General features: G+C 47.8%; 1 protein-coding gene across 2 annotated transcripts; it reads left to right on the top strand.

The window, feature by feature from the left end:
- The first annotated feature begins 23,565 nt into the window (after positions 1–23,565).
- On the top strand, positions 23,566–67,648 carry nuak2 (NUAK family, SNF1-like kinase, 2). 2 transcript variants are annotated; one of them, XM_070859480.1, is made up of 7 exons: positions 23,566–24,152; positions 44,442–44,562; positions 51,508–51,659; positions 59,071–59,136; positions 62,190–62,309; positions 63,958–64,090; positions 66,022–67,648. In XM_070859480.1, exons 1-7 carry the CDS (start codon positions 23,910–23,912, stop codon positions 67,170–67,172), a joined length of 1,986 nt encoding a protein of 661 aa, XP_070715581.1. In that variant the 5' UTR covers positions 23,566–23,909; the 3' UTR covers positions 67,173–67,648. The 2 variants fall into 2 exon arrangements, with proteins under 2 accessions (XP_070715581.1, XP_070715582.1); XM_070859481.1 differs by lacking the exon at positions 23,566–24,152 and adding an exon at positions 24,342–24,480.
- The last annotated feature ends 4,169 nt before the right edge of the window (positions 67,649–71,817 follow it).

The raw sequence follows: 71,817 nt of genomic DNA, 5'->3' as shown, positions 1-71,817 counted from the left end.
ATGCCTGCACTGTTTCTAAGTGAATCTATTTAAGCGGTGCTGATATAACTTTAATTGGGCGCAGAGATAAGAATGTGGAGTGAGGAGAGCAAGTGTTCTTTCTGAGCAGGGCTGGCCACTGGAATGAGAACTCCTGGGCAATTTGAACGGTTATAATTTTGATCCCCTCTCGCTCCCCCCACTCGTCTCCTCGCACTGCTGTCTCGTACAGGCAATGAACATCGACTAAAACCTCACACAGGAGCGTCGGCACTGAGCGTTGGCAACCTGGTCAATCTTCAGGGGGAGCAAAAAAGACTTGCATTTATATAGCGCCTTTCACGATCCCCGGGCGCTTTACAGCCAATGAAGTACTTTTTAATAGTGTAGTCACTGTAATGTCGGAAACATGGCAGCCAATTTGCGCACAGCAAGCTCCCACAAACAGCAATGTGATAATGACCAGATAATTTGATTTAGTGATGTTGGTTGAAGGATAAATATTGTCCGAGACACATAAGAACATAGAAAATAGGAGCATGAGTAGGCCATTCGGCCCCTCGAGTCTGCTCCGCCATTCAATAAGATCATACGAACATACGAACAATGACGGACAGGTAAAGACCATCTGGTACATCCAGCCTGTCCCACACAATCGCCATACCTTGTGTATCACAACACATACTCTCTCCACCCCACCCAAAACCATGTCATCTCCTGGGCGAGGCAAAAAAAGAGTAAAAACTCAGGCCAGTTTGGGAAAAAAAAATCTGGGAAATTCCTCTCCGACCCATCCAGGCGATCGAAACTAGTCCAGGAGATCATTCTGGCCATTAAATTCCCCGCAGTACCTACCTTCTGCAAGAGTTAATCTCCGCCGCAGTCAGAAACAAATCCAGCTTTTGCTTGAAGAAATTCAGTGAGTCTGCATCCAGCACATGAAACGGCCGCTTGTTCCAGAGGTCTGCTATTCTCTGGGAAAAGACCCACCTCCTGACATCTAACCTCGATCTAGCCTTATACAACTTAAATGTGTGCCCCCTGGTCCTGCCTAGACTATTTCATTGAAATAAACTGTCAGCTGGAACACTGTCTATTCCTTTCATTATCTTATAAACCTCAATCAGATTCCCCCCTAAGTCTACGCTGCTTTAAGGTAAAGAGTCCCAACTCTTTTAGCCTATTTTGATAACTAAGATGCTTTAGACTTGGAATTAGTCTAGTGGCCCTCTTCTTCACCCTGAGCCTCAATATCACCCACCGTGTGAGGAGACTAAAAGTGGACACAATATTCCAAGTGCGGCCTGACTAAGGTCTTGTACAAGGACAAAACAGTACGCCTCGTCTTATACTCACTTGTCCTATGGATACACCCCAACACCCTATTTGCTCGAGCTATTGCTGCACAGCATTGCTCGTGTACCTTTAAGGATGTATGCACTAGAATGCCCAAATCTCTATCTATCTCCACCATCTTTAATGCATTTCCCTGGAGGGTGTACGAATGTTGAGCATTTGCCCTGCCCACATGCATAACACTGCACTATTCTAAGTTATATGTCATTTTCCAGTCAAGAGCCCAGTCTCCCAACACATTAAGATCTGCCTGAATCAGATGAGCCTCTTCTACAGTTCTAGTACTCGCACAGATCTTGGTATCATCGGCAAATTTGAAAATTGTGCCTCCAACCCCTGAATCCAGATCATTAATAAAAATAGTAAAAAGCAACGGTCCCTACACTGATCCCTGCGGGACAGCACTGGTGACCGATCTCCAAACTGATCCAAATCCATCTATAACTGCTCTTTGCCTGCGTCCTGCCAGCCTGTTCTGTATCCAGCTCACTATATTTCCACAATACCAGGGGCTCCGATCTTATAGAGAAGCCTCTTGTGCAGTACCTTGTCAAAAACATTTTGGAAATCTAAGTAGCAAATATCTACTGGGCTTCCCTCCTCCACCAACTTTGTAACTTCTTCAAAAAATACAATTAGGTTTGTGAGACACGACCTCTTTTTTATGAAGCCATGTTGGCTCTCCCTAATATGTCCCTCCAAGTATTCATATATTGCATCCTTTATGATTCTTTCAAGCATCTTTTCTATTGCTGATGTTAAAATGATGGGCCTTTAGTTAACCGGGTCTGCCTTGTCACCTTTTTTACAAATGGGGACTACATTAGCCTCCTTCCTATCTGTAGGAACCATTCCAGAGTACAGTGAGCTATTAAACATACAGGCCAGGGGCTCGCACAGCACATGTCCCATCTCCCGGAGGACCCTCGGGTGGCTATCATCTGGCCCTGCTGTTCTATCTATTTTTAAGTTCTTAATTCTTTCTAAAACAACATGGCTGATTTTCGACCTCAACTCCATTTTCCTGCACTATCCTCACATTACTTGATTCCCTTCGAATCTAACAATCTAAGAATCTCTGTCCTGAATATACTAAACGACTCAGCCTCCACAGTCCTCTGGGGTAGAGAACACCAAAGAGTCAAACCCCTCTGAGTGAAGAAAATTCTCCTCATCTCAGATCTAAATGCGTATCGAGGATGTGACCCCTGGTTCTAGACTCCCCTTGCCAGGGGAAACATCCTCCCTGCATCTACTCTGTCAAGCCGGGGAGAATTCCCCTGCTCTTCTTCAAAATAGTGCCATGGAATCTTTTATGTCCACCTGAGAGAGCAATATTGGCTTTGATTTGATGTCTCAACTGTCCCAACAGTGCGGCACTCCCTCAGCACTGCACTGGACTATCAGCCTAGAATTTTGTGCTCAGGTCTCTGGAGTGGGACTCAACCCCATAAACCTTCTGACTCAGAGGTGAGAGTGCTACCCACTGAGCCACAGCTGACTTGATCAAGGAAAGACACTGAGGGATTTCCCCACATCTAAAAAAGCTTTCCTTTTAAATAAACCAATGGTAGTCAGGACTGCCTGACATACTTTGTGTCAAGCACCCCATATAGTGATGACAGGAGTACTGACATCAGAACTTAAGAACATAAGAAATAGGAGAAGGAGTCAGCCATTTGGCCCCTCGAGCCTGCTCCGCCATTCAATAAGATCATGGCTGATCTAATCATGGACTCAGCTCCACTTCCCCGCCCGCTCCCCATAACCCATTACTCCCTTATCGCTCAAAAATCTGTCTATCTCCGTCTTAAACATATTCAATGACTCAGCCTCCACAGCTCGCTGGTGCAGAGAATTCCACAGATTTACAACCCCCTGAGAGAAGAAATTTTTCCTCATCTCAGTTTTAAATGGGCAGCCCCTTATTCTGAGACTATGTCCCTTCGTTTTAGTTTCCCCTATGAGTGGAAATATCCTTCCTGCATCGACCTTGTTGAGCCCCCTCATTATCTGACCTGTCACCCTATTCACAAAGCCACCAGAGTACAGCGTTACAACATCATTTAGGAGTCAGCCGTGGCTCAGTGGGTAGCACTCTCATCTCTGAGTCAGCAGGTCATGGGCTCAAGCCCCACTCCAGAGATTAGAGCACATAATCTAGTTAGACACGCCCTGTGCCAGTGCTGAGGGAGTGCCGCACTGTCAGACATGCCATCTTTTGACTGAAACGTTAAACCGAGGCCCCATCTGCTCTCTCAGGTAGATGCAACAGCAATATTTGAAAGAAGAGCAGGGGAGTTATCCCCGGTGTCCTGGGGCTGATATGTGTGCGCACTCAGTCCGTGCAGCAGAGCTAGTCTCCAGTCGTCTTGGTTAACCCTTGCTACTGGACCAAGACCTCGCTCTGTCAAGCCCGTGTGGTGGCTGATGTACAACGGCCACCATACGATAAAATATATCCACACACAGGCATCTTCCACCCTTCAGGATGTAGTTCGGGACCTAAACAAAAAAACAAGGGGGCACTTGGAAAGTTTTTTGGAGTGTGCCCCCCCACCCCGCTAATCAGGGGGGCACTTGATTACTGATACAACTCAAAATAGTTGTAGTTCAGGACCTGGAATATTAGACCCTTCACTGAAACGCCTGTGAACTCATCTCTTTTTGGCATGGAAGCAAGTCATCCTCGATACGCGGGACTGCCTACGATGATGATAATTTATCCCTTAATTAACATCACTAAAACAGATTATCTGGTCATTATCATGTTGCTGTTTGTGGGAGCTTGCTGTGCGCAAATTTCTGCCGAGTTTCCTACATTACAACAGTGACTACACTCCAAAAGTTAATTAGTTTGTAAGGCACATTGAGATGTTCTGAGGCTGTGAAAGGGGCTGTATAAATGCACGTTCTGTCTTTCTATCGTCTCAGGGTTAATTCTACAGTGTTCTGACAAAGGGTCATCGACCTGAAACGTTTCTCTCTCCACAGCTGCTACCTGACCCGCTGAGTATTTCCAACATTTTCTGTTTATATCTTCACTCCCACACAGCATGGCTGCCTCCGGCCATCCGGATAACCTCTTGTTAGCTGGCGCAGATATGATGGTAAGTACAGCAGGGAATCGAATACGGCCACTTTCGATCACCTGGATGGGTCGGGCGGAGAGGAAATTTTCCAGATTTTTTTTCTCCCCCAATTGGCCCGGGTTTTTAATCTGGTTTTTGCCTCACCCAGGAGATCGCATGGCTCCGGTTGGGGTGGAGTGTAGAATGTTTCAGTGTAAGGGGTGTCGCAGTAGTTGGGCTGGGTGCTCTTTACCTGTCCGCCATTGTTCATTGGTCATAAAGGTTTATAGGTAACCTTCAGGGCTGCTGACCGAGGGCCGTGCGGCTCTTTGCCAGCTGGCGCAGACACGATGGGCCGGAATGGCCTCCTTCTGCGCTGTAGGTTTCTATGTTTCTATTTTAAGCCATGAAGCAGAGGAATAATGAATAAGCGATGGACTTTATTAAGTGTGCAGCTATCTCGTCAGTAAACTTTTAGGAATTGTGTAGACATTCAGATCATTATAGCTCACCATGAAGATAGGTTGTTTTATGGCCAGAATCTAAATGTATGGACAATTGAAGAATAGCTTACAATTAGCAATCTTTTTTGGTCTTCAATGAATGTGATTATTTCTTTGTTTTGTATTGTGTGTTTGTGTATTTTGCAATCTCATTCAGCAAGTCACATGTTGGGTGGATTGCTTCTTGTCAATAAATATACACGGACGGATAACAGTATCACTTTACCTTTAAATGAACATGCCCCTCCCTCCCCCCAAAGAGCATGAATTTTAAATGATCTCCTCGTAACTAGTCACTAATTGTATTCTTACCTCAAGATAATGGTACAACCACTTTTCATCAAGAACAGAAAATACTAGAAACACACACAGCAGCTCCATCTCAACCTGTAGAGATAAAAAAAAAAGGCTTAGAAATTATAACACAACTTATCCAGTCCATGTTGGTGTTTATCCTCCACATACCCAGTTCCCACTCCCTTTACCCTCACTTTTCTTCAATCACCTCTCTAACCTATTCCTAGCTCATCGTAGGCGGTCCCTCGTATCGAGGATGACTTGCTTCCACGCCAAAAAGGGATGAGTTCACAGGTGTGTCAATGAAGGACCTAATATTCCAGGTCCCGAACTACATCCTGAAGGGTGGAAGATGCCTGTGCGTGGATTTTTTTAACGTGGGGTGGCCGGTGTACACCAGCCACCACACGGGGCTTGACAGAGCGAGGTCTTGGTCCAGTGGCAAGGGTTAACCAGGACGACTGGAGACCAGCTCTGCTGCACGGACCTAGTGCGCACACATATCGCAGTGTGGGCTGGGCCCGTGCTTCTCTGGGCCCTCGCCTCTTCTGGGCCCCATAACTCACGCCTCTCCTGCGCCCCGACCTCGTCTCCTAGTATAGATTAGTAGGACTATTTCTGTCTAGACCTCCAGCCACTATCATCCGTCCTCGGAGATACGCAGCCACAAAGTCCGCTCTCCTCTTCTTCATGTTTAAGCGACGTTCTGTCTTCACCAAGCCTCCTGGTTAGGCAATGGGAAAGGGCAGAGAACAAAAGGAGAGTGTAAGCAAAACATGAAGGAGAGAGAGAGAGAGAGAGAGAGAGAGAAGGAGAGAGAAGGAGAAGGGGGAAATACAGTGATGGACAATTAATGAGAGAGAACTGATGATGGCTGAGGAGTCTAGAACCAGGAGTCACCGGGGCGATTTTCAGCAAGGCCTCCACCCGCCCAAAGTGCCGCCGATGGCCGCCGAGGTACCGGACGGTACTTTGGGCGGGCTATTCATCCCTGAGGTCCCTCGAAGGGCGGCGAGCGGCAAATGGACGACATGCGCCGCCAATCTGGGCGGCAGCGGGCAAGAGCTCTCATTCTCGGCGGCAGAGGCGCTTGCCGCCCAAGTGCGGCCAAGGATGGAGTCGGGCCCACCGAGGGTCGAAGACCTGGAAAAATGATCTCCAATAAAATATTTTAAAACTTATTGGAAGACCTTCAGGGGACCCCAGCCAGGTAAGTCGCTGTGGAAAAATGTTCACTTACCTTTTTTTCAGGTTCTTCATACTTCCCGTCGGGGACAGACCGGCCTCCAGCCAGCGGCCCGCCCCCGTTCTGCCGCCGACTCCCGCCTGCAGGAATCTGGGAGCTCGGCGGGCGGGAGCTCAGTTGCGCCACTCGGCCGTCCGCTGACATCGGCGGTACGCTTCCCGGCGACTCTCCCCTCCCGCCCGCTCCAGGCCACCTCCAAAGTGGCAGTGGACGGATCTTGACAAGGAATGTCGGCGGGAGTGGGCGGTGAGGTGATGAATTTCGGCCCAACAGGCTCAGAATAAGGGGCCAGCCATTTAGGACGGAGATGAGGAGAAATTTCTTCACTCGGAGGGTGGTGAATCTTTGGAATTCTCTACCCTAGAGGGCTGTGGAGACTCAGTCGTTGAGTATATTCAAGACAGAGATCGATAGAGTTTTGGACTCTAGTGGAATCTAGAGATTATGGGGATAGTGCAGGAAAGTGGAGTTGAGGTGGAAGATCAGACATGATCTTATTGAATGGCAGAGCAGGCTCAAGGGGCCGAATGGCCTACTGCTGCTCCTAATTCTTATGTTCTTAGAAGACTTGTGTGGAGTAAAAACACCAGCTTGGATCTTTTGAGCCCTATGGCCTGTTTCTGCGCTGTAAATACTTCGTAATCTCTCCACCAGAGATCGGGCCCGTATTTCTTATGTTCGTATAAGAAATAGGAGCAGGAGTAGGCCATACAGCCCCTCAAGCCTCATCCACCATTCAATGAGATCATGGCTGATCTTTGATCTCAACTCCACTCTCCTGCACTATCCCCATATCCTTTGGTTCCCTTAGTGTCCAAAGATCTATCGCTCTCGGCCTTGAGTATAATCAGTGATTCAGCCTCCACAGCACTCTGTGGTAAAGAATTCTAAAGATTCACAACCCTCTGAGTGAAGAAATTCTTCCTCGTCTCAGTCCTAACTGGCTGACCCCTTATCCTGAGACAATGCCCCCTAGTCCTTTTGCTCTGTGCGCAAATTGGCTGCCGCGTTTCCCACATTACAACAGTCACTACACTCCAAAAGTACTTCATTGGCTGTAAAACGCTTTCGAGCATCTGATGGTCATGAAAGGCACTATATAAATGCAAGTCATTTTTCACCCTGAAACCTCCTCTGTTCCAATGGAACACTGTTCTTCTTTGGAACTGAATTCCGAAAGAGAAAAAGACATCTATCCCAAACATTAACCTCTCTTTTGCTCTCCATGATTGCTGATTTGCAGTGTTTCCAGGATCAGCAGGGAGAGGAGGAGAATTTTTCTTTTCCACAGCGTGTTGTTACAATTTGGAATGCACTGCCCGAGAAGAAGCAGATTCAATAGTAACTTTCAAGGAGGAATTTGATATATACTTTAAAAAGAAATGCTACAGGGCTAATGTGAAAGTGCGGGGGGAATGGGACTAACTGGATAGCTCTCTCAAAGAACCAGCAGCGAATTTGCACACAGCAAGGTCCCACAAACAAGAATGAGATAAATAACAAGATAATCAGCTTTTTTTTAATGTTGATTGAGGGATAAGAACATAAGAAATAGGAGCAGGAGTAGGCCATTTGGCCCCTCGAGCCTGTTTCACCATTCAATAAGATCATGGCTGATCCGATCATGGACTCAGCTCCACTTCCCCGCCCACTTCCCATAACCCTTGACTCCCTCATCGTTCAAAAAGCTGTCTTTAAATCTGTAAATATTGGCCAGGACACCCTACTATTCTTCAAAATAGTTCCATGGGATCTTTTACATCCAGGGCAGATGGGGTATCGGTTTAATATCTCATTCGAAAGACGGCACCTCCGACAGTGCAGCACTCCCTCAGCACTGCACTGGAGTTTCAGCCCAGAATTTTGTGCTCAAGTCTCTGGAGTGGGGCTTGATCCCACAATCTTCTGCCTCAGGGGCGAGAGTACTGCCCAGTGAGCCACAGCTGCCACTGAGAGAGCAGACGGGACCTCGGTTTAACGTCTCATATGAAAGACAGCACCTCCGACAGTGCAGCACTCCCTCAGCACTGCACTGGGAGTGTCAGCCTAGATTTTGTGCTGAAGTCTCTGGAGTGGGGCTTGAACCCACAACCTTCTGACTCAGGGGCGAGTGTGCTACCCACTGAGCTGACAATAACGAGGCTTCCCAGTATGTAGAGCTCAGTGCCACAGCGGTGAAAATGTAAGAGACGCGTGGTCACACAATGGTCTGGATATCCCCGCGCTCTGCGCTCACAGGCTTTTCAAAGCAAATAACCGGGCACGCGCGGAACATTGAATGGGCCACGCGGCCAGTTAAAGTGCCCGCGCACCCAAAAAAAAAATGACAGGGAACATTGTACACAAGTGTCTCAGGTGAGAACGCAAGGTTGCAGCTATTGTGATTGTCTCATTACGGGGAAAATGTAACTTCCCCACCGACTCTTGGGAATCCCCGGCCCAAGACCGCTCCAAGTGGAGGAGAAGCATCCGGGGAAGGCGCCGAACACCTCGAGTCTCTTCGCCGGGAGCGCGCGGAAGCCAAGTCCAAACAGCGGAAGGAGCACACGACAACACAGAAACATAGAAATTTACAGCGCAGTAGGAGGCCATTTCGGCCCATCGTGTCCGCGCCGGCCGACAAAAGGCCACGCGGCTCTCGGCCAGCAGCCCTGAAGGTTACATATAAACCTATCAACAATGAACAATGGCGGAAAGGCAAAGAGCACCCAGCCCAACCAGTCCGCCCCACCTGTGTGAAAGCAAGTCACCCTTGACTCCGGGGGACTGCTGAAGAAGAAGAAAGTGGTTGGATGTGTAAACACTAGGTGGCAGCAAGAGAGAGGGAGCTCGTGAAGTTACTGAATCATCCTGACTACTGTCTCTGCAAGACCGCTATAGAACATGAGTCACGACAAACACCCCACTTTAAGCTACAATGACCCTTAAAACTAACAAACAGAAAATTCACACCCCTGCAAGTATTTGGATTTTTAAAAACCCACTGGTATGCATTACAATGCTCGAGATTCTTGCACTGTGGTGTAATGTGTAGTGACGGGCTGCTCTGCAGTTTGCAAAGCTGACTGCTCCAACTATAATGAGCTTCCTGCATATTCTTCCTGTCCATTTTTTATCTCGCTGTGCTGTTATTTATTTTTTGAAATGCATTCATCTTTGAAGAGGGTGTGGCGGGGATTGGTGGAGGGAATATAAATGAAGGAACTCCAGCCCCAGGATTACACGGGATATACGGCACAGAAACAGGCCATTCGGCCCGACCAGCCCATGCCGGCGTTTATGCTCCACTCGAGCCTCCTCCCGTCTTTCCTCATCTAACTCTATCAGCTTAACCCTCCATTCCCTTCTCCTTCATATACTCATTGGAGTTTAGAAGAATGACAGGTGATTTTATTGAAACATATACGATTCTGAGGGGTCTTGACAGGGTTGATGCAGAGAGGATGTTTCCCCCTCATGAGGGAATCTAGAACTAGGGGGTCATAGTTTCAGAATAAGGGAGCGCCCATTTAAGACATAAATGAGGAGGAATTTCTTCTCTCAGAAAGTCGTGAATCTTTGGAATTCTCTATCCACAGAGAGCTGTGAAGGCTGGGTCTTTGAATATTTTAAGGTGGAGATAAACAGATTTTTGAGCGATAAGGGAGTCAAGGGTTATGGGGATCGGGCAGGGAAGTGGAGTTGAGGCCAAGATCAGATCAGCCATGATCTTATTGAATGGCGGAGCAGGCTCGAGGGGCCAAACGGCCGACTTCTGCTCCTATTTCTTATGTTCTTATGTTATCTAGCCTCCTCTTAATTGCATCTATATACCTATATCTATAAGGAGTCTAGATAGAGAATGGTTCCAGGGATGAGGGACTTCAGTTACGTGGATAGACTGGAGAAGCTGGGGTTGTTCTCCTTGGAGCAGAGAAGGTTGAGAAGAGATTTGATCGAGGTGTTCAAAATCATGAGGGGTCTATAGACAGAGTAGAGAGAGGGAAACTGTTCCCATTGGTGGAAGGGTCGAGAACCAGAGGGCACAGATTTAAGGTGATTGGCAGAAGAACCAAAGGCGACATGAGGAAAAACTTTTTTTACGCAGCGAGTGGTTAGGATCTGGAATGCGCTGCCTGAGAGGGTGGTGGAGGCAGACTCATACGTGGCTTTCAAAAGGGAATTGGATAAGTACCTGAAGGAAAAAAATGTGCAGTGATAGGGGGAAAGTGCGGGGGGAGTTAACTGAGGTGCTCTTACAGAGAGCCGGCACGGGCTCGCGGGCCAAATGACCGCCTCCTGTTCTGTAACCATTCTATGATTCTACATATATTCGCCTCAACCACTCCCTGTGGTAGTGAGTTCCACATTCTCACCACTCTCTGGGTAAAGAAATTTCTTCTGAATTCCCTATTGGATTTCTTGGTGATGATCTTATATTGATGGCCTCTAGTTATGCTCTTCCCCACAAGTGGAAACATTCTCTCTGTATCCGCTCTATAAACATTTCGTCATTTTAAAATCCTTTATTAGGTCACCCCTCAGCTTTCTCTTTTCAAGAATAAAGAGACCCAGCCTGTTCATCCTTTCCTGATAGGTATAACCTCGCAGTTCTGGTATCGTCTTTATAAAAGTTAAAGGATTTGATTCCACACTTTCTCCCCTAGAAAGGATATTTCCACTCATAGGGGAAACTAAAACTAGGGGGCATAATCTCAGAATAAGGGGCCACCCATTTAAAACTGAGATGAGGAGGAATTTCTTCTCTCAGAGGGTTGTAAATCTTTGGAATTCTCTGCCCCAGAGAGCTGTGGAGGCTGGGTCATTGAATATATTTAAGGCGGAGATAGACAGATACATCAGGCATCAAGGGGTATGGGGAAAAAGCGTGAATATGGTGTTGAGATAGAGGATCAGCCATGATCATATTGAATGGCGGTGCAGACTCGAAGGGCCGAATGGCCTACTACTGCTCCTATTTTCTATGTTTGTATGTTTAAGCGATAAGGGAGTCAAGGGTTATGGGGAGCGGGCGGGGAAGTGGAGCTGATCTTATTGAATGGCATAGCAGGCTCGAGGGGCCAAATGGCCGACTCCTGCTCCTATTTCTTATGTTCTTATGTTACCCCCTCCCACTTACTCCTGTCCTGAAAGTGTTGGCTCTTTGTTCAAACGATGCCGGAATATCAGTGCGATCCCGTATAGATTTACCCTCAATTTGCACAAGTCTGTGCATTTCGCTACTTGTACAGAGACCTTGTCACACCAGTCTCCCTCTGCCACTATCCTTCTTCAGTTACCAGCCAATGATCACCAGTCGACCGTGGGGGGGGGCTTCACAGAATGTGAATGTTGGTTGGGGGGTGGGGGGGGGAATTACAGTTCTCTTCAGTGCCTTTCAGAGTATGAATTTTTTTTTTTTAAAAGCACAGCCTGGTTTCTGCTTCTGATCGCCGTTCTGCGCACAGACAGCAGGTCAGGGCCGTGATGTCTCCACAGTCGAAGAGTCTACCTACTCCTCTTCATCTAGGCCCCTGGATGAGATCTCTGTGCATCCACAGCTGAGCGGGAATTGGCACGTTAATTGGACGGAAATAAAGTCCAGTTAAACACGCTTCCTGAGTTGCAGAGTTTCCTGATGATCTAATAGCTGCTACCTCAGCCCCGCCTGATAATGTTGGCTTTAATTTCCTTTAACTGTTTAACTGTGGTGAGCAGTGTGTCAGGTCGCTCCTTCTTAAAGCAAGCGGTCTTGGCCAGCAAGCAGCTATCAGCTCAGCATTTACACTGGGAACACAGGTCAGGACAGAGGGAGGGTACTGTAGAGACAAACCTCACTGTCCTAACTGGTCTTTACCAAGCCCTCCACTCTTCTTATGTTCTTAAATGGGAACTTCCAAATGATTTTGGAAAAAATATTTCCTGCTTTTTAAACAACAACAACTTGTATTTATTTAGCGTCTTTAAAGTAGTGCAACATCCCAAGGCGCCTCACAGGAGTGTTATGAGATTTTAAAAATTGACCGAGCCGCAGAAGTAACAATTAGTGCAGGGTTTGTTCAAAGATGTGGGTTTTAAGGAGCATCTTGAAGAAGGAAAGAGAGGTAGAGAGGTGGAGAGGTTTAGGGAGGTATATCATGTTGTCATCCTAACTCTAAGGACTTGAGCACAAAATCTAGGCCGACACTCCCAATGCAGTACTGAGGGAGTGCTGCACTGTCGGAGGTGCCGTCTTTCAGATGAGACGTTAAACCGAGGTCCTGTCTTCTCTCTCAGGAGGACGTAAAAGATCCCAAGGCATTATTTCGAAGAAGAGCAGGAGAGTTCTCCCCGGAGTCCTGGCCGATATTGATCCCTCAACCAACATCCCTAAAGCAGATGACCTGCTCATTATCTCATTTAATGCGGCTTGTGGGAGCTTGCTGTGCACAAATTGGCCGCCGCGTTTCCCTACATTACAACAGTGACTACACTCCAAAAGTACTTCATTGGCTGTACAGCGCTTTGGGACGTCTGGTGGTCGTCAAAGGTGCCACAGAAGTGCAAGACGGCACCTCTGACAGTGCGGCACTCCTTTGGTGTTGCGCTGAAACATCAGCCTGGATTGTGTGCTCTGGAGACTCGAACCCACAACCTTCCGACTTTCCCACTGAGCCACGGCTTGAAGCACACCCTGAAGGGCCCATGTCTATAGTGTCGGACCAAAGTTCCCGCTAATCTGCACGGCCGTGCAGCAGCGCACGGCCCTTCAATAGGAATAATCATCGCATGTGCCCAGAATTGAATGGGCCACACGGCCCCGTGCACCAAACAAAAAAAAAACTACAGGGAACATTGCATGGGGCACCAACCAAGGTTTCAAAAAGTAGAAGAGAAAATGGAATGTACCAAGGACTAATGACTAGATGAAGCTAAGTTTGGATTTTAAAAGTTTGTAGCTGTGATGTATGCACCTGTGAATATGCTCACAGCAATTGAATCTTGCCGTCCGAAGGAGGCGAGAGTCTCCAATGGAGTGCTCTCTACGCGGGAGTCCTCCCACTATTTATTGGGGACTTGGCCTGGAGGGTGTTGCACGGGGCAGTTCCATGCAATAAGTTTTTAAGTCGGTTCACGGGCTCCCAGGCCGCCTGCAATTTCTGCGGTCTGGAAGAGTCCGTGTTCCACGTTTTTACTGAATGTGCGAGGTTGCAGCCCCTGTTCCAATATTTAAAGGGGCTGCTCCTGAAATTCTGGCTGCACTTCAGTCCCACACTCCTGATCTTTGGGCACCCTGTGCGGAGGGCAGCGGGTAGGTCCGAGGGCCTCCTCGTAGGACTGCTCCTGGACACGGCCAAGGGGGCCATCAGCCGGTCCAGGCAGCGGGCGGTCGAGGGGGTCGTTCAGCCTGACTGCCTGCCTCTCTTCCGTGACTACATCCGGGCCAGGGTGTCCTTAGAGATGGAGCACGCGGTGTCCACCGGTACGCTCGCGGCCTTCCGCGAAAGGTGGGCACCGGAGGGACTGGAGTGCATCATCACCCCCGGCAACCAAATTTTAATTTGATTTTATGTTTTAAAGTTTAATTTGTTTTAATTGCCGGGTTTTAGTGTCCCCCTCCCCTTTTATAGGGGGCACTTGTAAATTATGTTTTTAGAGCCCAAAAAAAAAATCTACAAAAATATTTTTAAAAAAGGGCCTTGCGAAATGTTTAGAGTGTCCCCCAGATCGGGGGTCACTTGACCTAATGTTTATTTGTCTCCTCTAAAAGAGTTGTACAGCAATTGAATCTTGCCGTCCGGAGGAGGCGAGAGTTCCCAATGGAGTGCTCTCTACGCGGGGGTCCTCCCTTTATTTATTGGGGACTTGGCCTGGAGAGTGTAACATGGGGAAGTTCCATGCAATAAGTTTTTAAGTCGGTTCATGGGCTCCCAGGCCGCCTGCAATTTCTGCGGTCTGGAAGAGTCTGTGTTCCATGTGTTTATCGAGTGTGCGAGGTTGCAGCCCCTGTTCCATTATTTGAAGGGGCTGCTCCTCAAATTCTGGTTGCACTTCAGTCCCACACTCCTGATCTTTGGGCATCCTGTGCGGAGGGAGCGGGTAGGTTGGAAGGCCTCCTCATAGGACTGCTCCTGGGCACGGCCAAGGGGGCCGTCAGCCGGTCCAGGCAGCGGGCGGTCGAGGGGGTCGTTCAGCCCGACTGCCTGCCTCTCTTCCGCGGTTACTTCCGAGCCAGGGTGTCCCTGGAGATGGAACACGCGGTGTCCACCGGTACGCTCGCGGCCTTCCACACGAGGTGGGCGCCGGAGGGACTGGAGTGCATCATCACTCCCAGCAACCAAATTTAAATTTAATTTGACCGTTTAAAGTTCCCAGCTAATTTGAAAATGTGTGGGTTCTAGTGGCCTTACTAAAAGGGGGAACTTTATTTTAAAGTTCTATCCAAAATAGTTGTAGAGCTGTTGAGTGGCTTAGCCAGTCACGTGATGGTCACAAGACTCAATAAAACCCCAGCCAGTTGGGTTCAGGGGATCCACGATTAGGCAGTTGGTTGTGAGCCTGGTGGATGAACTGGTAATGTGTAGTGTGATTGTTAAACCTTTGCTAATAAACCAACTAGTTCTTAATAGCAATGTGTTGCTATGAATTCTTAAGCAAAGAACCCATGAAGCAAATACATTACAGTCGATGAGAGGAGCAAGAGAAGACTTGGGGAGGGCTGGGGAACTTTTATGCCTAGGGAAAAGAATGAATTATAGCAGGGGACTAAGCGATGAGTCTTGATTTCAACACATTGTGGATGAAGGGAGGAGGAAAAGTGGCATGTTTGCAGTATAATGCACCGCTACGGGACAGGTGGGTTTGTGTTGTGGTTGCTGAGGAATGCTTGCCTATACACAACCGAAACACATAGGGCTTCTAATATCAACACATCCTGACAGTCATTTCTTCAACCGGATCCTGCGAGGAATGGAAGGAATGCTCACGCATTTTGGAAACAACTTACCCTGCTACTATCACGGAATGGTTGTGCAGTGGATCAATTTAATTTACTGTAAGATCAAGGGTTGCGAGGCTGATGATTGAACTGCTGGTGATTGAGGCGGAGACCATGTCAACCGTTATCAATTACATCGGATTCACGGGATATACGGCACAGAAACAGGCCATTCAGCCCAACCAGTCCATGCCGGCGTTTATGCTCCACTCGAGCCTCCTCCCGTCTTTCCTCATCTAACTATCAGCATAACCCTCTATTCCTTCTCCCCCATATGCTTATCTAGCCTCCCCTTAGATACATCAATACTATTCGCTTCAACCACTCCCTGTGGCAGCGAGTTCCACATTCTCACCACTCTCTGGGTAAAGAAGTTCAATCTGAATTCCCTACTAGACTTTTTGGTGACTATCTTATATTGATGGCCCCTAGTTATGGTCTTCCCCACAACTGGAAACATTCTCTCTGTATCCGGTCTATCAAAATCTTTCACCATTTTAAAAACCTCCATTAGGTCACCCCCTCAGCCTTCTTTTTTCAACAGAAAAGAGACCCAGCCTGTTCATCCTTTCCTGATATGTATACCCTCGCATTTCTGCTAACATCCTTGTAAATCTCAGCACCCTCTCCAGTGCCTCTATATCCTTGTTATAGTATGATGACTGGAACAGTACGCAGTACTCCAAGCGTGTTCTAACCAAGGTTCGATACAGGTTAGATGGTTGGTTAAAGGAAAGGGGGAATAAACAAATGTGGGAATAGGGCGGTTTATGTGAAGGGCAAATACCAACACTGACTGGAATGGCCGAATGGCCTGGTTCCATGTTGTCATTTCTATGTAATTCTACGCAAGTTACTGCCCTGAGTCTACAATTCAGATGGTTTGACATGATGATTTTTTCAGAGCTCTCTTTTAAAATTTACAAAAAACATCCAATTGGGATAAGCATTGGCAGACAGTGTGGAACATGAAGTATCGAATGACCTCAGGACAGGTGTGACCCTGAATGGCAAATGATATCCTCATCTGGGTATCTTTTATATTGGGAAGCACAGGTGAAAGAAAGAAAAGAGAAAGACTTGCATTTATATAGCACCTTTCATGACCAATGGACATCGCAAAGCACTTTACAGCCAATGAAGTACTTTTGGAGTATAGTCACTGTTGTAATGTAGGAAATGGGGTAACCAAATTGCACATAGCAAGCTTCCACACACAGCAATGTGATAATGACCAGATAATCTGTTTTACTAATGTTGGTTTGAGGGATAAATATTAGCCCCAAGACAGTGGGGATAACTCCCCTGCTCTTCTTCGAAATAGTGCTATGGGATCTTTTACATGCACCTGAGAGAGCAGACAGGGCCTCTGTTTAACACCGCCTCTGAAAGACAGCACCTCAGACAGTGCGGCACTCCCTCGGTAGTACACTGGAGTGTCAGTGCAGATTTTTGTGCTCAAGTCTCTGGAGTGGGACTTGAACCCACGACCTTCTGACTCAGAGGTGAGGGTGCTGCTACCCACTGAGCCACGGCTGACACTGTAAAAGGGGAGCACACCGACAGAAAGTAAAAGAGAGGCAACGCCTAGTGATTGGAGGAGGAAGGGTTAACCGAAAGAGGCAGAGAGGTCCATAGTCTCTCGAAGCTCGCACAGAGACGGTGTTGGGAGCCTTGATAGCTACACGGTGGGAATGCAGAGAGGCGAAGGAGCTCACAGACAGCGTACTTAGAGCTGAGAAGGAACAAGGGGAACCAGGTTCAGAGGAGCACTGGCCTTCGACCCTGAAGGACAATTGATGTCAGGTACCGGGTAACCTATGACCCTAGAGGATTACATCATCGGGCTGTGCAGCCAAGGAAGCAGAGAGGAGACAGCTTGTAACCCTGACATCACTGTTTGTTTTTAAAAGATCTATCGCTAGTTCCTCAATGGAATTTACCACAGGGGGGAAAATCACTGCAGGACAGCATATAACGAGAGCAAATAAAATAGTTTTAAAGTAGATAAGCACGATTCCTTTTTTCTTGTGAGGAGGAGGAGGACACTTTTGCTCATTAAAAAGGAAAGAAATACTTGCATTTATATAGAGCATTTTCACATCATGGAAACACCTGGGAACATAGTAATTGGCATACAGTGATTGTTGTTATGTAATGTGCTACAGCAGCCATTCTGTACAGCAACATGCCACAGACAACAATGGATTGAGGGGGCAAAGTTGAGCAGGACATACAGAATCATGGAATAGAACAGTGCAGAAGGAGGCCATTCGGCCCATCGAGTCAGCACCGGCTCTTTCGAAGAGCAGTCCAGTTAATCCCGCTCCCCTCCCCGCTCTTTCCCCGGATCCAGCAATCAATTTTTTCTCCTTCCAGTATTTATTCAATTTCCTTTTGAAGGCGACTATTGAGTCTGTGTCCACCGCCCTATCAGGCAGCGCATTCCAAATCCTAACCACCCCTACCGTATTTTTTTTCCTGGTGTCACCTCTGGTTCTTTTGCCAAACACCTTAAATCTGGGCCCTCTGGTTACCAGGGGAAAAAATCCTTGGTCTTCAAGTAGCTTGTTTGGGATCTTAAAAATCCCGACTGAGAGATAGATTCTCCGACAATAGGAATGAAAGAAAGGAAAAGGAAAGGAAAGGAAGAAGGGAACTAAAAAAGATCAAAAGAAAATAAAAAATTTACAGCCGATGATGTACTTTTGGAGTGTAGTTGCTGCTGTAATGTGGGAAACACAGCAGCCAATTTGCACAAAGCAAGCTCCCACAAACAGCAATATGATAATGACCAAATAATCTGTTTTAGTGATGTTTATTGAGGGATAAATATTGGCCAGGACACCAGGGATAACTCCCCTGCTCTTCTTCAAAATAGTGCCATGGGATCTTTTATGAGAGAGAGCAGATTTTAATGTCTCATCCGAAAGACGGCACCTCCGACAGTGCAGCATTCCCTCAGCACTGTATTGGAGTGTCGGCCTAGATTTTTATGCTTAAGTCTCTGGAGTGGGGACTTGAACCATACTATAGGGCCATGTGACCCTGAACATCTGGCCTTTGGAGCCTCGGCTTAATGTCTCAATCTAAAGACAGCACCTCCGACAGTGCAGCACTCCCTCAGCACTGTGCCGAGGTGTCAGCCTGAATGATGTACCGAGGTCTCTGGAGTGGGATTCATATCCTTGTGAAAGCCACAGACAAGAGTTCTACTAGTTAAGGCAAGCTGACACCGCCAAGCAAAGGGATGTCAGCACTGGAGAATGCGCTGCAAATTATCCTATATTGGTATAACATACAGTGTTTATTGTATAGTATCGTAGTGCAAAAAACATGCCTTCCTGTCTAAGAAATTCCATTGGGGACTTTTCTGCTTTTGATTATGAGTTCATTTTTTTTCAGTGGTTCTATCACTGGTGATTAATCCCAGGCACCGTGTCAGTCAAACAGACTCAGGAAAATAAAACAATACTGAATTCCTGATGTCGCTACAGACTGGAAGTCACACAGCCCCTTCTCATGGTCGCCCGACGTAGTCACTCTGCCCATATTTGGGCTGTAAATCAATTTCAGGAGAAAGTATACCTTTTCAAATCAAAGTTGGTGCTTAACTGAGTTCCTTAGTGCAACTGAAAGTTCACGAAAACTACTAAATCCTCCCATCCCCTCTCCTTTACTCTGTGGACATCGTGCTAGGATATGGCTCCATGGGCCTCCTGTAAATCTGCCACAGAATCATAGAATAGTACAGCACAGAAGGAGTCCATTCAGCCCATCGAGTCTGCGCCGGCTCTTTTGATGAGTAATCCAGTTGGTCCCATTCGCCCCCGTTCTGTCCCCATATCATAAGAACATAAGAAATAGGAGCAGGAGTAGGCCATACAGCCCCTCGAGCCTGCTCTGCCATTTAATACAAGCAAGGCTGATCTGATCATGGACTCAGATCCACTTCCCTGCCCGCTCCCCATAACCCCTTATCCCCTTATCGGTTAAGGAACAGTCTATCGCTATATTAAATTTATTCAATGTCCCAGCTTTCACAGCTCTCTGAGGCAGCGAATTCCACAGATTTACAACCCTCTGAGAGAAGAAATTCTTCCTCATCTCAGTTTTAAATGGGCGGCCCCTTATTCTAAGTTATGCCCTCTAGTTCTAGTCTCCCCCATCAGTGAAAACATCCTCTCTGCATCCACCTTGTCAAGGCCCCTCATAATCTTATACTTGTTCGTTACATCCTCAAAGAATTCCAGCAAATTTGTCAAACATGACTTCCCCTTCATAAATCTATGCTGACTCTGCCTTTCCAAATGTCTTGCTACTGCTTCTTTAATAATTTGTTCTCCTTCAAATATTTATCCAGTTCCCTTTTGAAGGCTACTATTGAATCTGTATCTAACCACACGTTGCGTAAAAAGGTTTTTCCTCGGGTCACCTCTGGGCCTTTTGGCAATCATCTTAAATCTGTGCCCTCTGGTTGTCGACCCTTCAGAGAAACAGTTTCTCTTTATTTACTCTATCAAAATCCTTCATGATTTTAAACGCTTCTATCAAATCTCCTCTTAGCCTGCTCTGCTCCAAGGAGAACCCCATCTTCTCTAGTCTATCCACGTAACTGAATTTCCCTCATTCTTGGTACCATTCTGGTAAGTTTGTGGCAGTGCTATTTGACCATGGTGGGCAGCACAGTGGGGGTCCAATCCTGTCCTCAACCAACAGCCAGACATGTGCTCTCTATCAGAGGTCGCCGGATAGTGATCAGGAGTGGCAACCCATGATTTTTGTCTCTGTCTTTAGCCTGTTGGGGAAATGCTGATGCCAATTGCAGCACCCTCTGCACCCGCCCCCTCCCTCCCCTCCCACCCCTCCCCTATGACCCTAGTTGCGCTCACCTAACTCAGCACAGAACAGGGACCCAATCTATGATCTTTCTAGGAACATAGGAACAAGAGGGGGCCATTTAGCCCCTCGAGCCTGTTCACCATTCAATAAGATCATGGCTGACATGTGACCGAACTCCATCTACCCGCCTTTGGCCCATATCCCTTAATACCTTTGGTTAAAAAAAAATCCCAGATTTAAAATTCAAAATTGATCTAGCTGTTTGCAGAAGTGAGTTCCAAACTTTTACCACCCTTTGTGTGTAGAAGTGTTTCCTAATTTCACTTCTGAAAGGTCTGGCTCTAATTTTTAGATTATGGCCCCTAGTCCTAGACTCCCCAACCACCAGAAATAGTTTCTCTCTATCTACCCTATCTGTTCCCCTTAATATCCTGAAAACTTCAATCAGATCACCCCTTAACCTTCTAAATTCCAGGGAATACAACCCTAGTTTGTGTAATCTCCCCTTGCAATTTAACCCTTGGATTCAGGGTTTCAGTCTGGTAAACCTATGCTGCACTCCCTCTATATGCTTCTAAAAGTGTTCTGCTCTGTCTGGCTCACTTCCACACCAGTGCATTTATCAATTGAACCACAGCCAAATACACAAAGTGATAGGACAGGGCTTCAGAATTCTGCAAACAGCGTTATATTCCCTGGAACAGGCGGAACACCATTCAGCCCTTTGAGCCTGTTCTGCCATTCAATTAGATCGTGGCTTGTCTGTACCCAAGCATCTATGGCCTTTGGAGGAAGAGAAGTCTAGATTTCCACTACCCTTTGGGTGAAAATTCTCAGCCATTTTATCAGCTGGAGAGGGACAGCCACCAATCGTACACCCAGCCTTATGGCATTTTACCACAGTGTCGCCTTAAGCCTCCCTGATAAAGTGCAACATCCCCACCGACACCTGGGAATCCCTGGCCAAAGGCCGCCCTAAGTGGAGGAAGAGCATCTGGGAGGGCGCCGAGCACCTCGAGTCTCAATGCCGAGAGCATGCAGAAATCAAGCACAGGCAACGGAAAGAGCGTGCGGCAAACCTGTCCCACCCTCCCTTTCTCTCAACGATTATCTTTCCCACCTGTAAGAGTCTGTGGCTCTCATATTGGACTGTTCAGCCACCAAAGAACTCACTTCAGGATTGGAAGCAAGTCTTCTTTGATTCCGAGGGACTGCCTATGATGATGAGGTGTGCTTTGTTTTACCAACAACTAAATACACAGCAAAAAATTGAAATTTTGCAATTTGCTAAATAATAAAAGCTACCGTCTGCTTCATTTCGCACATTACAACAGTGATTACACTCCAAAAGTACTTAATTGGCTATAAAGTGCTTTGAGACATCCGGTGGTCGTGAAAGGCGCTATATAAACCCAAGTCTTTCTTTCATAACTCGTTAATATTCACAGTTAATCATTACTGAGACAATCTCATTGTTTTGGACCTTCTGCAGCCATTGCTCCTGGGTTGTAAATGTTCACCTCTCCTGATTGGCCCAGACCACTGTGGATGCTCGAGGCGCCTCCTAGTGGGCAGACAGGATGTGCACTGACAATCAGCTGGAGTCTACTGCTCATGATCATCAGGCACACCCAAGTATAAGTCAGGACGAGGCTCGAATATGAGTGACATTGTCAATCATGTAAAAAATGTCCACTTTGACATCGCGGGAGGCACCCATTGACCCATGCCTCAGCATCTTCCCGAGAGGAGGGGATCATTTGAAGGGTTAAAAAAAAGGTTTGCTCACTGATAAAGTTTCAGATACCAGGAATACTGTATCAAAACAGCTGCCGGTTAAGCTTACAAAGACTAATGAAAGACTTGTATTTATGTAGCGCCTTTCATGACCACCAGGCGTCCTAAAGCGCATTACGACCAATGAATACTTTTTAAAAAAAGTCAATGTTGTAATGTTGGAATCATGACAGCCAATTTGCGCACAGCAAGCTCGCACAAACAGCAATGTGATAATGACCAGATAATCCGTTTTAGTGATGTCGGTAAAGGGACAAATATTGGACAGGACTCCATAATTCCCCTGCTCTTCTCCGAAATAGTGCCATGGCATCTTTTACGTCCACCTGAGAGAGCAGACGGGACCCCGGTGTAACGTTTCACCCAAAAGACGGCACCTCCGACAGTGCAGCACGGCACTGGAGTGTCAGCCCAGATTATGTGCTCAAGTCTCGGACACAGAAACGAGGGTGCTCCAACTGAGCCAGTGCGGACACTGACTTAAATAATCGATTTAGCTGGGGCACATGTAATGCATATAAATCAGCAGCTCGATGGAAAAGCTCAGATTTTTAAAGTGCCTTGAAGATCGAGCGGCCATTCGACTGTCGGAGGCATCACCACAAAGGTGACCCAAGGTCTTGGAGCGCTCATTTTTTTCGGACGGAGTCACTGCACGGCGATTAGGAACCGATTATATTACGGTGATCGAGAGGTTTATTTCCTAATTGCTAATTAATTCCAGAAATTGCTCACTGCAAAAACTCTCTAACACGCCTTCTCAGCTGGGGAATTTTGGTTTCCGGAAACACACTTTCCTGACGTCGCTTTCCACTTTGAATTCTGTGCACATTATGCTGCAATTATATCCTACAATCCTGGTAAGTACCTTGTAAGGTGATGTATCACGGTGGCTTCTTCGACAGACGTATTGATGTCAGTTCTTATGGAAGGTCATTGACCTGAAACGTTACCTCTGCATATCTCTCAGTTACAGATGCTGAGTGTTTACAGCATGTTCTGTTCTTATTTCAGATTGTCAGTAGCTGCAGTATTTTGCTGTAACTCTGCTGTCCGGGTGCTGGGATAGAGGGTTAAGAGGGTATTGCAAATTGCCTGAGCACCGCTGGGCTCAGGGTGAGAGAGGGAAGGGGGATCATCTCAATACCCACATTCTCACTGCTGCTCACTGACTTTCTGCTCCTGCTCGCTCTCCAGCGACCCCTATTGGCAGAGTGCGCTTGGCGATGATGTCCCCAGCGGCCGAATAGCCCATAAATCTCAGTTCACACAGTGAACTCCTGTCCACCAGCACAGGAGCTGGTGGGAAACGGGAAGGGGTAAGATAAATGGAGCATCTTTGTTTTTTTACAATATCAACAACTTCCATTGACAAAAATAAATAAAAATTTGGGAAAGAGGAGGGAGCTGGATGATTGCCATTGATGACGAGACAGAGAGGCGGGGCTATTGGCCCGGGACGTAGCAGTGGGGGCGGAGTTCCGCGGCTGCTGAAGGGTCCACACGCGACTGGATCTGGATTTTTTTTGCAAGAGTGTTAGAGGCTACAGTGTATCACCGAGAGAGAGAGAGAAACCGTGTATCACCGAGAGAGAGAGAAACAGTGTATCAGAGAGAAAAAGATAGTGTAACACCGAAAGAGAGAAACAGTATCAGAAAAGGGATACATTGTATCCATGTTACCTAGACAATGAGGGAATAGTATTAATGTTCTAAATATGTTGCTTTACCACGAAGCTGTGATCTGCTAGAATTGCATCTTGTCTTTCTCTTTTTTTCCCCCCTCCCTTCCCAGTCTCTCGATACTTTTCATCTCTCTTTCCCCCCCCCCCCCGCCCTCCCTTGATCTCCTCGCCTTCCTCATGGATCCTGCCTCTCCCTGTCTGACCGCCCTGGGGGCCGCCTCTTGCCCACCTGCGAGCGCCAGGGAGCCGCACTCGCCCTCGGCCGCCCGTCCCTGCTCGCAAGCGGCTGAGATGAAGCGCCAGGCGGTGAAGCGGCACCACCACAAGCACAACCTGAGGCACCGCTACGAGTTCCGCGAGACCCTGGGGAAGGGCACTTACGGCAAAGTGAAAAAAGCGGTCGACCGATCCGGCCGAGTGGTGAGAATGACTGTGATGTTTTTTTTTTGAAAAATTGCATTATCACTTCAAATTGATCAGGAATGACTATCTGCTGGAGGGAGGGAGGGAGGAGGTGGTGGTGGGGGATTGCTAAAGGCAGGTTGGGGAGAGAGAGAGATGCTGGCGGCGTCTCCTGAGCGAAGCAGTCAATTTCAGTGAAACTGACTGGGTGTTAATTTCCCTGGAGCCCAGCGCCTTTAACACAACAACTGGCGTCGCTTCAATTCCACAGATCGGTGCCTCTGCAACCTGCCTCATCGGCGCGTCTACTCACAAAGCAACTCTTATATTTTGACAGATCTAGGAGGTGAGCAGATATTTATTTGTAAAGCGCCGGTCCCGGAATCGCAAAGGCCGCGGTGTTGCTTTACAACCCGTTCCACCCAAGCAGCTTGCTCCAATTTCTCTTTTTTTTTTGTTAAGTTTGCAAAAAGCTTTATATGTGTGTTTAATTGTTGTGGGACTGTGTGTTTCTCAGGGAAAATCTCTTTCAAATCATCATGGATTTTTGAAAAAACAATATTGCAGCCCCGGTTAATTATTAATGCATGGGTTAGATGCTGGGGCTCGTTTTAATCAAGAATTAACGATCTGCAGACGCTTTCTGTTTCATCGAGCTGCTGGCGTTATGTATCTGTGTTCGGATTTGAAGCAATACCTGTGGCAAGAGATTATGCAGAGAGGCTGTTGGAGACATCCAAATAAGCTCAATGTTGATCCCATGGATTTCCTGTACTGTTCCCAAGTGTCTGTCTGGGAATCAGATTGCACAGTTTTGCTGTTTTTAAGCAGGGGCTGGTGTGTGACGGCGGCTGAAATAGGTCAAATTATTTTTAAAATATATTACACGGGATTTGGATGTGAAAAAGCTGGAAGCTGCTGGGCCCTGCCTGATCATCTGTGCAAGCTCGGGCTCGAACAGTGGTCCATTTCCCCCAGTCTGCAGCAATAACACCAATGCTGGCCAATGCCTGACTGCCAGTCCCATATTGATTGTCCTCTGATGCTGTCGTGTTATCAGGGGGCAGTCTGCCCATTTGGAGATTTCGGGAGATTTCCCGTTGTATGGTTACATAGACATAATATTGGAAACCCCCTTATTCCGTGGGATTCCTGCACCGTGAAATGTGCAACTCCCTCGGCCGCCCTCTCCTCCCCCAGAAAAGGCTGTGGATGGTGCTCGGAGAGGAGGGGGGGGGGGGGGAGATTAACATTTTTAAGGCTGAGATTGATAGATTTTTGTTATTCAGAAAGAAAGTCTTGCATTTCTATAGCGTCTTTCACGACCTCAGGAAATCCCACAGAACCGTAGAAATTTACAGCACAGAAGGAGGCCATTCGGCCCATCGTGTCCGGGCCAGCCGACAAAGACCTATCCGGCCTAATCCCACTTTTCAGCTCTGGGTCTGTAGCCCTGTAGGTTATGGCATTTCAAGTGCACATCCAAGTATTTTTTAAATGTGGGGAGGGTTTCTGCCTCTACCACCCTTTCAGGCAGTGAGTTCCAGACCCCCACCACCCTCTGGGTGAAAAAGATTCTCTTCAAGTCCCCTCTAAACCTCCTACCACTTACTTTAAATCTATGCCCCCTGGTTATTGACCCCTCTTGCCAGGGGAAACAGGTCCTTCCTATCCATTCTAAGCCCCTCAATTTTATACACCTCAAGAAGGTCTCCCCTCAGGCTCCTCTCTTCGAAAGCAAACAACCTCAGACTATACAATCTTTCCTCCCAAAGCGCATTACAGCCAATTTTACTTTTGATGCACTCCTGGCTGGCCTCCCATATTCTACCCTACTTGAGGTGATGCAAAACTATGCTGCCATGTCCTAACTCGCAACAACTCCCGCTCACCCATCACCTCTGTGGTTGCTGACTTACGTTGGCTCCTGGTTAAGCAATGCCTCGATTTTAAAAGTCTCATCCTTGTTTTCATATTCCTCCATGGCCTCGCCTCTCCCTATCTCTGTAATCTCCTTCAGCCCTACAAACCCCCTCCAAGATATCCATGCTCTTCTAATTCTGCCCTCTTGTGCTTCCCTGATTATAATCACTTAACCATTGGTGGCCATACCTTCTGTTGACTGGGCCCTAAGCTCTGGAATTTCCTCCCTAAACATCTCTACCTCTCTTTCTTTCTTTTCAGTCGCTCCTTAAAACCTACCTCTTTGACTAAGCTTTTGATCATTTGCACTAATATTTCCTAATGTGGCTGACATCATACTTCTGCGTGAGCCTTGTGATGTTTTACTATGTTAAAGGTGCTATGTAAATATAAGTTGTTTTGTTGTTGAAGTGTAGTCACTGTTGCAATGTAGAAAATGCAGCAGCCGATTTGCGCACAGCAAGCTCCCACAAATGGCGATGTGATAATGACCAGATAATCTGTTTTGTTATGTTGATTGAGGGATAATTGTTGGGTAAGGGTATTAAGGGTTATGGCATAATGGGTAAATGGAGTTGAGGTACGGATCAGCCATGATCTAATTCTGCGTCATCAGCCTGTGATTTTAAATATGAGGCTAGAGAAGATGCAGAAGTGGAAATCTCCAGCAACTGCATCCATTGGAATGGCGCAGGACATCCACAAGCCTCTTTTTGCCCGGGCTTTGGGGTGGTGCTTGCGTCACCAGTTCCCACCATACAGATCCCATGCAACTCAACCCGCAACCCCGGCATAAACCTGCCAGATTCACCGAGACTCTGTCATAAACAGGTTGGCGTTCTTGGGAAATTAAGCAAGAGTACACTTGGGGGTTGCCATTTGGGGGTGGGGGAAAGCCCCTGAATCGGGCACAAGTCCCCTCCCAAGGCCAATATAAAAGCCGCTGCAAATTCTGTCTGTGTCTGGAGCTGTTCTGGAATTACAGAAGGAGGCCATTCAGCCCATCGTACCTGTGCTGGCCAATTACTCCCACTCCCCTGCCCTTGTCCCAAACCCTGCAATTCTTTCCCCTTCAAGTATTTATCCAGTTGGAAGTTATTATTGAATCTGCTTCCACCACCCTTTCAGGAAGTGCAATCCAGATGATAACTCGCTGCCTAAAAAAAATAATCTCTTCATCTCCCTTCTGGTTCTTTTGCCAATTACCTTAAATCTGTGACCTCTGGTCACATTAGGGTGAAGTAATGGTGGTCACAAGTCTGACTCTGGTGATGAGAGCAATCTTGGATAATACATGTACTGGTATATTAAAATGTACTGGATAAGTCCAATTTATACCTTTCACTGTATTGTAGGAATTGCACGTCAGAAAATCACAGATTCATAGCATGTTTCACACATTCATTTTAATGGACAGAAAAATCACGTGTATCCATGGTTCCACAACATTTGCTCCAATGGAAGCTCTGTTCTGTGATATTAGAATCTGTGTTGCAAAGACTGAAAAGGGGTAACATGGATTGGTGTGTTGAGATTATATTTATATTGGAGACTTTGTTTCAATTTTGACTTGGATCATAAATATTTTATCTTTTACAAATCTGTGTTGCACAATCTGTCAATCATGCAATTCCTGGCTCAAAATCCCCTATTCGACAGATATAGTCTACCTGCCCATGCTAAATATTTTTATAACTTTCCATAAACTGCTTGTTTTGTTTCTGAGCCGCAGGAGGTTGACTTACACCCACTCAGCTGGTTCTGTGCTGCTACTTTCCCGCTTTCTTTCTCCCTCTCCCCTTCCAATTTCCCTCCCTCCCAAGACCCTGGCTCCTGCTGGGGTCCAGCTCCACAAGATTGGTCACCTGCCAGTACCTGGGGCAATGGATAATCCTCAAGTGTGAGTCAAGGCGATGAGGTTGGGTGAACATTCAGCTACATGGGGCATCATAACACAAAAAGGTGAGGGGAGGTCCTCTTCCTGTGTACAAATGCCCGCATACCTTCAAAAACTTGGATGTGCACTTTGAAGTGCCGTAACCTACAGGGCTATGAACAAGGAGCTTGAAAGTGAGATTAGGCTGGATAGCTTTGTCGGCCGGCACGGACAGGAGGGGCCGAAATGGACTCCTTCCATGCTGTAAATTTCTATGATTCAATGCACAGTGCTCAGGAATGGGGGCCAGCCCAGGGACAGTGAGGCTAGTTAAATTTCACCTACAGCCACCTGCCTCCAATTAACTAACTCAATACAGCACACCAATATCGGGATACTTTGAGCAGGGGGGAGCTCGAGTTATTCAAGGCAAAAATTCAACATTTTCACCAATCTTTGGAATTGAATCTTTTGCGAAAGTGGCTTGCTGGTGCTCTCGTGTGTGCGTGTCCAGCATGTCGAGTGATACTTTTGACTGAACTTATTTATCCGGTCACTATCACCTTGCTGTTTGTGGAAGCTTGCTGTGCACAAATTGGCAGCCGTGCTTTCCTACATTACAACAGTGAGTACACTTCAAAAAGTACTTCATTGGCTGTAAAGTGCTTTGGGATGACCTGAGGTCATGAAAGGCGCTATCAAAATGCAAATCTATATATTATGTATAACAATTAAAGCTGGTACCATTTGGCCCATCGTGTCTGTGCCAGCTGAAAAAAAAAAAGCAATCCCGCCTGATCCAACTTTCCAGCTCTTGCTTCATAGCCTTGTAGGTTATGGCACTTCATGCACACATCCAAGTTTGGCTCGGTACCTGAGCTGTCTGCTTGGAATAAAAAAAGTTACTCCTTGCATCTGATGAGATTGGGTTCTCTCGAAAGGGTTGATCCAACCCCCTTGATCTTTCAGCAGGATGAAATACCAGTCTGACATGTGGAGTAATGATTGGAGTCAAGCTATTGAACTTATCAGCAATGACCATGTACCCGATTTACAGCGAAAGGGCTAATATAAACAGTGTAGGCTTAATTTGGGATTCAGGTCTGTTTTCTCAGTGATAACATCTGAGCAAACAGTCTTGAATCCCAAAATTCACGCTGTTAAATGAGGCAGTTTAAAAGTGAACCCAATTTCAATCCAGCTTTATGCTCGCAGAGGTCCAGCTCGCTTTTGGATTTAGCAATAGCAGACATTCGATTGAATGCCCAGTGACATTATAACGCTATTGCTGTGTGCTAGCATTTCTCCAAGATCTGGGTGTGCACGGGACAATCCATTGGTGCCGGTTCTGATCTGTTGCCTGAGCACCAAGTGAGATAGCTTGCAAGTCCAGTGCACTAAGCAGCAATGCTTTTTTTTATGTGTGTGTTCAGAGAGGCAGACAGACAGATATTGAAAGGAAGCCGTGCCAAATATTCGAACAAAAAAAAAATCTTGCTTCAAAAGAGTTTATTTTTAATTATTCATTCTCAGGATGTGGGCATCACTGGCAAAGCCAGTGTTTATTATTCATGCCTAGCTGCCCTTGAGAAGGTGGTGGTGAGCCACCGCCTTGAGATATTGCAGTCCGTGTGGTGAAGGTACTCCCGCAGTGCTGTTGGGGAGCACAGTGGTTATATTGCTGGACTAGTAATCCATAGGCATGGACTAAAATGCCCATGAGGAATTTAAATTCAATTCATTAAATAAATCTAGAATAAAAATCTAGCATCAGTAATGGTGTCCATGAAACTACCGGATTGCTGTGAAAACCCAACTGGTTCACTGATGTCCCTTTTAGGGAAGGAAATCTGCCGCCCTTACCCGGTCTGGCCTATATGTGGCTCCAGATCCATAGCAATGTGGTTGACTGTTAACTGCCCTCTGAAATGGCCTGTGTCATCACCAGGGCTATTGGGGATGGGCAATAAATGCCGGTCTTGCCAGCGATGCCCACATCCCATGAATGAATAATAAACACAAAAGAGTTCCAGGATTTTGACCCAGCGACAATGAAGGAAGGGCGATGTATAGTAAGTTGGAATGGGTTATTGTAAGTTCCCATGGGTATGTAGTTGAACATTGCCCTTCCCCCGCAACGTCCTTTAAGCAACAATTCTCCACTCCTCCTAGTTTATAAATTTAAAAAATGAATACATTTATTCATGAAGATTTTGCATTAAGAACCCTTTCTTGTATCATGGCTTTAGAAATTCTATAGATTTAATATTATTGCAATTTCATCAGACGGTGGAAATTCTTGCTATAGTTCAGAGAAATGCAGCGGGCGGGCAGTCTTCAGTGGCTCATTGTCCTCGTTCGAGAGGAGGGCTGCCCCTCAGCACTGTGTCAGCTGGCCTGTGTGATCGCACTGGCTCTTGCAACAGTGCTCTCATTGAGCGGCTGGTTTTCTGGACCCGAGCCCTGGGTAAGATTATTCCAACAGGTGCAGCTGTGTGAAAGCCAGCCTGTTCATTAAAAATGTCGAACGTTTCTCAAAGGGCAGGCGCTTGGGTAAACGTGCTGATTAATTCTGCGCTCGCTGTGTTTCTGAAACCTGCTTTCACTTTGGGGAGAGTGCAGTTACAGAGAAGGACAATTGAGATGCATTTGTAATGCTGTAAACTGACCCAGCAATCATAGAGACAGTGACAGGGGAGGGGGTGGGAGATATGGGATGGTGGGGGACGGTGGTGCAGACATCTTTGCTTGCTTGTTATTCCTTTTTCCCTTTCCCCTCAGATTTCTATCAGGAGTAGAATTGTTTTTGTTCAGTTTGATTTCTGTGCTGTCCCTCCTTTTTCCGTCATCTGCAGAGACTTGAATTTTATTTTCTAATGGAGAATCTGGGATTCAGAAGCTAGTCCCGTTGTACAGGATCCCACAAAGTTTGAAGAATAAGACAACAAGAGTAGATGTAATAAGATAAGAAATAGGAGTAGGCCATATGGCCCCTCGAGCCTGCTCCGCCATTTAATACGATCATGGCTGATCCGATCATGGACTCGGGTCCACTTCCCTACCTGCTCCCCATAACCTTATTGTTTAAGAAACTGTCTATTTCAATCTTAAATTTATTCAATGTCCCAGCTTCCATATCTCTCTGAGGCAGCGAATTCCACATATTTACAACTCTGAGAAGAAATTTCTTCTCATCTCAGTTTTAAATGGGCGGCCCTTTATTCTAAGATTATGCCCTTTATGAACCTTCTCTGAACTGCCTTCAAAGCAAGTATATCCTTTTGTAAATATGGAAACCAAAACTGCACGCAATATTCCAAGTGTGGCCTCACCAATACCCTGTATAACCGTAGCAAGACTTCCTTGCTTTTATGTTCCATCCCCTTTGTAATGATGGGGTAACGCCAAGCTTCGAGATTTTGAAGGAAGGCAAAGAAATAAAGACTTGCGTTTTTATAGTGCCTATCACGACCACCAGATGTCCCAAAGTGCTTTACAGCCAATGAGGTACTTGGAAGTGTAGTTGCAGTGGGGAGAACTCCCCTGCTCTTCAAAATAGTGCCATGGGATCTTTTATGTCCACTTGGGGCCTCGGTTTAACGTCTCTTCTGAAAGATTATACCTCCGACAGTGCAGCACACCCTCAGCACTGCATTGGGAGTGTCAGCCTAGTGCTCAAGTCTCTGGAGTGGGACTTGACCCACGACCTTCTGACGCAGAGGCGAGAGTGCTGCCCACTGAGCCACAGCTGACAAGAGAAATCTAGGAGTAATGATCGAGGGAATGCCAAGCTTTGAGATTCCTAAGCCTATAGATTGTAAAATGAAGGCAAGACTGAGGGAGGGTTGTGGTTTTACATATGAGGCATCTACCCCTGTCTCGCAATGGCCTACGGACAGCCAATATCCCCTATTGGGAGAGTTAGGAATGCAGCAATTGCTGGCTGATAAACGACCCAGGTCCAACTAGTTTGCCTTCTACCAGCCTGGTGGTCCCAGGATACAACGATAATTGAGTTGTTGACTAATCACAGCGATCACTCTCTAGCAATGAGTCTACAACAGACCCAGACATGAGGCGAGTGGAAATCTGGCACACTCTCATCCCCAAAAGCTGTTGAGGCTAAGGGCGCTGGTGGTAGGGGGAGGTGCTGGGGGGGGGGGGGGGGGGGTGGGCTGGTGAGGGTGGGGGGGGGTGCTGGTGGGGGTTGCTCAATTAAAATATTTAACACTGAGATTTTTGTTAGGCTGGTGTGTCGAGAGATATGGAACCAAGGTGGGTAAATCAGCTATGATCTAATTGGTAAAAGGATATAGAGGCATTGGAGAGGGTGCAAAGAAGGTTTACAGGGATGATACCAGAAATGCGAAGGTATGTCTATCTGGAAAGGTTGAACAGGCTGGGTCTCTTTCCTCTTGAAAAAAGAAGGCTTAATAGAGGTCTTGAAAATTATGAAAGGTTTTGATAGAGTGAATAAAAACATAAGAGGAGCAGAAGTAGGCCATCTGGCCCCTCGAGCCTGCTCCGCCATTTAATAAGATCATGGCTGATCTGATCCTGGGCTCAGCTGCACTTCCCTGTCTGCCCCCCATAACCCTACAGAGAGAATGTTTCTACTCGTGGGGAAGAGCATAACTAGAGGCCATCAATATAAGATAGTCACCAAGAAATCCAATGGGGAATTCAGAAGAAACTTCTTTACCCAGAGAGTGGTGAGAATGTGGAACTCGCTACCACAGGGAGTGGTTGAGGCGAATAGTATCGATGCATTTAAGGGGAGGCTAGACAAGCATATGAGGGAGAAGGGATTTAGATGAGGAAAGACGGGAGGTGGCTCGAGTGGAGCATAAACGCCGGCATGGACTGGTTGGGCCGAATGGCCTCTTGCTGTGCTGTATATCCTGTGTATGTAATGATGGAACAGGATCTTAGGGGCTGAATGGCCTCCTCCTGTTCCGATGTAAGCCACCCACTAGCTCCTGATTTCAGTACATGGCACCTGAAAAATTCATGGGGTTGACCGAGGTAATGGGGAAACAATACATCGGCGTTCATTTCTTTTAAGTTCTATTTTTGCTGTGGATTGGGAGATGCTACCCTTTGATATCTTATGCAAACACAAACTGTCGGGAACTGCATTGTAAAAGATTGTACCAGCACAAGGTGCAGGACTGAAATGTGATATCAGCAAATAAATGGCACGCAATAAAACGGCTTTCTCGTGCAATTACTGTTAATCTGCTGTTGAGCTGCCCTTAGAGCAAAGAGAACGTGCTGAGAATTAGCTGGTGGAGGGGTGGGGACACAGCTGTCTTCCCTAGTTTCATGCTCTCGTCTCCTGGGGACCGTCGTTCATCAGGGAGCAGTTCCAAGTGCTCTGCGGGCCCCTCCCCACAACTGGCTCAGCTGCCTGTTCTTCAGCCATGGGGGCATCACAGAGCCAGGACCAATCCGGTCCTTGCCTGCAATTTGAACAGAGGTCGCTGCACATCAAGAGCGGGAGCCCTGACTAATTTATTTTGGGTTTTTTCCTCCCCTCCCTCTCAAGCCGAGGGAATACTGAGCTTCCCAGCCGCTCTCCCCAAGGGAGGAGAGCTCGAACCTAGAGCGAGTCTACCAACTGCCTATGTGTCAGCCGTGGCTCAGTGGGTAGCACTCTCGCCTCTGAGTCAGAAGGTCGTGGGTTCAAGTCCACCTCCAGAGACTTGAGCACAAAAATCCAGGCTGACACTCCAGTGCAGTGCTGATGGTGCTGTGCTGTTGGAGGGGCCGTCTTTCAGATGTGACATTAAACCCCATTCTGCTCTCTCGGGTGCATATAAAAGATCCCATGACACTATTGCGAAGAAGGGCAGGGGAGTTATCCCTGGTGTCCTGGGCAATATTTATCCCTCAGTCAACATAACAAAAACAGATTATCTGGTCATTATCACATTGCTGTTTGGGGGAGCTTGCTGTGTGCAAATTGACTGCTGCGTTTCCCACATTACAACAGTGACTACTCTCCTCAAGTACTTCATTGGCTGTAAAGCGCTTTGGGACATGCTGAGGTCATGAACGGCAAGTCTTTCACTTGACTGTGAACATTGGAGTGCAGAAGAGCTGCCAAATCTCATTTCAGAACCATCAATAATTTAATTGCACCTGATTGGGACCTAGTTATAATGATAACAGTGTAACTATATAAAACCTTGAATGGCTGTGACAGTTAGATAAGAGGTTCCAATTCATGTGGAATTATGGAGCAGTTAGTTGATAAGAGCCTTGTCCTATTTGGTCGATCAGTGAGTTTCTGACGGGGAGAGAGAGAGAGATCGAGATCGAGAGAGATCGAGAGATCGCTAGCTCCGTTTCTTAGACTATGAGAATTGTGACTTGTTGAGTTAAAGAAAAATAAACTAATGGAAGCACCAGACCCATTGGAGGGCAACCTATGCCAGATGGACTCTTTCAGAAGCCTATTGGCCTATTGATTATCCATACCCCACCTTAGAGACTCCTCCTGAGCCCAGGAAGAGGGTTTGTACAGGTACCCTCCTGGAAGAAGCTGGATTCAGAGCCTTTAATTCCCCATTCAAGGAGGTTCAGATACCTTTTGGGGAAACGTGAGCTACACTGGTCCCCAGCGGCAACTCCCAATAAGGACTGCTGGGAACAAGTGAGTTTTGTTAGGATCGTGCATTCCATCTGTAATGTATTTGCTTCATGGGTTCTTTGCTTAAGAATTCATAGCAACACATTGCTATTAAAAACTAGTTGGTTTATTAACAAAGGTTTAACAATCACACGACACATTACCAGTTCATCCACCAGGCTCACAACTGCATACTTCATCGTGGATGACCGAGACCCAACTGGCTGGGATTTTATTGAGTCTTGTGAACATTACTTGACTGGCTAAGACATTCACAATGCAACAGCTCTACAAACCTGTGTGCATACATTACACATGGGAAAGACTTGGGTGAGCATGTGCTGGGTACCAGTCAGTGATTACCCATGTTCTATAGCATGTGCCAATAATGCTGATTCAACAAGAGCTCGGATGGCTCTGCATTTGAAGCTCCATGTGCAATGGGCAGAGTGTAGGGAATGGCATCTGTCAGTTGGTAGTCGAGGGAATAATCCCAATAAATGAAAATTGGACAGGGTCTAGCCCTGCACCAATGAGGCTCGCATTCTGGTGGGTTGGTGATAGAGCAGGATTGAGGGGGTTTGTGTAGATGATGGCAAATGTGATCATCCAATCTGCCCCCGGATCAAGGAGGGTCCTACAGGTGAAGGGAGATAACTTGGTATAAGAGTAATTGGGGAACATTTAATTATGTGTTTTGTTCACATTAGTAAAGCCCAACACTGATGCATCAATTGGCGCATAATTCAGGATAGCACTCATGACGGTGAAATGGAAAATGTCACCGTGGGGCATTAAAGGGTGTTTCTCTGCAGTTAAAAGAATGACTTGCATCTATATAGAATCTTTCACGACCTTGATGTCCCAAGCACTTTACAGCCAATGAAATACTTTTCAACTGTAGTCACTGCTGTAATGTAGGAAACACGGCACCAAATTTGTGCACAGCAAGCTCCCCCAAACAGCAAAGTGATAATGACCAGATAATCTGTTTTTGTTACGATGATTGAGGGATAACTATTGGCCCCAGGACACCGGGGATAACTCACCTGCTCTTCTTCAAAATAGCGCCGCGCGATCTTTTATGTCCACCTGAGAGAGCTGACGGGGCCTTGGTTTAACGTCTCATCCGAAAGACGGCACCTCTGACAGTGCGGCGCTCCCCCAGCACTGCACTGGGAGTGTCAGCCCAGCATCTTTTCTTGTGCTCAAGTCTCTGGCATGGGGACTCAAACCCACAGCCTTCTGACTCTGAGGCGAGAGTGCTACCCACTGAGCCACGGCCGACACTGAGTTGGGGCAGAGGTAAATTGTGCAATCCAATCTTGACTTGGGATATAGAACCAAGATGTGTGGATGGAGTTAAGGTACAGATCAGTCGTGATCTCATTGAATGGCGGAACAGGTTGTGGGGCCGAATGGCCTCCTCCTGTCCGGCACTGACCAGTGTCCTGGTGCACCAGTCTGAGGTGGCCACCACCGAACAGTGCAGGAGTCGAGACAGGGGGAGCGACATATATATTCTTTTATACTTGCAATAAATATTTACATAAGGTAAATGCTGCGGTTAAAACGATAGGAAATTGCCCTCCGGGCCTGTCAGTTTGAGTCTCACTTGTTTTATTGGGCCAGTTTGTGCAGCCCTGTTCCGAATGTTGTCTATTGTTGAGGAGGGTGGGGTGGGGGGTGCGGTGGTTTAATCCAGCAGACTCACACTCGAGGAGACCCTGATCAGGGAAAGGTAAATCATCAATCCAGTCGTTCTGTTTTCACCTGTGAGCCGTTGTCCAATAGAAAATGTTCTGGTTTCGAAATACTGAAACTAGCAAATCAACTATGTCCTGTTGCGTAACACACTTATTTCAAAAGAAAACAGGCTAGTGCAAGAAAACTTTAACCGCCCTGCCAATGCACAGCATCTTTTTCTGGTTCGCTCCGATTGTTTTAGTCCTGTCACTTTTTTTTTTAAAACACTTTTATTTTAATGTTACTTAAAGGGGTGGTGTAGCCTCATTAGGGGTTCAGGAAGACCACTTGTCGTGCCAGCTGTGGCTCAGTGGGTAGCACACTCCCCTCTGAGTCAGAAGGTTGTGGGTTCAAGTCCCACTCCAGGGACTTGAGCGTACAAATCTAGGCTGACACTCCCAGTGCAGTGCTGAGGGAGTGCTGCACTGTCGGAGGTGCCGTCTTTCGGATGAGGCGTTAAACCGAGGCCTCGTCTGCCCTCCTGAAGTGGATGTAAAAGATCCCACGGCACTATTTCGAAGAAGAGCAGGGGAGTTATCCTCAGTGTCCTTGGCCAATATTATCCCTCATTATCACATTGTTGTTTGTGGGAGCTTGCTGTGCGCAAATTGGCTGCTGCGTTTCCCACGTTGCAACAGTGACTACACTCCAAAACGTGCTTCATTGGCCGTAAAACAAATGGAGGCTGTGAAAAAATAAATTCGCAAGAAAAACAATGTAGCAGAAATCGGAATGAAAAGAATAATTTAAAAAAAAAATTTAGTCAGTTACACAACATGGGCGTCGCTGGCATGGCCGGCATTTATTGCCCATCCCTAATTGCCCTCGAAGGTGGTGGTGAGCTGCCGCCTTGAACCGCTGCAGGCCGTGTGGTGAAGGTGTTCCCACAGTGCTGACTTTGTCGTAGCGGCCGTATCTCGTTGGGCCATTTCAGAGGGCAGTTAAGAGTCAACACACTGCTGTGGGACTGGAGTTACATATAGGCCAGACCGGGTAAGGGCGGCAGATTTCCTTCCAGATGTTTTTTTTAAGAACAATCCGTTAGTTTCATGGTCAGTGTAATGTACGCACCTGTGAGTCTGCTCACATAGAGCTGTTGCAATGTGAGTGGCTTAGTCAGTCATGTAATGTTCACCAGACTCCCTAACACCCCAGCCAGTTGGGTCCAGGTTATCCAGGATGAGGTATGCAGTTGTGAGCCTAGTGGATGAACTGGTAATGTGGTGTGCGATTGTTAAACCTTTGTTAATAAACTAACTAGTTCTTAAGTGTAATGTGTTGGTATGAATTCTTAAGCAAAGAACCCATGAAGCAAATACATTAGTCACTATTACTGATACCAGCTTTAAAATTTTTGTTAATGAATTTAAATTTCCCCCAGCTGCCCTGGTGGGATTTGAACTCCTGTCGACAGATTATTACTCCAGGGCTCTGGATTACTAGTCCCATAACATAACCACTATGCTCCTTAACTGGAGGCTGTGATTAATTCCCATCAGAATTACATTTAAAGTTGTAACCGGAGAAGCTCGGGCCAAGAGAGCATTCCACATGCCCCTATCCCCCATCCCTTGTAGTATGCATTCTGATCAAACATGTGCACTACCCTTGGCTGGCACAGCTATGTCACAACAACATGCCTTCCTGACACACTCCCTGGGTGCAAGCAAGATATCTCGGAGTGTTTTATGATGAGGAGGGAAAGGATATGATGGACAACGGACTGGAGGAGAACGGAGAGGCTGGGGCAGGAAACTGCTGATGGGGACAAAGAATGGGGAGGTGGGCGGTGTTTCTGAAAGCAGAGAGGGAAAAGCGGCACAGGCAGGAAGTCCCAGAGAGCAGGAATGTGATGGATGAGTGAGCAGCCAGCAAGGGAAGGGTGAGCAGTAGTCCAGGGTCAGAGGAAGCAAAGCAGGAGGAGCTCACGTAGATGGAACTTCAGTGAACATAGCACCACGCAAATGCAGGCCATTCGGGCCGGCATGTTTAGAAACATAGAAACATAGAAAATAGGTGCAGGAGTTGGCCATTCGGGCCGGCGTGTTTAGAAACATAGAAAATAGGTGCAGGAGTAGGCCATTCGGGCCAACGTGTTTAGAAACATAGAAACATAGAAAATAGGTGCAGGAGTTGGCCATTCGGGCCGGCGTGTTTAGAAACATAGAAAATAGGTGCAAGAGTAGGCCATTCGGGCCAGCGTGTTTAGAAACATAAAAAATAGAAAATAGGTGCAGGAGTAGGCCATTCGGCCATTCGAGCCTGCACCACCATTCAATAAGATCATGGCTGATCATTCACCTTAGTACCCTTTGTGCTCTTCTCAGAGTTTAGACCCAAACCCCAGCTTTTTCCCCATAATGCTGCGATTCATTCGCTCAAACCCTGCAGCCCTTGGGAGCCACGTATATTGTAGTAAGATGGAATTTAAAAAAAAACATTTTTTTTTTTTTTTACAAACCTTCCTTCACTCAGTGGTTCTTTAATAAGTAACACGGCACACATCACTGCACAAATTCATCCCCCATTCAGGCAGATTCCTTGAAATCTACTTATATGAATAACCAGATGGGTCAGCTGCTGTTCAGCCTGAACTCCGCAGCACACCCCGCTCCTCTCTCTCTCCCTCCCCCTTGTCCAAAAACGCTCTGCCCTTCTCTCTCTCTCTCTCTCTCTCACACACACACACACGACCTGAATCCGAATGCTCTCTGCGGGATGGCCACTGATGACGCACACTGTCTCCCGCAGAGAACTGCTAAGCAGTGGCATTTTTTATTTGTAAAACTGAATCAGCTTTGGAAACAAAAGGCGAATGCTTGGCCCAGCTCGGGGAAGCATGGGTCAGCTATTGTGCGTCTGGCTGATATCTCAGGGTCAGCTCACAAACGGAACAGGGGCTGTGGGACATTATTTTAGCTTTTAAAATTCCAGGAGTGGCAAAGACTCGCGTAGACACATCCAAGGGGTTTATTGTTTGGGGTGAGTTTTATGCTCAGCAAGTTGAGTGTTAGCAATGGGTAAAATACTGGACGGTGGCACTGTGGATTACTGGTTCAGTAACAACCAGAGGCTTGGACTAATGATCCGGAAAGTTCAAATCCCACCACGGCAGCTGGGGAATTTAAATTCAGTGAATTAAATAAATCTAGAATTAAAAAGCTAGTATTGAAACTTATCAGATAATGAGGGGGCTCGACAAGGTGGATGCAGAGAGGATATGTCCGCTCATAGCGGACATTAAAACTAGGGAAAATAGTCTTAGAATAAGGGGCTGCCCATTTAAAACTGAGATAAGGGGGAATTTCTTCTGAGGGTTGTAAATCTGTGGAATTCTCTGCCCCAGAGAGCTGTGGAGGCTGGGCCATTGAATATATTTAAGGCGGAGATAGACAGATTTTTGAGGGAATAAAGGGTTACGGGGAGCGGGCAGGGAAGTGGAGCTGAGTCCATGATCAGATCAGCCATGATCATATTGAATGGCGGAGCAGGCTCAAGGGGCTAAATGGCCGACTCCTGCTCCTATTTCTTATGTTCTTATGTATCAGTAATGGTGACCATGAAACTACCGGATTGTCATAAAAACCCATCTGGTTCACTAATGTCCCTTTAGGAAAGGAAATCTGCCGCCCTTACCCGGTCTGGCCTGTATGTAAGAACATAAGAATTAGGAACAGGAGTAGGCCATCTAGCCCCTCGAGCCTGCTCCGCCATTCAACAAGATCATGGCTGATCTGGCCGTGGACTCAGCTCCACTTACCCGCCCGCTCCCCGTAACCCTTAATTCCCTTAAGAACATATTTCCCTTAATAAGAACATACTCCAGACCCACAGCAATATGGTTGACTCTGAAATGGCGGCTCACCACCACCTTCTTGAAGGCAGTTCGGGATGGGAAGTAAATGCCGGCTTTGCCACATCCCGTGAATTAATTATTTTTTTAAAATAGGCATTTTCCATTTCGGCATCAAGCGCCACCAAGTCAGTGGGACAAGAGTAAAACTGCCTGAGCCCCAATCTCCGAGGAGAAGCCCATCCTGCCCCAGTGTGACATATTTTCAATTTCCCACCCCAGCTCCCTGACTAATGATGGCAATGCAGTCTGGAAGGGGCGGGGGAGGGGAGGGGAGTTAACCTTAAAATTCGAGGCAGGCTGTTCAGGGGATAATCAGCAAACACTTCCTCACACATAGGGTTGTGGAAATCTGGAACTCTATTTTCCGCACACTTCCTCCCCCCCCCCCCCCCAAAAAGCTGCCGAGGCTGGGGGTCAATTGAAAATCTCAAAACTGAGATTGATTGATTTTTGTTCGGCAAGGATATTAAGAAATATGGAACCACCTTTCCCAAGCCCCCTCATACACACTGTCAATCCATCATGCAGTCCCCTAGTGTGAGCGGACTCCCATACTCCTGACAGGTGACCATCTCAGTTCTGAGGAACCAAGTCCTGCTCACCCATCATCCCCCTGTGCTCTCTGACCTACATTGGCTACATTCAGCAATGCCTCAATTTAAAAAATAATAAATCTCCTCATTTTCAAATCCCTCCATAGTCTTGCCCCTTTCTTATCTCTAACCTCCTGTAGCCCTACCTGCCTGCAAGATCTCTGCGCTTCTCCAATTTTGGCCTCTTGCTGTAATGTACGCACCTGGTGAGTATGCTCACAGGTTTGTGGAGCTGTTGCGTTGTGAGTGGCTTAGCCAGTCACGTGATGTTTCACCAGACTCCATAAAACCCCAGCCAGTTGAGTCTCAGTCATCCACGGTGAGGTATGCAGTTGTGCGCTGGAGCTCCCTCGCGGCAAATGAGCCCCAGGTGGGGCAGCGGAAACGTTACAGGGACACCCTCAAAGCCTCCCTGATAAAGTGCAACATCCCCACTGACACCTGGGAGTCCCTGGCCCAAGACCGCCCTAAGTGGAGGAAGTGCATCCGGGAGGGCGCTGAGCACCTCGAGTCTCACCGCCGAGAGCATGCAGAAATCAAGCGCAGGCAGCGGAAGGAGCGCGCGGCAAACCAGACTCCCCACCCATCCTTTCCCTCAACCACTGTCTGTCCCACCTGTGATCGAGTCTGTGGCTCTCGTATCGGACTGTTCAGCCACCAAAGTACTCACTTCTGGAGTGGAAGCAAGCCTTCCTCGATTCTGAGGGACTGCCTATGATGATGATGATGAGGGGTGAACTGGTAATGTGTAGTGTGATTGTTAAACCTTTGTTAATAAACCAACTTGTTAATAGCAACGTGTTGCTATGAATTCTTAAGAAAAGAACCCATGAAGCAAATACATTACACTTGCATCCCTGATTGGGGCCCCACCATCGGTGGCAGTGCCTTCAGCTGCCTGGGCCCCAAGCTCTGGAATTCCCTCATTAAATCGTCAACTCGCCGCCTCTCCCTCCGTTTTTAAGAGGCTCCTTAAAACCTGCCTCTTTGACCAAGCTTTTGGCCACCTGCACGAACATCTCCTCACGTGGCTATATAAATGCAAGCTGTGGGTCCGTCATCGCAGGGCTGGCTTGTGGCGGAGAGAGTCACGTGTCAGTCATTTGGCTGCACACAGACTCTCTGCCGGATCTGTGTGTGTTTACACTCAGACCTTTCAAACACCAACAACCCCAGCTGACTGGCTCCGTGTAAAAGGGCGTCACCGGTCTGCCTCGTTCTTTGATGGGCATTCCAAATGCCCTCCTTCTTCTGTTGTCAGGGTGACTGGGATCAATAGCATTTGAATGAGTTTTTTTTTTATTGTGTGTGTGTGTGTTCGTGATCGTTGGAGACCCTGGACTTTTCCCAGGAGACTTGTTTCAGTTCTTCAAGAATTCCAGGCCCGAGTTTCTGCCCCGATAAGCTCCAATAAAAAGGTTTGTATAATAGCCAATGACCTCAGACAGATGTGGAGACGCCTTTGCAGTAACCGCCCTGACAAGCTGTCGGTTCAGGTCGAATGCAGGGAGCTCAGTTTCCCCCCACTCCCCCACCCCCAAAGACAAATTAAACTGAGAAAGCGAGGGGGCAGGAAACCTCTCCATATTCAGGGTCCTGGGATTTGTGCACCAGTGTGTGTGTGTGTGTGTGTGTGTGTATACCTGTGATCTTAGCAGACTATACTGCTCGGCAATATTTTACATCCTGCTCTTGGTAAACGAGCCAAAGGTGGGCAGCGGAAACGTTACAAGGACACCCTCAAAGCCTCCCTGGTAAAGTGCGACATCCCCACTGACACCTGGGAGACCCTGGCCGCAGACCGCCCGAGGTGGAGAAAGTGCATCCGGGAGGGCGTTGAACTCTTCGAGTCTCAACGCAAAGAGCGTGAAGAGGTCAAGCGCAGGCAGCGGAAGGAGCGCGCGGCAAACCAGCCCCACCCACCCCTTCCCTCGACGATTGTCTGTCCCACCTGTGACCGAGTCTGTGGCTCTCGTATTGGACTGTTCAGCCACCAAAGAACTCACTTTGGGAGTGGAAGCAAGTCTTCCTCGATTCTGAAGGACTGCCTCTGATGATGATGATGATGATTATGAGTAACGAGGAGCACTGGCACTCAAAAGATTCAGGACGTCCCAAAGCACTTTACAGCCATTTAAGAACTCTTCTTTTGGAAGTGCAGTCACTGCAGTAATGTAGTAAATGCGTAAGCCAATCTGCGCACAGCAAGCTCCCACCAACAGCATTAAGATAATGAACAGATAATCTGTTTTTTTTTTAGTGATGTTAGTTGGAGGGATAAATATCAGGTTGGGACACCTGGGAGCACTCCCCACCTGCTCCTCTTCGGAATCTTTTACGTCCACCTGGGAAGGCAAACGGAGGCCTCGGTTTTACTGAAAGATGGCACCTCCGACAGTGTAGCACTCCCTCGGTGCTGTGCCTGTCTTTACTTGGGTGCTGGGAAAGGTTGCAGTTTAGGCACCCTGCCACAATAAGAACCCATTTAATTATGTTTTTTTTACAGCGGTCGAGATATGGAATGACTTTATACATTAACCGGTTGTGCAAGGTACACCCAGAATATATATATCATTATTCCCCGCCTAAAGTAATTGGTCTCGCTCTACCAACGGCGAGGCCACGACTACAGATTAAGCTAGCAGCTGGTAAGCTGCAGGCTCTATTTACCAAGTACCGGGGTTTTGAGTATTTTATGACTTGCATGCTACAGTGGATATCCCCATCACAATGCACCTCCTAGCTAACTGCGACTTTCGACCTCCGCCCTCTGACTTGCCACTCTCGCAGCTGCAACCCCTCCATGGGATATTGGCTCCTTTTTTTGTTCTTAATTCATCCCTGGGGTGTGGGCGTCGCTGGCAAGGCCAGCATTTATTGCCCGTCCCTAATTGCTCCTTGAGAAGGTGGTGGTGAGCCGCCGCCTTGAACCGCTGCAGTCCGTGCGGTGAAGGTGCTCCCACAGGGCTGTTAGGGCCGTAGCTGGTGCCGAGGTCGATGCCGACTTGGATTTATATAGCGCCTTTCACAACCACCGGAAGTCTCAAAGCGCTTTACAGCCAATGAAGTACTTTTAGAAGTGTAGTCACTGTTGTAATGTGGGAAACGCAGCAGCCAATTTGCGCACAGCAAGCTCCCACAAACAGCAATGTGTTAATGACCAGATAATCTGTTTTTGTTATGTTGGTTGAGGGATAAATATTGGCCAGGACACCGGCAATAAGGGAGTAAAGGGTTATGGGGAGTGGGCAGGGAAGTGGAGCTGAGTCTATGATCAGATCAGCCATGATCTAATTGAATGGCGGAGCAGGCTCGAGGGGCCAAATGGCCTACTTCTGCTCCTATTTCTTATGTTCTTAAGGATAACTCCCATGCTCTTCGAAATAGTGCCATGGAATCTATTACATACAGCTGAGAGCAGACGGGGCCTTGGTTTAATGTCTCATCTAAAAGACGACACCTCCGACAGTGCGGCCTCTTTGGGGCGAAGGAAGTGAGGAATGCGCCAGAGGTCAGAATTGGAGGAGCGCTGAGATCTCGGAGGGGTTGTAGGGCTGGAGGAGGTTACAGAGATAGGGAGGGGAGTGATTTGAACAGGCTCATGTCAATTTTTTAAATCGAGACGTGTCTCGCTGTGTTTTCAGTTGATTGTAAAAGGCGTCTGTTCCTGTTCCCGCAGGTTGCCATTAAGTCGATTCGCAAGGACAAGATCAAAGATGAGCAGGACCTGGTCCACATTCGCCGGGAGATTGAGATCATGTCGTCGCTCAGCCACCCACACATCATCAACATCTACGAAGGTAGGTCTGGGCCTTGTGTCGACTGACTGCCCGAACGCAGGGGACAGTGAATCCCTCGCATGCTCACTTACCGTTCCTCTCGTTCCAGCCGCATCTCATTGGGTAGCACTGATGCCTCTGAGTCAGAAGATTGCGGGTTCAAGTCCCACTCCAGCACATAAATCTAGGCTGACTGTCCCAATACTGAGGGAGCGCTGCACTGTCTTTTGGATGAGACGTTAAACCGAGGCCCCGTCTGCTCTCTCAGGTGGATGTAAAAGACCCCTTGGCACTATTTCAAAGAAGAGCAGGGGCGTTATCCCCGGTGTCCCGGCCAATGTTTATTTGAATGATCAGGGGAGTCGAGGGTTATGGGGAGCGGGCAGGGAAGTGGAGCTGAGGCCCAGATCAGATCTGCCATGATCGTATTAAATGGCGGAGCAGGCTCGAGGGGCCAAATGGCCTACTCCTGCTCCCATTTCTCATGTTCCTCATAGTCACTTTCCAAGTTGAGTCACTGATTAAAAAAAAGAATGCATTTCCCATCCACCCCTCAATATTTTTCCCTCGCTTCCCGAACTCACTGGGGGTTACATTGAGCACTGGGTGGCCTCCTGAAGGCCCCAAAATAGTGGGCAGGTAGAGCATGTGCATTTCCGACTGGTGGTGTGCCACCTGCCATATTGGGTAAGGACAAACTGTAATGTATTTGCTTCAGGGGTTCTTTGCTTAATTGTAATGTGTTGCTATGAATTCTTAAGAACTAGTCGGTTTATTAACAAAGGTTTAACAATCGCACTACACATTACCAGTTTATCCACTAGGCTCTCAACCACCTGCCTCATCGTGGATCCCCTGAACCCAACTGGCTGGGGTTTTATTGAGTCTTGTCAACATCGCGTGACTGGCTAAGCCACACGTGATGCAACAGCTCCACAAACCTGTGAGCAGCCTCACTGGTGCATACATTACACAAGGGGCAACACATCTGGGACCAAATCTGCCCCCACACTCGCCCAACATCCAACACATGGCAATGTTCTATGAGGAAAGATTGAGCAGGCTAGGCTTACATTCTCCAGAGTTTAGAAGAATGAGAGGTGATCTCATTGAAACATACTAAATTCTTACAGGGCTTGACAGGGTTAGGGTTTCCTCTGGCTGAGGAGTCTCAAACCAGGGGTCAGCCATTTAAGACTGAGATGAGGAGAAATTTCTTCACTCAGATGGTTGTAAATCTTTGGAATTCTCTACCCCAGAGGGCTGTGGAGGCTGAATCATTTGAGTATATTCAAGACCGAGATCCAAAGATTTTTGGATATTAAGGGAATCGAGGGATATGGGGATAGTGGAGTTGAGGTAGAAAATCAGCCATGATCTTATTTAATGACCTACTCCTGCTCCTAAATCTTATGTCCCTCTCTGTGGTGCCATCCTGGAGGTCCCTCTTCCCCACCGTACCCCAGGAGTGGGTCCGCACCTTCGGGGAGGAAGGTGGTTGAGAAATGAGGAAAACAAACAATTTGACCCCCCCAACCCCCCCCTGCCCCCCCTACCCCTTCAAAAGAAATGACTGAAAGAGTTGTCAGGAGGGGAGCTGTTCGGCCACACAAAATTCACCTGTAACATTAGAGGCATTCCATGTGTGTGTGTGTGTGTGTGTGTGTGTGTGTGTGCGCACGCGCGAGCGAGGGCTGCGGTTGAGATGTGCCTGCTTTGTGTCGAGCGCACAGCTGTCTCCAATAGTCCCAATAACTCTGCTGGCTGCCTTCCCCCTCGCCTTGATCTTTAAATCAAAATGTTGCATGTTTTTTTTTAATGCTTTTAAGTGGGTTGTAAAGCGCGCGGCGCTGTCTGATTTATGAAGTGCCTCTTGAACCTTTTTAGCAAATGACCCATGTCATAGAAAAGAAAGACTTGCATTTATGTAGCGCCTTTCACAACCACCGCATGTCTCACAGCACCCCACAGCCAATTAAGTACTTTTTTGGAGTGCAGTCACTGTTGTAATGTGGGAAACGCGGCAGCCAATTTGCGCACAGCAAGCTCTCACAAACAGCAATGTGATAATGACCAGATAATCTGTTTTGGTTATGTCGATTTGAGGGATAAATATTGACCCAGGACACCGGGGATAACTCCCCTGCTCTTCTTCAAAGTAGAGCCATGGGATTGTTTACGTCCACCTGAGCGAGAGCAGACAGGGCCTCGGTTTAATGTCTCATCCGAAAGACGGCACCTCCGACAGTGCAGCACTCCCTCAGCACTGCATTGGAGCGTCAACTTAAATTTTTTTGTGCTCGAATCTCTGGAGCAGGAATTGAACCCACGACCTCTTGACTCAGAGGCGAGAGTGCTACCCACTGAGCCAAGGCTGGCACTGGAAGTATTGGTGGAAGTGTCTCTCGTGCATGTGGGTCTTGTTTTTGTCGTTGGTGTCTGTCCCATGACCCACTGCGATTTGTTGGGTGCGAGGACTTGTCGATAAGTGCCATCCTCGTTGACCTCAGTCTCCCAATAGTGACCCCCGGTGCGATCCCTGGCCTCTGCTGAAGTCATTTGACGGTGCCCTTCGGTGCCTATGAGCCAAGAACTGGAGAAATCAGCCAGAGTTCTCCCTTCTTGATGGCTGTCATGTGACACCTTTCCTCCCCTGCCCTCCCTCCCACCCATGCCTTGTGGGAAGGTACACGTGTACAGGTGTTGGATGTGGAAGGGAGGGGGAATTGGGCTGGCATGCAATGCCTGTTGCAGTCAAATAGCTTACTGCCGCTCACACATCGGCACAGAGGCTAGAAACTATGCCCCGAGAGAGAGTGGGCACTTTGGGAGATGACTTATTGCTGGGTAAAGCGTGGGCACTATGCTTATAGTGTCACTACTCAAACTGGTAGAGTGGATAGACAGCTAAGTAGCTATATATCTATAAAAAAAAAACACAAGTGCTACCAGTGCTGCACTTATATGATTTTTGCACATTGGTTGTGGTGATAAACAGTCAGTAAATGACGGTGATGGATGGGTTTATTGGCTGTAGGGTGACTATTCACAATAACTAGGTGGCCTCTGATTGCATTTCCTTATTGCGCTGAGTGCTTGCTGCAATGAGATAATGGACCTGGCGTGAGATCGAAACTCGAGTCTGGTTTTTCTCCCCTCTCTCTCTCTCTCTTTCTGTTTCTCTGTCTGCAACGGGAAATTCCACAAATCTAGTGTTTGTTGGTTACTTTAACATAACCCCAGCCAAGAGGAAATTGCTGACCTTTTTTCAAGGTTGGTCTATTTTGAGTTTCAGAATTCTTTCTTGCTGGTGCGCATTCCATTGTTCATTATCCCTCCAGTCGCGTCGAGTCCTTATTATTGCCATGACTTCAGTGGATGGAAATGAGCAAAGTTTCCATTGGGTTGTATAATGTCGTCTCTCTCTGATGTCTGTTGCTTGTCGTAAACAACAGTCTGAGTCGGACCCCGAGTCTTGTGACATTCGCTGTTTTCCTGTTCTCCCGACCTGGCTGGTACAGAGCGTCTTCACCTCACGGGGCACCAGCCATTGATGGAATATGGTCCCTCTGGTGCTGATGGGTCCATGTTGCCCCGTCCAAATCCCCAGTATGTGTGTGTGAGCTTAAGACGGTGAATAAGAAAGGACTTGCATTTCTATGGCTCCTTTCACAGCCTCGGGATGTCCCAAAGCGCCTTGCAGCCTATGAAGTAGCTCCATCTAGCCTCCTGTACGAAGAATGGCGGCTCGCGTGTGGCACAGGGAGGTTGTCCGCCTTGGGAGAGCAGATTTTCCTCCATTAGAGTGAGCGGGGGTTAAATTCGGGAGTGGCTATTATTGGGAGCCCCTCTCCTCTGCACCCCTTCTCCCCCCTGGGCCCCGCGTAGGGTTAATGCGCTGTCTGGTGAGGGGGGCATTAGGCCCCTTATTGGTATATGAAAGAGACACAGACTTGTATTTATATAGCGCCTTTCATGACCACCGGTCAGCCCAAAGCACTTTACAACCAATTAAGTCCTTTTGGAGTGTAGTCACTGTTGTAATGTAGGAAACACGGCAGCCAATTTGCGCACAGCAAGCTCCCACAAACATCAATGCGACAATGACTAGATAACCTGTTTTTGTTATGGTGATTGAGGGAGAAATATTGGCTCGTCCACCTTGAGAACTCCTCTGCTCTTCAAAATAGTGCCACCTGAGAGAGCAGACGGGGCCTCGGTTTAATGTCTCATCTGAAATGGAAGAACAATGGAGGGAATTTAAGCTGGGGAAACCGTACTACCAGCCAGATGGATGGTGACTTGCATTTTCCATTGCAAAGGGACATTTGCTGGCTTTGCTCAACCCACATTGCGGTGTAAATGTGTACGGTATAAACAAGGTTCCTGAAACACTGATGGTTTGCTAGGTCTTAAAGCTGATAAGTCTATCCGGGGAGAGGGGCAGAACCTGCCAATGTTATGTCCTATTAAGTTACGATTCCAGTATAAGAAGAACCAAAGATGACCATCAGAAAAACTGACCCTCGCCCTCCTGACCCTCGCCCTCCTCCTCCTCTTGCTGACCCTCCTGTATCCTGTCCCTCTCGGGAATGGCACGCAATCTCTTGCTGCACGACAGAAGAATGGTGCCTGTTGTCAGTCACCGACCATTGAATTTGACGAGCACTCGCGAACTTTCATCACTTCTCATGGAATTCACACCGAGATAGTGAGGCTTCAGTGAACACGCACTGTATGTAACTGAAGCCTTTCAGGAGCAGTTTGCTACAGATCATGTAATACACCAAGTGAAACCCGTTAGTCTTGTGAACGTAACTTTAGAGGAAATGTAGAAAATATACATTAATGACAGCATGCAGCCATCATATTGACCTTGTGAGGTCATTATGTCTCATTTTGCATTGGAGGGGGCACTGGGGGTTAAGGACATGCCAATTAGCTCTGCCCATTCCTTCCACAGGAATTCTAGCTGCTGTATTGGCAGGTGCCCACTCCCAGTATTGCATTCCCCCCTCCACCCCATCTGTGTCTAGTTTCAGTGCAAAGAATATTAATATCACTTTGTTCAAGCCACATGTTCACCTTCCCTGCACATTGGTCCTGCTTTAAGAGCTGTGTCAACTTTAAAGTCTTCCCCCAATCCACCCACCTCCACATATTTTCCAGGCCACCCTGGTGCGGTGCACCTTTGTCTGACCCCCTCCAGCCCAACAACCCTCCGCTACAATCCGTGCTCCTCCAATTCGGGCCTCTGGCGCATTCTTTAGTTCCTTCGCTCCACTATTGGTGGCCCTGCCTTCACCTGCCTGGGCCCCAAGCTCTAGAATTCCCTCCTTAAACCTCTCCGACCCTTTCTCTCTCGTCCTTTATGACCCTCTTTAAAACCTACCTCTTTGAACAAGCTTTTGGTCATCTGTCCTAATATTTCCTTTGTGGCTCGGTGATCGCAGTTTGTCTGATAATCGCTCCTGTGAAGCGCCTCGGGATGTTTTGCTATGTTAAAGGCGCTATATAAATGCAGGTTGGTGTTGACTCAGCGATGTTCTACTGGACCTGACCCTGGCTGTAATGTATGCCCCTGTGAGCATGCTCACAGGTTTGTAGAGCTATTGAGTTGGGAGTGGCTTAGCCAGTTACGATGGCCACAAGACTCAATAAAACCCCAGCCAGTTGGGTTCAGGGGGATTCACGATTAGACAGGTGATTGTGAGCCTGGTGGATGAACTGGTAATGTGCGGTGTGATTGTTAAATTTTGCTAATAAACCAACTTGTTCTTAACAGCAATGTGTTGCTATGAATTCTTAAGCAAAGAACCCATGAAGCAAATAGATTACAGATGGAAATGCACAATCCTAACAAAACCCACTTGTTTTTCCATCCAATAATTTAATGGGGATTGTGACAAGGCCAGAGTCGGGACATTGGGCAGACGTGTACCACCTGGTGGCGGTACATGGGACTCCGAATTTCGGGGGCGTGATTTCTCTTTATTACGTTGTGGTTTGTTGTTGAGCTAAAAATAATGATCTGAATCCCAGTGAGTGGGTGGTGATGCTCTCTATAAATAGAGAAGGAGGGAGTTCCTTGGCCTATTGCTCTGTGTTGATGGGAAGGTTGTGACTCAGTCACCCGTCACAAACCTTATATGGTCTGGTTATTATGTACCAGAAATATTTTATTTTAAGTTCCATGAACAACATGCTACATGGGCGGTTACTGCGTGCGACTTTGCTTGCAAACATTCTGAAATGTGTCCTCGACAGGCGGGCTGATGGAAGGTTAAGATATTCCACCGGGAACAACAGCAGTGAGTGGGCATTGGGTGTCAGTGCATCCCCACAGGAACCAGAACCCTTCCATTACCATGTCCATGTTTGAAACACGCGGCAGCCAATTTGCACACGGCAAGCTCCCACACACAGCATTGTGATAATGACCAGATAATCTGATTTTGTTATGTTGATTGAGGCTAGGACCCTGGGGATAACTCCTCTGCTCTTCTTTGAAATAGTGCTGCGGGATCTTTTACATCCACCTGAGGGGGCAGACGGGGCCTCGGTTTAATGTCCTATCCGAAAGACGGCGCCTTCGACAGTACAGTGCTCCCTCAGCACTGCACTGGGAGTGTCAGCTTAGATTTTTGTGCTCAAGTCCCTGGAGTGGGACTTGAACCCACAACTTTCAGACTCGGAGGCAAGGATGCTACCCCTCTGAGCTGACACTGCTTCCAACAATTTGAGTCACTTTGATTGCGGCTTTCTAAAGCACTGATTTCATTACCGTCTGGTGAACTCTGAACTCCGACCTCAATGAGATCTGTGATTCTAAGAGCTTGTTTCCTTCACGCCACAAGGTTTGCTGATGTTTGTGGAATAGCAAGCATCTTCAAAACTGCAAAGGAATATTCTGTAAATGTAAGGACTTTGTTTATATATACAAATACATTTAATTTCTTTTTTTAGTTTTTGAAAACAAGGATAAAATTGTGATCATCATGGAGTACGCAAGCAAGGGCGACCTGTACGACTTCATCAACGAGAAGCAGAGCCTGGGCGAGCAAGAAGCCCGACACTTCTTTCGGCAGATTGTGTCCGCCATCCATTACTGCCACAAGGTATGATATCGGGCGGGCTCTGGTGCATAGCTCGTCTCTCTGGCTGGGTGGCGGAACGGGGGACCCGGCACACACCGATTCTCAATGGGCTATGTCTGCAGGACTTTGCAGCTCACACAGCTAATGTAACCTAGGCAGACACACGCACTCTGTCTTTGTGTCTCTCTCATATCATCTCTCTCTCTCTCTCTGTCTTGTTCTCTAAGTATCTATTTCTATCTCTCTATTGCTATCTCACTCTTTCTATCTTACTTTTGTTCTATTTATATCTTTCCCTCACATTCATTCTTTTTTCTCATAAATATCTCGATCTCTCCAGCTATATCTCTCTCTTACTTTCACTTTCTCTCTATTTCACATTCATTCTTTTTTCTCAATATTTTTCTCAATAAATATCTCTTTCTATAGCTATCTATCACTTTCTCACTTTCACTCTCTCGATTTCCAACTTTCTCACCGTAACCTTTCTTTCTTTCTTTTTCTCTCTCTCTCTCTCTCTCTCCATTTGGTGATTCAGTCCACAATGTTAAACTAGGATGCATAGACTGGAAGGTTCCTGGTTTTCTGCCCCGCGCCCCAGTGTATGTTGAGCTCGCTGATCTCCGTCACGGCAACAGTTGGAGTGCTACAATTAGCCTGAGTGCCCTCGGTTAGGCAGTGTGGAGGGGGGGGGAGGGGGGGAGAAATTAGGTCCCGCACGAGAAAGTACGTGCGGGGTGCTGCCTGGTGAGTCAGGATCGGGTTTGACCGTGAAGCCTGTCTGGTCAAATAGCCTGCTGGCGCTCAATGTTTAGGCTTCAAGACTGGCCACTTGGGCATAAATGTAGGGAAGTCTTGCTACAGCTGTACAGGGTATTGGTGAGACCACACGTGGAGTACTGCGTACAGTTTTGGCCTCCTGATTTAAGGAGGGATATATTTGTTTTGGAGGCAGCTCAGAGAAGGTTCACGAGGTTGATTCCTGAGATGAAGGGGTTGTCTTATGAGGAAAGGTTGAGCAGGTTGGGCCTGTACTCATTGGAGTTTAGAAGAATGAGAGGTGATCTTATTGAAACATAAGCTATTGAGAGGGCTTGACAGGGTAGATGCTGAGAGAATGTTTCCCCTTGTGGGGGAATCTGGAATTAGGTGGCATAGTTTCAGAATAAGGGGTTGCCCATTTAAAACGGAGATGAGGATGAATTTCTTCAGAGGTTGGTGAATCTTTAGAATTCTCTAACCCAGTGAGCTGTGGTGGCTGGATCATTGAATATATTTAAGATGGAGATAAACAGATTTTTTGAACTACAGGGGAGTCCAGGGCTATGGGGAACAGGCAGGAAAGTGAATTTGAGGCCAAGATCATTGTGGAATGGTGGAGCAGGGTCGAGGGGCCGTATGGTCTACTCCTGCTCCTATTTCTTATGTGAGGGACCAGAGGGCTGCTGGCCCTCGACCCCCCCAGTGCAAGTCAGTGCTTGCGGGAGAGGACGACATAATTTGTATTTATATAGCCCCTTTAACTTAGTGAAACATCCCAGGGCGCTTCACAGGACTATTCTGAGATAAAAATTTGACATCGAGCCGCATAAGTAGAAATTAGCGCCGGTGACCAAAAGCTTGGTCAAAGAAGTAGGTTTTAAGGAGCGTCTTCAAGGAGGAAAGAGAGGTAGAGAGGCGGAGAGGTTTAGGGAGGGAGTTCCAGAGCTTGGGGCCGAGGCAACAGAAGGCACGGCCACCGATGGTTGAGCGATTATAATCAGGGATGCTCGAGGGCAGATTTAGAGCAGCGCAGACATCTGGGGGGGGGGGGGGTGATGGGGGCTAGAGGGGGGGTGGGGGCGGTGTTGTGGGGCTGGAGGAGATTACAGAGATAGTGAGGGGCAAGGTCATGGAGGGATTTGAAGACACGGATGAGAGTTTTGAAATCGAGGTGTTGCTTAACTGGAAACCAATGTAGGTCAGCGAGCACAGGGGGTGATGGGTGAGCGGGACTTGGTGCGAGTTAGCATGCGGGCTGCCGAGTTTTGGATCACCTCTAGTTTACCGAAAGTAAAACCCTCACAACCAGCGCGCATTGTATTTTAATGAGGGCCACTGGGAACCAGGGTGTTTTGAAGCAATTATCTAAGGTGTAACCAGATTCCTCTCGAATAAAGTCACACGCTTGGATGATGATATTCTGTCAAAAATAGAATTGGGCGTGACGCAGGCCGGTGTGAATTTCCCGACAGCAGCAATCGCCCCTGGCTGACTTTTTCCTTGATCTAAATGGTGTAGATATGCTGTGCCGGTAGGCTTGGAGGGAGTGTGGGACGGGGGAATGGGGATGGAGAGGCGTGGAGAGCTCGACAGGTCCAACTCCTCCCGAGCCCCAGTCCCTTTCTCCAAAGGTCACGGTGATGTCAAGGTGACGTGTCTTCTAAGTAGGCATGCATCACAAGGTTCTTTCTCTCTCTTCCTGTTTTGTTTTTCTCATCGTCTTCACCTGTAACCTGACCCTATCCTTTTCGAGAGTAAATAGACCAGCAAGTATGCAGTGGGGTCCATTGTTGGGTTGACTATAAGGCTGAGGAATGCGTGGGAGAGCCGATTGTTTTTTTTTATTTGTTTGTTGTGCCTATTGAAACCTGAGCTGGGAATATCCGAGATTAAGAAATCTTTTTACTTGTAATTAAAAAAAACATTACAGTTTTGTTTTTTTTCCGCCATCCCCTCCGCTCGCTCTTGTATCGGGTGTGGTCCAATCGCAGTCCAGCGGACTTCCTTTTTGTGTGAGCCAGACGGTTCATGTTGGCAGGACGTTTGACAGCTAACTGAGGATAAAACACCAGGGATTCACACACACACGGACACACACACACACACACACACACACGCACGTGTTTCCCCTGTAAAGCAGTAATCGGGAACAGGAGCCCTCGGCAGTACCACCCCACCCAGGCGGGACAGGTTGCATACACTTGGTAGTGCCAGCTGTGGCTCAGTGGGCAGCACCCTCGCCTCTGAGTCAGAAGGTTGTGGGTCCAAGTCCCACTCCAAGGGAATTGAGCACAAAAATCGAGGCTGACACTCCCGGTGCAGTGCTGAGGGAGTGCCGCACGGTCGGAGGTGCCGTCTTTCGGATGAGACGTTAAACCGAGGCCTTATCTGCCCCCTCAGTTGGACATAAAAGATCCCATGGTGCTATTTTGAAGATGAGCAGGGGAGTTATGCCCGGTGTCCCTGGCCAATATTTAACCCTCCATCAAAATAACAAAAAAAAATAAATAAAAAGATTTTTTGGTCATTATCACATTGCTGTTTGTGGGAGCTTGCTGTGCGCAAGATTGCTGCCGCGTTTCCCACATTACAACAGTGACTACACTCCAATAGTATTTCATTGGCGGTAAAGCGCTTTAGGACATCCGGTAGTCGTGAAAGGCGCTATATAAATGCAAGTCTTTTTTCTTTTTCTATCCCCTTGAACATACTCTTTTCCCCTCCCCTCCTCTCTCCACACCCCCCCCCCCTCCCCAAAAAGGGCTGGGGGTCAATTGGAGTTTTCAAGACTGAGATCTTTGTTGGATGACAGTATCGAGGGATTATGGAACAAAGGCGGGTAAATGGAGTTGAGGTGCAGATTGGCCATGATCCCATCGAATGGTGGAACAGGCGCGAGGGGTTGAATGGCCGCCTCCTCTTCCTATGTTCTTCTGTGTGACCGAGAGCACTGGATTTACCCTTGCACCAATGCCTGGCGCTCCACCATCATTTGGGGCTCTGCCACCATTGCAGTGTACTCCTCTGTGCATCGACAGGCTAAAAGACCATCCTGCGAAGGACCCTGTAACTAATCGCAGCCCCCCCCCCCCCACCCACCCCTCCCTCCGTCCCCAAAGTGTGTCCTGACCCCGCTCGAGAGAATTGTACAACAATGAACACATCCATATATAATATATATTTTAGGATGAAAGAGAAAGACACGGGACTTGAATTTCCTATTTCTTTTAAAGTCCCCACCCCCCCCCCCCACAAACAATCCAGCGTAGTCTGCAACAAGCTCCACTTGTGTTTTCATGACGTTCCTCCATAAGCAGAAAGCACTTCCAGCCGCCTGGTTCTTTTTTAACATTAAAAATTGAAACAGATGTTGGCAACCCAACCCAGCCAGCTCAAAATAGACGCTCGTTCCTTATTAGTAATAATTCTGTTATTTCAATCCCCATTTTCTCATAACGGGTTGCACAGGATCTTTTTGGAAGCTGGGTGAATGGAAGGGGCGGGGGGGGGCGGTGTGGTGGTGGGGCGCGTGGAAGGGCTACATTTGAGGGGAATGTGTGTGTTTTTTATTTGTACAGCGTCTGACAAATGGTCCCCGAGGTGCATTAGCCACCGTGAAGCAACCTGCTGAGGAGAGCAAGAGAGAGGGGGTTAGAGAGAGGGAGAGGGAGAGGGAGAGCGAGAGAGAGCGAGCCTGTATGCTGTGTGTCTTGGCATAGTGCCGCTTTGCATTCGGGAAGTTCAAGAGAGGCTGTCGTGTACAGGGATCAGACGAGGCCTGTTTCCAATTGAGCCTAATTTACAAGCCCAGCATCGAGTGCAGGTGGAGAATTGGGGGCGGGTGGGGAAAGAGGAGGGGAAACGCATGCCAGAGGTGAAAGGTCATTCAGCTGTGCCTCCCACACGTCCTCTACATAAAAAGACTTGACTTATTTTCTGGTTCTCTTTAGACGAGACTCGAGGGGGAATGAAACCTTCAGGGCTCCTGTTCAAACACTCTTTCATTCAAGGGCAACCAATGGGCAATTGCTTGGGAATTTTGGCCCAGGCTCAAAACGCGGGCAACAAATATTAGGCCTCAAAATAAATTTAAAAAATTAAGCTGGAGATTCATCTAAAAATGTCACCGTATTTTATTTTCGGTACGTCGGAGAGTTTGAATCGATAGTCCAGTGGCTAAAGGCACTGTTTGGCATTGCACTATCAGATACCAGAGTCCAAGTTTGATTCCCAGATCTTGGCCGGAGAATGAGAAAGGGAATCTGCAGTTATTCTCGACAGACCTGTGATTAGGTAGGGAAAAATCCAACCGTGTTTCCTGTTGCGTCAGTAATCCAGTCACCCCCCCCCCCCCCCCACCCCGGGCGGGATTGAGGACTATATGATGCTTGTCGGGGTTGGATGAGGACCCAGGAAATCCCAACTGCGATTGGACGTATTTTCTGTAGGTTTCATCACCTGACCTTGTGCCTCCGACTGCCTTGCCTGTTCCTTCAGCGTCGCTGGGTCAAATATCTGGAACTCTCAACCCGAACAGCATGAGGCGACTCCTTCGCCACACGGACTGCAGCGGTTTAAGGAGAAGGCCGACCAACGTCTTCTCGAGGGAGAGCTTGGGGATGGGCAATAAATGCCGGCGATGCCCACATCCCGAAGAATGGAGTTTAAAAAAATAAATAAATAAATTACAACTAACAAACAGGTGTTCAAAGAAACGGGGGAAACAAAATGTCCCGATCATTCTTCTCCCGCATTGTCCAGGAGATTAATCTTTAATCCCTGGAGATGACAGGACAGTCAACCCAAAGAGAGATTGAGATTGAGATTAGCTGTTCTGCCCTCTTGATTCGCATAGCCTTCCGGCACTGGTATTGTGCGATCCACAGCTATCTGTCCAAGGTATCGGAGTGGGGCTATGCGGAGCGCAACTGTAGACCAGCATGAACCAGCGCCTTCCGGAGAGGCGGCGGGGGGCAGGGGCAGGGTGGGGGGGCATGGGGTGGGGGTAATTGGTGGGTATAAAAACAAGCTGCATGCTTTGACTGTAACAATCCTATATTTGCATTGGAGGCTGTTCAGAGAAGCTTCACTAGGTTGATTTTGGAGATGAAAGGGCTGACTTATGAGGGTAGGTTGGGCCTCTACTCATTGGAGCTCAGAAGAATGAGAGGTGATCTTATTGAAACATATAAGATAATGAGAGGGCTCGACAAGGTGGATGCAGAGAAGATATTTCCACTCTTGAGGGGAAACTATAACTAGGGGGCATAGTCTCAGAATAAGGGGCCGCCCATTTAAAACTGAGATGAGGAGGAATTTCTTCTGAGTGGTAAATCTTTGGAATTCTCTGCCCCAGAGAGCTGTGGAGGCTGGGTCATTGAATATATTTAAGGCGGAGATAGACAGATTTTTGAGCGATAAGGGAGTAAAGGGTTATGGGGAGCGGGCGGGGAAGTGGAGCTGAGCCCATGATCAGATCAGCCATGATCTTATTGAATGGCAGAGCAGGCTCGAGGGGCCGAATGGCCTACACCTGCTCCTATTTCTTATGTTCCTATGTAATGGCTACAGCACAGAAGGAGGCCATTCGGCCCGTGCCAGCTCTCTGCAAGAGCACCTCAGCTAGTCCCACTCCACCGCCTGTTCCCTGTGGCCTTCCAATAATTTTTTCCTCCAGGTTCTTATCCAATTCCCTTTTGATTGAGTCTGCCTCCACCAACCTTCCAGGCAGTGCATTCCAGGCCATAACCACTCGCTGCGTTTTTTTAAAAAAGTTTTTCCTCATGTCGCTTTTGCCAATCACCTTAATTCTGTGTCCTCTGGTTCTCGGCCCTTCCGCCAATGGGAACACTTTCTCTCGTTCTATTTGTCCCATCGAGATTGCACCAGCTCTTTCGAAGAGCAGATAATTGGAGGTTACTGACTGACCGTATTGGGTGGGGGGGGGAGTGAATTAACATTAATTGATGAAGCACAAGACAAGTATTCACAACTTATTAAACCTTGGAACTAGTCTTCTCGCCGTTCATCTCAACAGGTCTTTTTATAAGCAGCGTACATTAATTAAGTCAGGCAATAACTTCGAATGGTAGAACGTTACAGCACGGACACACACCATTCAGCCCAATAGGTCTGCTGTGTTTTAAACAAAACCGATTACAGAGCTAGACAGGCAAAGATGCCGAGAACATTTGCATCCCTCATCGCTGCTGGGGTCACGCCAGCCCTTCAGCTCGACTTCCCCCGGGGCAGGCACAGGGGGTCAATCCCTTCCCCGGATCTGCCGGTAGACATCCTGAACTTTTTGGGGGAGCTCCGGGATTTCGCGCCTGCCTGCTCCAGTTAAAGCTGGCTGCCCAAAGCCAGCGAGCGGAGCACCATGGAGAGTGCACAAGCCAATTTAAAGACGTGTGAACAATCGGACAATGCGGTTATTTCTGGCGCTATGGGAACTCGGAGCCTTTCTCCAATTAGAACCGTTCGACACTCGCTGCACGGGTGGGGGCGGAGGGAGGGGAGCTGCAAATCCCCCTGCTTCCGCTGGCTAAAGCCCTTCAAGTATGTAGTAAAGCCAGGATTAATGCAGAAATGTGTTCCGACTGTCTCAGAACACCCTTTCTTGGAGCTAAGCTGAAAATTTATGGTCTTGGCTCGGTTTCCTGTTTTCTAGAATGGAATAGTTCACCGGGACCTGAAGCTGGAGAATATCTTGTTGGACGCCAGTGGTAACGTCAAGGTAAGCAGCACAGCCTCTCCTTGTGGAACTGTACCCCTGACTGTAAATGTTGGGGGCAACCTTTTCTAGGATAATGGGGTGATGCCCCCCCCCTTCGCCCTCTCGCCTTCCTTCCCCCCCCTCCCCCGCTCCCCTCCCTTCCCCCGCTCCCCTCCCTTCCCCTCCACGGCCTCTCCTCCCTCTCTATCTCTGTAACCGCCTCCAGCCCTACAACCCTCCGAGATATCTGCACTTCTCCAGTTTTGGCCTCGTGATCATTCCCGATTTTAATCGGTCCACCATTGGTGGCCGTGCCTTCAGCTGCCGAGGCCCTAAGCTCTGGAATTTTCCCCCCAAACCTCTCCGCCTCCCCTTTCTCCTTTTTAAGATGCTCCTTAAAACCTACCTCTTTGACCAAGCTTTTGGTCACCCGCCCCGATATCACTCTCTGGGGCTCGGTGTCAAATTTTGTTTGATAACGCTCCTGTGAAATGCTTTGGGACGTTTTATTATAACCGAGCTTTATAAATATAAGTCATTGTTGACTATATGCTCAGAGGAAACTGTCTCGAGTAAAGAGGGTATTGTATCCCAAATTCTGTGATGGAACATTAATACTCCTCAGAAACCTTCTAAAGGGTAAGGTTTTCAAAGCTATCCATGGATTTAATTTTATTTGGGGAAGGGCTGAAACGAGCTGTCCTTGTCTGGGAAGCTGTTCCATATCATGTTTTGTTTCTGCCTCTACGTTGGTACAGTGGTGCAATAAATCCTGCTTGCTTGGCTGTCGCTGGTTAAAACGGTAACTGCAGCCTCCCTGTGTCACTTGCAAGCCAATAATAGGATTGTTTTGTGATGAGATCCATAAAAGGTCAGTGTAACAAACACACATTGTCGCCTAGCAACCGCTTCAAGCACTCCCAGCCCCAATATCCTGAGGACAATCATTCAGTCCAAGTCCATTTTCTTTCTCTTTCTCAAACGCTTTTCAGTTGTAGTGACAGCCTCACTTCCTCCTTCCTTCCTTCCCCCACCTCCCAAACCTCTAAATCAGCCTACGTACAGATTGATCGCAGCCACTACAGACCACCAACCCTGCCCAGTTAGAGTGAAATCTGTCGTCGTGCCTGCCTGTTGTCAAGGGCTACCTGTTGGGACTACCTGAATTCTGTCCCAAAGCTGTCAGTGTGGCTCAGTGGGCAGCACACTTGCCCCTGAGTCAGAAGGTCACGGGTTCAAGTCCCCCTCCAGAGACTTGAGCACAAAAATCTCGGCTGACACTCCAGTGCAGCGCTGACGGAGCGCTGCACTGTCGGAGGTGCCGTCTTTCGGATGAGACGTTAAACCGAGGCCCCGTCTGCTCTCTCTGGTGGATGTAAAAGATCCCATGGCACTATTTCGAAGAAGAGCAGGGGAGTTATCCCCAGTGTCCTGGAGCCAATATTTATCCCTTAATCAACATAACTAAAACAGATTATCTGGTTATTATCACATTGCTGTTTGTGGGAGCTTGCTGTGTGCAAGTTGGCTGCCGCGTTTCCCACATTGCAACAGTGACTACACTCTAAAAGGTACATAATTGGCTGTGAAGCACTTTGATACGTTTGGTGGTCATAAAAGGCACTATATAAGTGCAATTCTTTCTTTTTATAAATTGTTGAACCTAGAGAGGGAGCATTTCACTCAAAAGGCCTGACTGCTATATAACTGGCAGCTCAATGGTGTAATCACTCCTTTCAAGCGAGCATTCCCCATAACTGGGGTGTGCTGTTTGCAGTGGTCCCTCTAAAATGTTGCAATGTTGTCTGTCCGAGCTACTTGTGCTCCCAAGTCTGTTTACATTTTATTTCAGTAATCGGGAGGCCCATGACCTTTGCTCGAAACTGACCCTGACTCTCTGATTACTAGTTAATTTTTAATATGATCCAAAGTATTAAACAAAACGAAAGCGTTGAACGAGGGGGAGGGGAAAGGCGGGGTAGATGGAGTCAAGATCACAGATCAGCCACGGCCTCATTGAATGACGGGTCAGGCTCGAGGGGCTGAATGGCCTCCTGTTCCTGTGTCCCTTCCCAAGAGGCAGTGGGGAGACAATTCCATCGATTTCACTGCCTGGGATTTTCACAATGCAGTGCCGTATTTTGATGGGAATGATGTTGGGAGAATTATTTTGGAGCCCTTTTTGAAGTTTCGGGCATCCCAGTGGCATTCTGGGTAAGAACAATGCCACCGTGTGTTACTGAGCTACATACACCAGAGGTACTAGATTTGATCCCTGGTCTGTGCTGAGCAGCTGATCTCAACTGGGGCACTAGAACTGGCCTCACCTCTTCAAGATAGGGGCTGGTTGGGGGGGGGTGGGGAATCAAGGAGACAGCCAAGGTTCCCTCTCCCGACTCGTCCAGTAACCCCGGCTTGGATGGGCAAAGACCGAATCCGACACGGCATCTGCTACCCTCCATTGGCAAAACCGCCTTGGACCGGCATTGTCCAGGCTCCCACGGGGGCAGTGGTCACTCTGGTCAGGTGCGGTTGGTGCTCTGACTCCAGCAGAGGGCCGGAGATGAGGAGGAGCTAACAAACTCACCCTTGCTTGCTTGCTCCCTCCCACCTCAAGTTCTGATTAAAACAGGTCACAGAATCTTTTTTTGTTTTGGGAAAATATGAAGAAAATAAGTCGTTCTTGGCTCGACGCCTGACTGGTGCATTAGAAACTGGGCCAGAAGTACCCTGTGGGCGATTCTCCAATCCGGACCCAGATCCAGTCTCCTATTTTGGCCTGCCCTGATTAAAAAAAAATGTAATTACAGGCATACCATCTGTCAGTTCCCCTCAGCTTGATCTGATCCAAGCATGTATAACGCTCTTGAGTAAACACACAGCAAATTACTCTGTTTGGATGTTTAGAGTCTTTTAGCAACCCCGTGTAGATGTTACGTGTTACTTATCACTTAGTCAGTTGTCATTGGAAATTTCGATGTGACTAAGAGTTACAACAGGCGGAGGTCCAGCATTGACTACAGAGCTTCTCCATGTTTGCATTTCTAAAGTCTTTGAACCTTTTTGTTTTCCAGATTGCTGATTTTGGTCTCTCCAATTTGTATCACCATGACCGGTTTTTGCAGACCTTTTGTGGTAGCCCCTTGTACGCATCTCCGGAAATTGTCAACGGGCGCCCTTACAGGGGACCTGAGGTGAGTGTGGGGGTTCCTTCACTGCTCCTTGCAATGGTCGAGGTTTACTCCCAAACGATTTTTTTTTTAATGGACTCCGTTATCCGCTGCAAGCAAAGGTTACTTGCTTAAAGGAGCTCCATCATCATCATCATCATCATCATCATCGTAGGCAGTCCCATGAAATCGAGGAAGACTTGCTTCCACTCTAAAAGTGAGTTCTCAGGTGACTGAACAGTCCAATACGAAAATGACAGTCTCTGTCGCAAGTGGGACAGACAGCGGTTGAAGGAAAGGGTGGGTGGGGAGTAATTAGGACACATGCCGATTTCTTTCCCCTACTCTGCACACCCGCCAGGGATCTTCCTGAGCTGCAAAACCCAACTCCAGACGGGTTCTGAGCTTGACTGTGACAGGATGTCAACTCCAGAACTAGGGGCCATAAATATAAGACAGTCACTAATAAATGCAATCGGGAATTCAGGAGAAACTTTCTTTGCCCAGAGTGTGGTGAGAATGTGGAACTCACTGCCACAGGGATTGGATGAAGCGATTGTTAAAATGTTTTTATTTATTCGTTCAAGGGATGTAGGCGTCACCGGCAAGGCCAGCATTTATTGCCAGTCCCGAATTGCCCTTGAGAAGGTGGTGGTGAGTCACCTAAGCCATCTCAGAGGGCAGTTAAGAGTCAACCACATTGCTGTGGGTCTGGAGTCACATATAGGCCAGACCGGGCAAGGACGGCAGATTTCCTTCCCTAAAGGACATTAGTGAACCAGATGGGTTTTTACAACAATCTGGTAGTTTCATGGCCACCATTATTGACACTGGATTTTAATACCAGATTTATTTAATTGACTGAATTTAAATTCCCCAGCTGCCGTGGTGGGATTTGAACTCTTGTCTCCGGATCAATAGTCCGGGCCTCGAGATTACTAGTCCAGTAACATCACCGCTATACTACCGCACCCAAATAGTATCGATGCATTTAAGGGGAAGCTTGATAAGTCCATGAAGGAAAAACGAATAGAAGATTATGCTGATAGAGTGAGATGAAGAGGGGTGGGAGTAGACTCGTGTGGAGCATAAACACCGGCACGGTCTTGTTGGGATGAATGGTCTGTTTCTGTGCTGAAAATTCTATGTAATTGTGAGATCTGATGTGACTTTAGCTGCAGTTGGGATAGGTATGTCGAGGCCAAATTTAACTGCGCAACCCTCTAATATTTCACATTTGATTATGGAGTGTTAGCAAATAAACCTGTGGGGCCTTTCCTTTATAAGACGACGGGTGACATTTTACACTTTGTTAGCTTTAAGCAAACCTGGTAACAATCCTATTAATCCAACTTAACACACAAGCAATAGCCTTCAGCGCACGCAACCAAAGTAACGCTGAGTTGCCCGTACGCAGGGGGTCAAAGAGTCACTCTCTGGGGTTTATGCTGAGGATTGCCACAATGCATTATACACCAAGTTGACATGAGGTGTTTAGAAAGGGTTTGAGCTTGGTCTGTAGAACGCAACAATGCGGTGCAGTGAATAGGCCTGATTTTATGGGGAAATGTTTTGAAGAGAAGATTATCCTTCAGTCGCCACAATCGCTGGCCTCCAAATGTGGCCTGATTTTGGTTTCCCCGGTAACGTGAATCTTGTTCCTTCTTGGCAGGTTGACAGCTGGTCCTTGGGCGTCTTGCTCTATACCTTGGTCCATGGCACCATGCCCTTTGACGGGCATGATTACAGAAACCTGGTCAAACAGATCACCAACGGCGAATACCGTGAGCCAACCAAACCTTCAGGTAACCAAAGAAAGACTTGCATTTCTGTAGCGCCGTTCACCACCTCGGGACTTCTCAAAAACGCTTTACAGCCAATGAAGTCCTTTTGAAAGTGTAGTCACTGTTGTAATGTAGGCAACATAATGTAGGGAGGGCAGGTCTATGACAAGGAAACCTGATTGTATTACTTAGTTACTGTCGCTGTGATAAGTGATCAGGAGTGAAAGCCCTGGCGGATTTGTTGCCCAGATGAGATCAGCAACTGAGCCTAGGGCAGGGATTAAACTCGGGACCTTTCTGGTGCCTGAGACTCAGTTTAACACCTACCAAGGAGAGCACTTTCCAATTTAGCTATTAGCAGATGATGTCACATGGGTTGAACAGGCGTTTTTATGTTGACTTGCTGTCATTGTTCAAACATGACAGCCTAGCTCGACCAAATCCCGTTTACCCATCATCCCTGTGTCACTGACCTACGTTGGGTAATGGTCCACCAGTGCCTCGAATATAAAATTCTCACCTTCGTGTTCAAATCACTCCACAGTCTCACTCCTCCCTATCTCTGTGATCTCCCCCAACCCTACAATGCTCCGAGATCTCTGCACGCCTCCAATTCTGGCCTCTTGAACATAACAACATAAGAAATAGGAACAGGAGTAAGCCATACGGCCCTTCAAACCTGCTCCACCATTCAGTAAGATCATGGCTGATCTGTTCATGGACTCAGCTCCACTTCCCCGCCCGCTCCCCATAATCCCTTATCCCCTTATCGTTTAAGAAACTGTCTATTTTTGTCTTAACTTTATTCAATGTCCCAGCTTCCACAGCTCTGAGGCAGCGAATTCCACAGATTTACAACCCTCAGATGAAATTTCTCTTCATCTCTGTTTTAAATGGGCGGCCCCTTATTCTACAATCGTGCCCCCTAGATCTAGTCTGCCCCATCTGTGGAAACATCCTCTCTGCATCCACCTTATCAAGCCTCCTCATAATCTTATACGTTTCGATAAGATCACCTCTCATTCTTCTGAATTCCAATGAGTAGAGGCCAAACCTACTCAACCTTTCCTCATGAGTCAACCCCCTCGTCCCCTGAATCAAGCTAGTGAACCTTCTCTGAACTGCCTCCAAAGCAAAGTATATCCTTTCGTAAATATGGAAACCAAAACTGCACGCAGTATTCCAGGTGTGGCCTCACCAATACCTTGTATAGCGGTAGCAAGACTTCCCTGCTTTTATACTCCATCCCCTTTGCAATAAAGGCCAAGATACCATTGGCCTTCCTGATCACTTGCTGTACCTGCATACTATCCTTTTGTGTTTCATGTACAAGTACCCCCAGGTCTCGCTGTATATGCTGAGTCTCTGAGTATATTCAAGGCTGAGATAGACAGATTTTTGGAGGCTCAGATCGATAGATCTTTGGATTCTAGGGGAATCGAGGGATATGGAGATCGGGCGGGAAAGTGGATTTGAGGTCAATGATCAGCCATGATCTTATTGAGTAGCGGAGTAGGCTCGAGGAGCCATATGGCCTATTCCTGCTTCTATTTCTTATGATCATATGAGGGGTCTGGACAGAGCAGATAGAGATACGATTCCCATTGGCAGAAGGGCCGCGAACTAGAGGACGCAGATTTAAGATGATTGGCAGAAGAACGACAGGCAGCCTCAGGAATTACAATTCCGCAGCGAGCGGTTAGGATCTGGAATGCACTGCCTGAAAGGATGGTGGAAGCCGATCAATTGTGGCTTTCAAAAGGGAATTCGATAAGTATCTGAAGGAAAATAAATGTGTAGGGACAGGGGAAAAGGGCAGGGGAATGGGACTAGCTGAAGTGCTCTTGCATCGAGCCGGCACGGGCTTGCCCGGATGAATGGTCTCCTGTGATGTAACTGTTCTATGATTCTATGAATTGGAGATTCATGTGTTTTCTTTGGCCACATTGCAGATGCCTGTGGGCTGATCCGGTGGCTGTTGATGGTGAACCCAGACCGGCGAGCCACCATTGAAGACGTCGCAACTCACTGGTGGGTGAACTGGGGTTGCAAGAGCCCCGTGTGCGCGATGGAGTCGGTGAACGACTGCGATCCGCTGGGGGCCGTCACCTTGGACTGGGTGCAGCGCTCGTCCCGCATTGTCTTCGAGAGCGGCTCCAAGGTACGCTGCTTCTTCAAGCAGCACAGCTCACCGCTGGAGCGGCAGCGGTCGTTGAAGAAGTCCAAGAAGGAGAACGACATCTCGCACTCGCTGCAGCAGGAGGCCGAGAGCCCGGGCAAGTCGCTGCTGAAGCGGCCAAAGGGGATCCTGAAGAAGCGCAACAACGGGGACCACCGCTCGCACAGCGCCGGCAACGTCGCTCACCCCGCGCCCTCCGAGGAGAGCGCGTTCGTGCAGAGGGACTCCAGCGCGTCGGCGACCGAGAGCGACAGCCAACAGGCCGCTGCCACCGCGCCCAAGAAAGGTATCTTGAAGAAGCCCGCCAAGCGGGAATCCGGCTACTATTCCTCGCCGGAGCACAGCGAGTCGGCGGACTTGCTGGACTGCGAGGACTCCTCCGTCTTCGAGGCGGAGGCATTCGACGGCGAGCAAAGCGCGGCCGGTGGCCCCCACGACGCGGCGTCCAGGCGCAAGGGCATCCTCAAGCGGAACGGCAAGTTCTCCGCCGGTGGCCCCGACCCTGCCACCCCCGCCGCCGCGCCCGCCATGGGCAGCGCCAGCCTCAAGAGTCTGGGCTCCTTCGACGAGCTGGCCTTCTCCGACATCCGGCTCTCGTCCAGCCGCGGGCGCCCCTCCAGCGCAGCGAGCGAGGACAGCATCCTCTCCTCCGAGTCCTTCGAGCGTCTCGACCTGCCCGAGCGCGGCAGTGGTGGCGGCGGCCAGCGCCCACGCCAGGGGCGAAGGAGCCACCAGGTGCGGAGCTGCGTCTCGGCCGACGACCTGCTCCACCTGGACGGACCCGAGCTAGACTGCCGGCCGCGCCTCTGCAAGATGAAGTGCCTGGCCGACCACCTCGGCGACAGCAACTTCTCCCTCACCGACCTCGACAACGTGACCGAGGTCTACAAGAAGGCCGTGGCCATCTGCAATAAGCTGATCTGAGTGGGATCGTTCTGTGCCCCTAATTTTGGCTCATTGGATACGTGATGGTTAATGTCAAAGCAAAATGTGCTGCGAGAGGGAAGCTCAACTGCGCAGAGATGCGTCCGAGGTTACAGAATGTCTCTTTAAAAAGAGGAGATGATCGAACAAAAACGAGGGTACAGAATGTGAAAGAAAGGCTAGTGAAAGTAGAATGGACCCAGTCGTAGTGCAAGGAGACACTTGTTTCTCTGTTAATCCCATGTAATGTTTTGCCTCAAGGTAAATGGGAATTGTCTTGAATTGGGCCTAGCTCCAGTATGGAGCGACACTAAAGGGGTCGCCCAGACTTGCACTGTGAACCCTGAACTGGAGAGCGGAAGAGAGAAGAGCGTGATGGTGGTCTAAAGAAAGCGGTTAAGATTGAAAACACACGATAAGGGGGTAAAGGTTTGGAAATAATATGTGGAAAAGGAAGAGAAGAGATTTCCTCCTCCTCCTCCTCCCCCTCCCCCCAACCCCCCCAACCACCCCACCCCCACCCCCCCCCCCCCCCCCCCAATCCTCGCTTTAAAAAAAAAATGTATTGGTGAATGGGGGTCAGGTGGAAATTTTTGCAACACGTGTGGTAAGATACCACCATTCTGTTTGGCTGTGCGCAGTGAAGCCCCGTTGTTGGGTAAATCTCCAGCAAGCGCATTTCCGCAATGCTATGGGCTGGTTGAGCTTGCCTGTGTCATTGGTCGGGTGATGGGTACCTTATGCACCCCCCACTCCTGTAACTGTCCTTGCCAAAAAAAAAGTGTACAAGAAAATTGGACAGTTGCACCAGACTGAAAACTGAGTTTACTATTTATGTGTCAAATGTGTATATATTTTGCCCGTTAATTTATTTTTCCCTCTGTCTCAGACTGTTGGTCGTGTGTAAATAAACGAATGCTGAAGAGGTTTAATGTTATAATGAAGTAGATTTTTTTTCCTCTACTGCTCAATTTTAATTATGGCTAGGATTCTATAAATAATAATCTTCAAATCGCAATGGAGCCCAATTGATTAGAGCAAGGGAAATGGCGTGCCTGTTTAGCTGGGAGGAAGCATTGTCAACATGACGTGCATTCTTTGACTGTGTCTAAACGTTGGGCAGGTTTTGGCATTGAGACACAATCCAAATACTGAGAATCCGTTTCTTCATGATCGAAATATATTGTTTCATATTTGGATATTGCGTTTTTTGTGGTGTCTCTTCAGCATTCCTTTGCCAGCTATATTTTTGTGTACTGTCAAATTCATGTTGATCTGTGATGTTGCATGCCATTCTGACTGATGTTATTCTGATTGGTGTCTTTTTCTGAATAAGTACTTGAATCCCCACTGGGGAGAGCCCTTTGGTTAAAATCGTTTGTCCACCCCTACCCCGCCCCACCCCCCACATCCACCCCGATCATTTCAAAATTGCCTTAACAATGCTGGATATTTAGAATATAGTTTGCAGGAAATAAGCCCATGAGGGAGGGAGTCGCAAAGTCAATGTCCACCTGGTGGCATGCTTGTTATTTTTGTCTTGCATCCTGGCCAAGATGCTTTGAAGTGTCGCCTACGCGAAACGATTGAGTTTACCGGGGAGGTGTCGCTTTGTCCGATAACCTACTGCTCAGTTTTGCACATGCCATGTGTGAAGTCTATGAAATGGAACTGTCCTGTGAATCCTTGTGCGAGGGTGGGGGGAGAAGGGAAGAGCAGACCAGGAGTTTGAGAACGTGCCCATTACTACCATGGGATTTTAACCATGTGGGCAGTAATCTATTTTCACTGATTCCCTGTAGACCAGCACCTGATTGCAGAAGAGTAATGTCCAGAGCCCAATTGCATATGTGAATTAATTTCTTTATTTAAAAGATGTTGAGAGATGCCATGATACATGCCAATAATTGTCAATCCATTTTTAGTATTCTGTAATGGGGAATTACTGGTTAATTTGCTGCTAGCATTGGCAGAGAGCAGGTATAACCTTATCTGTCACGTTGGCATGCTATAGGCACTCCCGGTGACCAATTCACTATAGAACCCCTATGAGTGGGTCCCCTGCTTGCTTGCCCTCCTTGGGGAGTGGGGTGGTACACTGGTCTGAGGAGACGTAGAGAGAAGAGAATAAGAATAAAAGGAGTCGAAGGGAAAAGAAATGTTAAAAACCTCAACTCCTACTAGAATCGGATCGCTACTTTACCTTCTACACTCAAGTGACCACGCTTGGAGGTTTGATACCCAGTGTGCTGCTGAGCCCAGCTTGGACCAATGCTTGGTCTTGCTACAGTTGGCCTCGACACCCTCGGCTGGGAATGGGAAGGATCTATCCGGCGTTCCCACTCGCTATAGCGATCCATTGATCTCCTCCCTCCCCGCCTCCCCCTCCAGCTGGAATGAGCGACCATGTCGGTGCATGGTGAGGATAAGATCAGGCTTGCCTGCGAGGTTCCACAGAGCTTCAATGTCTAGATTCAAACTTAAAAGAACGAGCGTTTGAGTGAGGGGCTGGAGGGTTGCTTGTTCCCGTAGAATCACAGCCCAGCGAGGGTTCGTAGATCATAGAAATTTACAGCACGGAAGGAGACCCATCGTGTCCACGCCTAATCCCACTTTCCAGCTCTTGGTCCGTAGCCCTGCAGGTGACGGCACTTCAAGTGCACATCCAAGTACTTTCTAAATGTGGTGAAGCTTTCTGCCTCTACCACCCTCTCGGGCAGTAAGTTCCAGATCACCACCACCCTTTGGGTAAAGAAATTTCCCCTCATATCACGACTATAGCTCCCCCCAATTACTTTAAATCCACGCACCCTGGTTGTTGATCCCTCTGCTAAGGGAAACTGGTTCTTCCTATCCATTCCCTCGGTAGCGAGTTGGATGCCTTCAAGCGAGCAGACGAGAGCATTTTATGAGGTGGTGGGCAGGGAAAATGTGATCACCGGTTATACCAATATTTCTCGCTGTGCATGATCATCATATCAACAGACCAGCTTGTTCCCCAGTTCCAGTAGCTGAAACACTGGGACCGAGCAGGCTGTGGCCTGGTTGCCTATTTGCTGTGGATTACATGCTTTGAACATGTGTTCCTCGAGTTACTGAGTAATTTGTATCAAACAGAATGTTGGACTGAAGAAATCTGTGATTTGTTTTGTTGTAAATTGCTAATTTATTTTTTGTTCTGTGTTGAATTTTTTTTTAGATGGTTAAAGTACATTTGCCACATTAAAAAAACAAATCTGCCTTAAAAACCCGACTGTTTTATGTTTTCTCTCTGTCCTTAATCTGAATGAAAAAAGAAAGATTTGCATAAGAACATAAGAACATAAGAAATAGGAGCAGGAGTCGGCCATTCAGCCCCTCGAGCCTGCTCCGCCATTTAATAAGATCATGACTGATCCAATCATGGACTCAGCTCCACTTCCCTGCCTGTTCCCTTGACTCCCTTATCATTCAAAAATCTGTCTATCTCCACCTTAAATATATTCAATGACCCAGCCTGCACAGCTCTCTGGGGCAGAGAATTCCAAAGATTCATTGAGAGAAGAAATTCCTATTCATTTTTTTCTTAAATGGGTGACCCCTTATTCTTAACCTATGCCTGTTTGCATTTATATAGCGCCTTTCACGACCTCAGGACATCCCAAAGCACTTTACAGCCAATGAAGTACTTGTTGAAGTGTAGTCACTGCTGTAATGTAGGAAATGCAGCAGCCAATTTGCGCACAGCAAGCTCCCACAAACAGCAATGTGATAATGACCCAGATAACCTATTTTTGTTATGTTGATTTGAGGGATAAATATTGACTCCAGGACACCCGGGTTAGCTCCCCTGCTCTTCTACGCAATAGTGCCATGGGGATCTTTTACGTCCACCTAAGAGGGGAGCCGGGACCTCAGTTAAATGTCTCATCCGAAAGACGGCACCTCCAGCAGTGCAGCTCTCCCTCAGCACTGCACTGAAGTGTCGGCCTAGGTTGTTGTGCTCAAGTCTCTGGAAAGGGACTTGCCGAGAGTGCTACCCACTGAGCCACTGCTGATATTTCAGTAGCCATGTCAATCCAGATTGTGTGAGAAAAATCAACACGGGTCAATTAGTGTGTGGGGAGCTAATGAAAGCTCCTTCGCCTCAGCAAGCGTTCACTCTTTTGGGAGTAACTTTCCAATTGCTGAGCTGGAATGAAGATGATTTTTTGAAATTGTGGAATGACACCGCTTTGGTTTCTAACTTCCCCCTCTTCCCCCTAAACCGCCCCCCTTCCTCCCCCCCCCCCCCCCCCTCCCCAATGCTGAGGAGTTGCTGATCTCTGCAGTTGGTAGGAGAGAGGAGAGAACAATAGAGGTACATAAATTACATCAAACTTATAACACAGAAACTGGTCATTTGGCCCATTGGTCCGTGCCAGTGTTTATGCTCCACACGAGCCTCCTCCGATCCCTCTTCCTCTCAACCCATCACCATCTCCTTCTATTCCTTTCTCCCTCGTGTGTTTATCCAGCCTCCCCTTAAATGTATCGATACTATTCGCCTCAACCACTCCCTGTGGCAGCGAGTTCCACATTCTCACCACTCTCTGGGTAAAGAAGTTCCCAGTGAATTTTAATACTGGATTTATTAGCTACTATCATTATATTTATGACCCCCAGT

This window comes from Pristiophorus japonicus, chromosome 17 (assembly GCF_044704955.1).
Source record: "Pristiophorus japonicus isolate sPriJap1 chromosome 17, sPriJap1.hap1, whole genome shotgun sequence".
Lineage (NCBI taxonomy): Eukaryota > Metazoa > Chordata > Chondrichthyes > Pristiophoridae > Pristiophorus > Pristiophorus japonicus.
The sequence above is the reverse complement of the archived record's forward strand: the minus strand, read 5'-3'. Positions and strand labels throughout refer to the sequence as shown.

Bases quoted from the DNA above. Each gene is read 5' to 3' on its own strand.
- nuak2 (XM_070859480.1), top strand. From the start codon at position 23,910: ATGGATCCTGCCTCTCCCTGTCTGACCGCCCTGGGGGCCGCCTCTTGC. The intron at 24,153-44,441 runs GTGAGAATGACT...CTGTTCCCGCAG, and splicing joins TCGACCGATCCGGCCGAGTG to GTTGCCATTAAGTCGATTCG. The intron at 44,563-51,507 runs GTAGGTCTGGGC...TTCTTTTTTTAG, and splicing joins CATCATCAACATCTACGAAG to TTTTTGAAAACAAGGATAAA.